The sequence below is a fragment of the Crinia signifera genome, chromosome 9 (genome assembly GCF_055691185.1).
Source record: "Crinia signifera chromosome 9, ASM5569118v1, whole genome shotgun sequence".
Taxonomy (NCBI): domain Eukaryota; kingdom Metazoa; phylum Chordata; class Amphibia; order Anura; family Myobatrachidae; genus Crinia; species Crinia signifera.
The window spans coordinates 95,452,671-95,524,759 of NC_139225.1; the positions used below are offsets into that span (position 1 = coordinate 95,452,671).

The 72,089-nt window shown below is 44.5% G+C and overlaps 2 protein-coding genes across 2 annotated transcripts; one reads left to right on the forward strand and one right to left on the reverse strand.

The window, feature by feature from the left end:
• Positions 1 to 3,643: 3,643 nt before the first annotated feature.
• COMMD5 (COMM domain containing 5) lies at positions 3,644 to 16,002 on the reverse strand. Its single transcript, XM_083159422.1, has 7 exons — positions 15,742 to 16,002; positions 12,429 to 12,589; positions 12,318 to 12,346; positions 10,217 to 10,267; positions 7,373 to 7,468; positions 4,818 to 4,893; positions 3,644 to 4,489 (listed from the first exon to the last, which is right to left on the reverse strand). Exons 1-7 carry the CDS (start codon positions 15,893 to 15,895, stop codon positions 4,388 to 4,390), a joined length of 669 nt encoding a protein of 222 aa, XP_083015548.1. The 5' UTR covers positions 15,896 to 16,002; the 3' UTR covers positions 3,644 to 4,387.
• A 171-nt stretch (positions 16,003 to 16,173) lies between these two features.
• On the forward strand, positions 16,174 to 32,664 carry FAM199X (family with sequence similarity 199, X-linked). The gene is made up of 6 exons (XM_083159421.1): positions 16,174 to 16,713; positions 18,418 to 18,637; positions 19,805 to 19,954; positions 22,818 to 22,979; positions 24,172 to 24,429; positions 26,599 to 32,664. The coding sequence occupies exons 1-6, from the start codon at positions 16,544 to 16,546 to the stop codon at positions 26,767 to 26,769; spliced, it is 1,131 nt and encodes a 376-aa protein (XP_083015547.1). The 5' UTR covers positions 16,174 to 16,543; the 3' UTR covers positions 26,770 to 32,664.
• The last annotated feature ends 39,425 nt before the right edge of the window (positions 32,665 to 72,089 follow it).

Sequence of the window (72,089 nt, forward strand, 5' to 3'; positions counted from 1 at the left end):
CTCTCTCCCCAATTACTCCAGCCATACCTGAAAGGGGAGGCTAACCCCAAACTCCCCCTCTAAATGCCTAACACTCACCCTCCCTCCCCACAGCTTAGCCCTACCCTTTCCCCCAGACTAATGTGAAGTCCCCTGCTAGTGCCTAAATCAAACCTGCCCCAATACTTACAATCAGCCTGCTGGTCCATAAGGGTGTGGTATAACACACCGACAGTCATTAGTCCGACATCAGAATGCCAACTGCGGGGTCTCAGACAGCGGTGGGAGCACAACGAAGCCCCTTGCGGGCACAGTGGCTCACTGCACTCGCCACCTATTCTATTCTCCCTCTATGGGGGACCTGGAACCCCACTAGGGAGAATAGCCGCTGCCCGTCTGTCGGGCTTTTAGCAGTCGGGATTCTGACGTTGGTGTAATGACTGTCAGAATCCCAACTGCCAGTCAGTCATCCGGCCCATAATGAACATTTCTACATATACACTTCTTCTAGATATATGCTTCTATGAGCAGAGCCCTTTCGAACACCTCTCTTTTCTGTCGCCCTTGTATATACAGTATGTGCTTTATTTTTATGTATGATTAAGTGTCCCGTCTGCAAAAATGTGTGTCCTTTACACATGAAATTAATGAAAACACATATAGTACGCAGCAACAGAATATAACATAAGTCACAGTGCACCAGATGCTACCAAGCTGTGGAGAGTGATAAACAACCAACCAATCAGCTCCTAACAGCCATGTTTTTGTAGCTAGGTGCATCTGGCCCAATGTCATCTTTATGAAGATGGTCAGTTTTCCATAAGAAATGTAACGGCAGAAGGATCCATGGTGTAAAAATTATTTTCTGTACAATCTTTTATATTGTAGCACTTTATATATTAGTTAAGGTTCCATTTATTTAAATATCCTAAGTATTGAAAAATATAGTATTTTGTTACACTATTATTTATATGTCCTTCTATTCTACTATGAAATGGAGACACTAATTTCGGAACAGTGAGTTCTTGTTTTGTAAGTGGCCGTTAGAGGTAAGCATATCAGCCTGTTACATAGTAATGCTCCTGATACACGTAATCTCTGGGCTGCTTTGTGCAGGGAGGTATTGTGTTACTGGTTACATAGTGCCACTGATGTGCTACATAATCATCCTGTTATGCAGCTGTGGAGAGGAACTGGACCTGGTTTTATACAACGGCTTCTTACGCATTACTTGGAGAGACAGTATTTTTAAAAGTGAAGCATAGAGTTGATTTTATATTCTGCATGTTGAAGTGCATAAAAACTCCCTAACAATTCAAATATATAATAGATAAATTAATAATCAGAAGTTAGAGACAAAAATCATTTTTATGTATTATAGTTGTTACTTATTGCCTGTAAATGGCAATGTTAATATTGGAGTCTATGGTGCTGTCTAGGAGCTGGTCAAACACTTTCTACTAGCCCGCTTGAAGCAAATGCTTTGAAAGCTAGCCTGCTACCTTGTGATTGCCTTTTTTTTCCTGCATGTGTCAGAGTGGGCGACACACTGGGCGACTTTGAGCTGAAAGACACTCAGAACACCAAGTTTGAGCGGCTTTCAGCTCAAAGCCGCCCAGTGTGTATGGCCCTGTGATGAACGGTGTTGCGCGCTCCTGCATCATCGCTGGGAAAGCCGATCATCTGCTGGTATTACCAGCAGGTGAGCGGCTTTGAGGACGGCTTTGCATAGCACTGCGCTATGCAAAGCCGTCCTCCCCCCTCAGTCGGCGCCAGGCAGGGGGAAAGCCGCTCAGTATGTATACACTGAGCGGCTTTCCCCCGAGTGATGATAGTGATCATCGCTGCCCATACACACTGAGCAAAATCAACCAGTGTGTAAGTAACATATGTCATCCATACACTTTTTAACATTTTTATTAAAGACCCCCAAGTTCCGGAAGGAAACGGCTGCTGGCGACAGGAGAAACTTGCGGTTACAGGGGTTCTGACGGTAGAGTATCTTCTGAACTAAATGGACCATGAATAAGGCAGCCTGACATTCTGATACCGTTACATTAGGGGAAATATATTAAACTTATAAAGTAGAGAACAAGTGGAGATGTTGCATCCATTTAGCTTCCAGCTAGCATTAGTTAGGTATACTCTATAACAGGGAAGGAATTTGTGGTACTCCAGCTACTGTGGATCTACACATCCCAGCATACCCTAAAAGCAAAAATGTATCAGGGCATGCTGGGATGAGTAGTTCCACAGCAGCTGGTGTGCCATAAGTTTTACTGCCAATGTTCTATAAAATTTAAGTTAGAAGTCAATTGGTTGCAATGGGCAATTTCACTTTTTAGAACATTTCATATATCTCCCCAAAAGTAACTATAGTTGAAAAACAACCAATACAAATATACAAGTAAATTAAGTGCAGTGGTCTTAAATCGGGAGCAAATCTGTTAACGATAATGTTCAGCTGCACTCATATCTAACTATTGTGGCAGATATGGACACAATTCATTCAAATTCAAGGACAGACTGGTAATATTGCTGCCAGCAATCTGCCAATCTACAACGGTTCATCGTGCCGGTGTCGTTATTTACATTCTCTTGACATTAACAATGGCAACAGGCTTATTCTTGACAACATCTTCCACTTATTATAGATCCCGCATATGAAACCCCCGCCCCCCTTCTACTTACAAGAGGTTCTTCACAGATTCAGATCCCTGCTAATTGAGGGCTGGCTCCTGGCTTCTAACCCTGTGGAGATTACATCATGTACAGCAGAATACTCCCCCTCACAGTGCAGTACAGCCCCCCATGTGAATTACTCTCTCTAGGCATAAACCCCCTACCCTCTCCCAAATGCATAACAGCCTGCCCAATTAAAATACTCCCTGTGCAAATAAACCATCCTTAAACAGTGACCCCCTCCCAATGCATAGGTTTTGCAGAGTGCCAAGGAAATATGCAAAATAGGTGTAAAAGATTGCCACGCAAACATTTTTATTCATCATAATGACCTGTAATGTTCACATGATATAGGAAATCTAATCTTTTTTTCCACATTTTTTATTTGGGTTTATATAACAGACGTTGGCATTTTTAGCGGATATTTTGCACATCTCGCAGAGATGTTGGCACTCAATGGGTTAAGCAATCACATGGGCATGTAGACTTTTAACAAGACCTCCGCCGTCATGCTGTGTGTAAGGGGTCTGCTTGCAACTTCCTGCTGGCTCTGACTATTCCTGCCGAGGCTGACTGGATCAACCTGAAGCCAACAGGCTCTTCATATGCAGTGCATGGATGACGTCAGCCATGCACTGCATTACTGGGAATGCTTAGCCCAGGCATGTCCAAACTGTGGCCCTCCAGCTGTTGTAAAACTACACATCCCAGCATGCCTTGCTATAGTTTTAGCATTCCCATATAGTAAAACGGCGTCAAGGGATGATGTGACTTGTAGTTTCAAAACTGCTGGAGAGCCATAGTTTGGACATGCCTGGCTTAGCCTCTCCTTGCTTCAGAGGCTGATGAACTACAATAGTTGGTCATGATCTACCGGCAAGAGTTCCGCGAGCTACCAGTAGATCGCTATCAAAGTTTGGACCACCCCTGCTGCAGACTTATCAACCAGATATCATTCTTCCTAAATGGATAAACATTGATAAAGCATTTAATATAAACAATTTATCAATTTTTAATGAAATAACAAATATATGTACATTACATACAAATGATATACAGGTAAAATCTGTAGCCAAACAAATATTGACATGATATTCCTTAGACAGTGACACATTAGATTTATTCCCAGAGGTTCTGTATCCATTCATCCCAGTCCTAACCTAAGAATTGTCCACGTAAGTATTACAGGCACTTTTTTCTTAAAACGTTTCCTTTTGTATTTGTCTACCAGAAATATTTAGAGATGACTGCAAAATAAGCAACATATTAACTTTTTTTTTTTTTACTGAAAGACAATTTGCTGAACCCACCATTAGTATTCTTAATAATCCCCATTTCCCTCACAGAAACCTGTTAAGGTGCCTATTAATGTCTAATAACCCTCTCACTAATAGTTTTGGGGAGGTGAACTAGTGGCATATTACAGCACTAGGTGGGTATTACAGCACTGCTGCCAGTGGCTAGCCTCTAAATGACCACACAGAGGACAATGCACAGAGAGGTGGCAGGCACAAGAGTGTGTACATAATGTATGCGGTCCCTCCATACAGGCAATACGCTGTGCCCTATATTAGGCACGATTACACAGAGACCTTTCCAGGTTAGAATGCAGGTAAAAGTTCACTTCCTACTGTATGACTTAATACTTAAATGGACAAAAGGACCAAGATTGGTACAGAGAAGTTCAGAATGGTTTACGCAGGAAAAGGATCTAGGATCCAGTGGGTCAGTCCTGGATTTTAAGGATGCTTTTCTTCTCAAGGTCATTCATTTCTTTGAGGATTAGAGCAACATTATACCTCAGTTCTTGAAATTTAGCAACTGGAACCTGGAATATGACAAGAAAGACTATGAACATGTAATCTTTTACGTTAACACAAATCAGTTTATTAACTATATAGCACCCGACACCCGTCAAAAGTGTCATTCTGAGTTGTTTGAGGTGCTTTAAAGACTAAATAGAAACTGTCCCAATGGGAAGATCAACATCCCCACAAGTGTGAAATAAGGATGTAATATGTTTCCATAGTATGGCAGAATCAGACACTGCAACGCTGCCAAGTACAGACCGGCTCCTAGTAACCAGGGATTTCAGATGCCATGTAGTCTGCTGTCATGGTCACAGATTGCATGTAATGAATAAAAAAACAACTTACTTCAAATCGATGGGACTCTCCATTGGAAAGTTTCATCTGCATTAGAATGGAAGGCTGCAAGGCTCGTGAAAGAGAGCTAGGAGGATTGGAAACCAAATAAATAGTTAGGACACTTGGTGTTATAGAAATGCATGCAGAAACAGAATGCAGAGCTCCAAGTCAAACCAAGCAGTGCCCGCAGGGCTACATGCCACACCAAGCAGTGCATGCAGAAACAGAATGCAGAGCTCCAAGTCAAACCAAGCAGTGCCCGCAGGGCTACATGCCACACCAAGCAGTGCCCGCAGGGCTACATGCCACACCAAGCAGTGCATGCAGAAACAGAATGCAGAGCTACAAGTCAAACCAAGCAGTGCCCGCAGGGCTACATGCCACACCAAGCAGTGCATGCAGAAACAGAATGCAGAGCTACAAGTCAAACCAAGCAGTGCCCGCAGGGCTACATGCCACACCAAGCAGTACATGCAGAAACAGAATGCAGAGCTACAAGTCAAACCAAGCAGTGCCCGCAGGGCTACATGCCACACCAAGCAGTGCATGCAGAAACAGAATGCAGAGCTACAAGTCAAACCAAGCAGTGCCCGCAGGGCTACATGCCACACCAAGCAGTGCCCGCAGGGCTACATGCCACACCAAGCAGTGCATGCAGAAACAGAATGCAGAGCTACAAGTCAAACCAAGCAGTGCCCGCAGGGCTACATGCCACACCAAGCAGTGCATGCAGAAACAGAATGCAGGGCTACAAGTCAAACCAAGCAGTGCCGCAGGGCTACATGCCACACCAAGCAGTGCATGCAAAAACAGAATGTAGAGCGCCAAGCAATGCCCGCAGGGCTACATGCCACACCAAGCAGTGCATGTAGAAACAGAATGCAGAGCTACAAGTCAAACCAAGCAGTGCCCGCAGGGCTACATGCCACACCAAGCAGTGCATGCAGAAACAGAATGCAGAGCTACAAGTCAAACCAAGCAGTGCCCGCAGGGCTACATGCCACACCAAGCAGTGCATGCAGAAACAGAATGTAGAGCTACAAGCTACGCCAAGCAATGCCCGCAGGGCTACATGCCACACCAAGCAGTGCATGCAGAAACAGAATGCAGAGCTACAAGTCAAACCAAGCAGTGCCCGCAGGGCTACATGCCACACCAAGCAGTGCATGCAAAAACAGAATGCAGAGCTACAAGCTACGCCAAGCAGTGCCCGCAGGGCTACATGCCACACCAAGCAGTGCATGCAGAAACAGAATGTAGAGCTACAAGCTACGCCAAGCAATGCCCGCAGGGCTACATGCCACACCAAGCAGTGCATGCAGAAACAGAATGCAGAGCTACAAGTCAAACCAAGCAGTGCCCGCAGGGCTACATGCCACACCAAGCAGTGCATGCAAAAACAGAATGCAGAGCTACAAGCTACGCCAAGCAGTGCCCGCAGGGCTACATGCCACACCAAGCAGTGCCCGCAGGGCTACATGCCACACCAAGCAGTGCCCGCAGGGCTACATGCCACACCAAGCAGTGCATGCAGAAACAGAATGTAGAGCTACAAGCTACGCCAAGCAGTGCCCGCAGGGCTACATGCCACACCAAGCAGTGCCCGCAGAAACAGAATGCAGTGCTACAGGTTACACCAAGCAGTGCCCGCATGGCTACATGCCACACCAAGCAGTGCCCACACGGCTACATGCCACACCAAGCAGTGCCCGCAGGAACAGACTGCAGAGCTATGTTACACCAAGCAGTGCCTGCACGGCTACATGCCACATCAAATAGTGCAAGCAGGAACAGAATGCAGTGCTACAGGTTACACCAAGCAGTGCCCACACGGCTACATGCCACACCAAGCAGTGCCCGCAGGAACAGACTGCAGAGCTATGTTACACCAAGCAGTGCCTGCACGGCTACATGCCACATCAAATAGTGCAAGCAGGAACAGAATGAAGAGCAACATGGGAGGGGATGTGTAACGAAAATACATCCCCTCGCATGCCTTCGCTGCAGGAGAAATCATTCCATGGTCGCCGACCATAAAATTATTTCTTCTGGCTTCACAAATAAAAGTCAGTCTGAACTGACTTATTTGCGTGTGCCATCAGCCGACCGTCCTCCGGCAGGCATCAGCCAGCCCACGTAGCCAACGCCCAGCATTTTCATAGGGACACCCATAAAACAATGGGTGTTCCCATTAGCAACCCCCATCCCTAGCACCGTCCGCCCCGATCCTTGTGAACGGCTCGGCAACTATTCGCAGATGGGAGCTGCACATGCGCATAATATACCATGCACAGAGCCCCAAACATCAGAACGGGCCTGAATGAATTAGAATCATCCCCTTAGTTCAATGTCAGGGCAAAGAGGGACTTTGCAATTAATCTGATCCCTCTTGATGACATTCTGCAGTATATGCAAATTGCCATCACAATAACAGAGGCAGCCATTGTGAAAACATTAATATTTGTATCATTCTCAAAACTTTTGGCCATGCCCGTACATACCTTCCCCACTGAATAATGCAGATCATTGTAACTAAAAGAAAGTATGATATAAAATAAAAATACCTTGTAGAAATTGCCACATCAACCCTCCATCTCATATCCTCCACAGTGGGCAATCTTATTCCTTGCTTCAAAGCTGCATCTTCAAGAATTGGCCTCCTGTAGATAATACAGATTATGAGTATACAGAGCTAAACATGAGTGCTGGGCAGGCAAAAGTTAAGCCTTAAACAGGGAATTAATAATCACAATATAACTTAGGACCCCAGTGGATCGAACAGTGAAATCAGCCCAAAACACATGTGTATGACATCAGTTCTGATGCATGGTCCCATGTGTTGGATATCATACGTGCTGCACATAAGATAAATCTTATGTGTAGCCATCAGTGGCACATCGTGTGTGCTTTTTAGGGGATGCGGTCATTTGGTCTACTGCATTATGGTAGACAGTCATTAGGTCGAATCCATTAGGTCGACATGCTAAAAGGTCGACATGACTCTAGGTCGACATGGGAAAAGGTCGACATGATTCTAGTTCGAAAGGTCATTAGTTCGACAGGTCATTAGTTCGACAAGGTCATTAGTTCGACATTGTCTATGTCGACATTCACAAGGTCGACATGGAGTTTTTCACTGTTTTTTTGAGCCAACATGTGCCGACAGGCGGTATTTCATGCCCTACCATCCACTAGGACGTGGTGGGAGAATAAAATAGTGTGCCGAGCGTAGCGAGGCACCGTGCCCGACGCATAGCGAGCGCAGCGAGCGATGCGAGGGGATGCAGTGCACTTTAAACTGTGTCCATGTCGACTGTGTTGACATTCAGGTAAAAAAACAGTGAAAAACCCCATGTCGACCTTGTGAATGTCGACATAGACAATGTCGAACTAATGACCTTGTCGAACTAATGACCTGTCGAACTAATGACCTTTCGACCTAGAATCATGTCGACCTTTTCCCATGTCGACCTAGAGTCATGTCGACCTTTTAGCATGTCGACCTAATGGATTCGACCTAATGACTTTCGACCATAATGCAATAGACCAAATGATCCCAACCCCTTTTTAGCACCCACGATGTATCCCATCCGATGCAGGGGAACTTGGAGCCAGGCAAGGGGGTGCCAGGCAGGGGGATGCAGAGAGCCGGGCAAAAAAATCCCAAACAAAACAAACAAATAGGCAGCCAATGATTGGCTGAAAGAGCTCTCTCAGCCAATCAGTGGCTGGCCATTCATTTGTTTTTTGTTTGTTTTTTATTCTCCTGCAGCTTGGCTCCTGGTTCCCTCGGCATCCCTCCGCCCGGCTCCCTCCACCTGCAGCTCCCCGGGAGTTGCATGTGGTATATCGCATGTACAAAATGGCACATCAAGTGCCTAATCGATAGCTTGTTTGCCAGATAGGCCAAACAGTATCTTCATTGTCCTACTTGGAAGTGTACTTATTGTAATGATTTACATGAGCCCACATGTAGTGATCCAGACAGACAAGACAGAAGCACAAGGCTAATGCTTCGGTGAAATACACGTCATATATAAAGTGAATTAATTGAAACTCTTTATTTCAAGTTCTCAACTTGCATACAGCAATAAACACTAACAGCTGCTTCTGAAAAGAGGAAATTATGCTGCAGACATATAAAACAGATTTAGCAACATTCTTTGTATTTACATCATGATTTAGCAGCGCTCCATGGGGTATATTCAATGCTCTTTGGCAAGCTGTGACGGCGAGCTGTGCCGATAGCTCACGAGTCAGTATTCAACTGACTCCCCGTCCATTTCCACCTCGCTAAGTTTTTCCAGTGAGGTGGAAACGGTGAGGGCAGCCGTCAAAATGGCAAGGCTTGTGGCTAAATGCAGCGGACTCGCTGCATTGGTGCTCGGGAACGTTGAATAGGGCGAGTGGCTGGCGTGGGGGTTAAACGCAGAGGATGGCTTGTTTTCGGCAATCCTCGATGAGAACAAGCCACCCTCGTTGCAGACACCCCATCGCCGGCAACATTGAATACCATCCTATGTGCTTTAACAGGACTCATTTGGTCTCCATAAATGTATTGATCTATTCCCAGTCTGCAAGTGGCAGTTTTCTGAGTGGATTACATTTTTCCCTTCAAAAGACTCAGTTATTTCTTTCAGACATCATTTTCTTGAGACTCAAAGTCATATGTGAATATGTTATTACTACTGTACACTTGATGCCTTAGCAGGGATTATAATGTCTATTCTAATAAGAAGTAATGTCAAGCCCAGCAGTGACCTCTCTGGTCAGTTCTACAGTACGATCACTTACAAGTCATCAATAAATATTTTAGAAATAGAAGTTTGGTACTTGTGTAATATCTGGGCGCCCGATTTTGTGATTGTATGCCTTACCTTAAGGCATACAATCAGATGCGATTCGACACGATTTTAAAATCGCTATATAAAATCAACTCTATGCCCACTTGGATAGTGGGGAAATGAACAGGACCTTGCTAACATTGAATCCTATGGAAAAATCGCATCATATGCGATGCGATTTTCCGACCCGATCTTAAAATCGGGTGCCCAGTTATTACACAAGTACCATAAGTTTTAGTAGAATATAAATCTATAAATCTAATTTAAATTATACGAGGAGGCCAATATTCTTTGCACAGTATTACTTTGTAATGATGACACAATTTATGGATGGCTTATAACAATTGCTAATCGGTTATATCTATTAGACGTTACAGTGTTATAAAGGTCACACTGGACATGCCTTTACATACACTCTCCTTATATTATATTTTTCCTAAACATGCTACATCCTTCAATTTGAGTATATTGCTGCATTGTAAGTAATGGGAATTAAATGCTCTATGAATAAATACCACAATCAACAGTGTAGACAATATTCTTATGTTACAATTTGCTACCGACCTGTTTCCGTACACAATATTAGCAAAATCTGCAATGAAGTCATCTGGAATTCTTAAAAAAAAAACAAAAAAAAAAACATAATGAATATAAATTTAATACGGAGAATACTAGGCTGACTATTGATATTTTGTCAGATTTTAAAGTAGGAAGAATTTTAAAATAGGGAGGAAACAGTTACATAGCTTAAAGTCTGGACAGAAACTGCCAACCAACTTGACATCTTGGTATCAAAGTGACTCAGAAAGACAGAAAACAACAGCAACTCAGAAAACCAAGGGACTGCTTTGAGTGAGCTCACCTCATCCTTACTACATACTACTCCTGGCTGCTTAATCTGACTATTCATCCAGCTTATCACCATTTCTACAACTGCTAAAACTTTGAATATCACTCTTTATGCTTGTATGTGCACTGTCTGTTTTGAAAATGCCCAGCTGTACCTCTAATGACTTTACCTCTCCTGCTCTTCCATTGATAATAGGTGTCCTCCAACATTTTATTCTTGCCCTTCTTCTTCTCTATCTCTACATGTCTACTCTGGGTGAGCTTATTTGCTCACTTGACTTCCACTATCACCTCTATTCTGATAATACTAAAATCTACCGATCCTTTCCTGATCTCTCTCCCTCTATCCTCACTCATATCTCTAACTGTCTCTCTGCTGTCTACTCTTGGATGACCCAGCACTTTTTTTTAGACTTAAAATATCAAAGACTAAGCTGACCTCTTCCCACCCAACACCCCATCCCATCCAACACCCCATCTTCAATAGAGTGCTCATCTTAGTAAATTTACCTTTATGTGTTTCTATAACTGCTTTGGGTTTTCATAGATTGAACTGTGCCCCACTTAGACATTCAAATCCCAAAAAAGACAATACAATTAGATCAATTAAAACTGGCACATGGATATGCGATCCTCAAATCTAAATCTATTTTTAAATCTCATGGTTTTACCAATGTGCAAAGCTACTTGTTTTTCTTTTGCTTTGCCATCCAACCACTGTGCAAACCCGCTGAATTATGTGCTTGAAATGATGATGGGAGTACGTTTAAAGCCTCTACCTAATCTTTTTTCCTTACATATGATAGAAAAGGGCTGGGAACATCTATGATCACCTGATAAAATGGAACCAATAGAAACACTATCAATAAAGTTAGATGGGAAATGTAAAACCCCTGGCTTTCAGAGGCATGTCAAGGTATGTGGCAGAGGGATCTGGGTGATAAGGATGACAGTGTCTAGATCAACATTGACAAAAGGTCTACACAAGCAAAACATTGACATTGCATTGGTTTTGCATTATTTATTTGCACTTTTCATACTTCCACATGGACTATGATTGGGAACAACAGTGTGCTGAGTGCACCAAGGAACCTGGCGCAAAGCATGGTGAGTGAAGCGGGTCACCTGAGGGGGCATGATATATCAATTCATCAATTTTGGGTTCAAGTGCTCAAATCTAAAAATGAACACTGAAAAAATTGTTCACTCTGTTCTAGGAATGGCATCTGATGAGTTGATCATCAATGGCTATCGAAGAGGGACCATTAATGTTTATTGGGAGGAATTCAATTGTTATTTTTTTTTTATTTTGCTAATTTGGGTTAGGTGTATCCACATACAGTGGCTATACCCAACTGAATCAACTGGCGCAAAGTAAAAAGTCCTGTTTTTCACTCATTTCCAGGGGTGCAAGCTGAAATGCTGATGCCAGCAGCTGATCGTGGAAAACAGGAGTAACATTTGATTAGCTTTATCGGGTGTGCGAGACGCAAACAATTGAATGACCGTTTTGCTGGACTTCTTTGCTCTGAGGTATGGCAGACAGTGTACCAATCAGAGTTTTCCCTGCATTAGCCCCATGCTCCTCTACGTAGAGTAAATGAACCAATAACATCAGTGATCCATCTATGAATGATTATCCCTACTCTGTCCTAACAACTTGTCCAGAAGAGGACAAGTCATTTGTCAATCTTCAACTTCATAAAAGTGAGCTGTGAGTGTGGATTCAACTGAGAGAGGAGGGTATTGAGTGCCTGTGTGTGCAAATGGACAGGATTTATCTTGTTAGGTTTAATTATATACATATGGGCTTTACCTGAGATCTTTCAAATCTTCTTTAAAAACCTAAAAAAACAAAGACAAAAATAAAAGATGAGAGACATTTAGAATCAGTGTCAAGCAATGTGAAAGCCTTTGCTGTACTCACCTCCTGTTTAAGAGTTGATACTGGGAGCCTAAGTGCTACACGTAGGAGGGTGTATGCGCCAGAGATGACAAAACTGAGTTGTTCTTCGGATACAGATGTTGTCTGCTGTATAACCTTCAGAGCTTCTCTGCTGTCCACACCCTCGAGTGCACCCACCACAGCTAAGAGGGGAAAAAACAAGTAACTCTAAAATACACTGCTCAAAAAAATAAAGGGAACACTTACAACAACACACTGTAAACACACCAAGCCAATAACACTTCTGTGAAATCACACTGTCCGCTTAGGAAGCAACACTGATTGACAATCAATTTTGCATGCTGTTGTGCAAATGGAATAGACAACAGGTGTAAATTATAGGCAATTAGCAAGACACCCCCAATAAAGGAGTTGTTCTGCGGGTGGTGTCCACAGACCACTTCTCAGCTCCTATGCTTTCTGGCTGATGTTTTGGTCACTTTTGAAAGCTGGCGATGCTTTCACTCTAGTGGTAGCATGAGGTGGAGTCTACAACCCACACAAGTGGCTCAGGTAGTGCAGCTCATCCAGGATGGCACATCAATGCTGTGGCAAGAAGGTTTGCCAGACACGTCAGCATAGTGTCTACAGCATGGAGGCACTACCAGTAGACAGGCCAGTACATCAGGAGACGTGGAGGAGGCCATAGGAGGGCAACAACCCAGCAGCAGCAATGCTACCTCCGCCTTTGTGCAAGAAGGAACAGGAGGAGCACTGCCAGAGACCTGCAAAATGACCTCCAGCAGGCCACAAATGTGCATGTGTCTTCTTCATGTGCAACGGTCAGAAACAGACTCCATGAGGGTGTTATGAGGGCCAGACATCCACAGGTGGGGGTTGTGCTTACAGCCCAACACAATGGGCGGTATTCAATGTGAATACCTGCGAGGTGCAGCGAATCCTTTTTTGGATTCGCTGCACATTCGCCACGTTCCGGAGCCGGCGGGCTCCGGTATTCAACGTGTCAGGGGCTCGCTGCCCCTGACAGGCGAATATGAGCTCCTGCGGCGATTGCCGCAGGGAGCCTCAGGACGGTGCCAGGCAGAGAGATGGTAGTCTCTCTGCCTAGCCCAGACCTTTGTGGGGGGTTAGGTGTGCTCCCCGGGTGCCAGGCAGCACAGGCTGCCCCCCCGGGGGTGCCAGCAGGCAAGCGTATATTCACTAGACACGATCAAAATGATCGTGCAGTGAATATATGAATATGTAATGAGCGGCTCCGCTCTGGCGCCACCTGCTGGATGCTGTGTAAAAAAAAAATAAAAAAAAAAATATTATTTTTAAAATTAAATATATATTCATGTGCTTACAGCACATGAATAAAAATAGCATGCCCCTCCTCAGAATAAAATTCCTGATTTTTTGACACCAAATGTAAAAAACAAAACACTTTATTTTAAAAGTTCACATTCCACTTCACCATAAAAAGATAGCGATTGCTACTCGGTGAATCATGGTGAAAAAAACCTAGAAATGTATTCGCCATGTGGTCATTGAATAGGGTGATTCACCGTTTTTGACAGAAATTCGCCAAACAGCACAAATTCGCCATAAAAACCTGGCGAATCAGGCTCATTGAATACCGCCCCATGTAGGACGTTTAGCATTTGCCAGAGAACACCAAGATTGGCAAATTCGGCACTGGCGCCTTGTGCTCTTCACAGATGAAAGCAGGTTCACACTAAGCACGTGACAGAGTCTGGAGACGCCAAAGAGAATGCTCTGCTGCTTGCAACATCCTTCAGCATGACCGGTTTGGCAGTGGGTCAGTAATGGTGTGGAGTGGCATTTCTTTGGGGGGCCGCACAGCCCTCCATGTGCTCACCAGAGGTAGCCTGACTGCCATTAGGTACCGAGATGAGATCCTCAGACCCCTTGAGAGAACATATGATTGTGCGGTTGGCACTGTGTTCCTCCTAATACAAGACAATGCTAGATCTCATGTGGCTGGAGTGTGTCAGCAGTTCCTGCAAGATGTAGGCATTGATGCTATGTACTGGCCCGCCCGTTCCCCAGCCCTGAATCTAATTGAGCACATCTGGGACATCATGTCTCGATCCATCTACCAATGCCACATTGTACCACAGACTGTCCAGGAGTTGTTGGATGCTTTAGTCCAGGTCTGGGAGGAGATTCCTCAGGAGACCATACAGGCACGTGGAGGCCACACACACACACACACACACACACACACACACACACACACACTACTGAGCCTCATTTTGACTTGTTTTAAGGACATTACATCAAAGTTGGATCAGCATGTAGTGTGTTTTTTCACTTTAATTTTGAGGGGGGGCTCCAAATCCAGACCTCCATGGATTAATAAATTTGATTTCCATTGATAATTTTTGTGTGATTTTGTTGTCAGCACATTCAACTTGTTAGGTTAGTGTTCCGTAAATTTTTTTGAGCAGTGTAGATGTATTACAACTAGTACTAACATTCTCAATACACGCACAGTAAAAACTTATGTATTTAGAAAGCATTTGGGAAATTTGACATGGCATTTACTGTACATGTTCTGATGGTGACAATTCTTATGCTCCATGTTACTAGCAAAGTTTATAATATCTATTGTAAAGATAAGTATTTTGTACGGTACACACCAGAATGATTTGGCCTCAATTCACCCGATTTCGATACAATCTCGACCGATTGTATGTAAATTGGGCATGTTTTGGGCCATTTCTGAACAGATTCTGATCCGCGTCCCCACTGTCATTTTTCTGATGATTTGAAAACGATCCCTTCAACTGGGTACAGATCGGATCATATGCAGATCGTGTTCTTCAACAGATCGTGAGACGATCTGCTCATGATCTGGTGTGTACCTAGCAGTTTAGAGTGTGCACCAGCATCTTCTTATCTTGCATGTTCTGTACAACTGCAAGTTATTGTTCTCTTTTATCAGTCATATCAAACCAGGAAGCTAGGTTGCTACAAGGATGTGTGTGTAATGACATCCTCTGTCAGCCATGCAGCAGGACTGACAGGGTTTGTCGCTAGTGATAACATCCTGCTGAACGGTGCCGGCAGCGAAATTGGGCTGTGTACACATTGTGTTATGATGGACATGCTGGATGAACTAGCATGCCCAACCGATTGATATTTTTTGACAGGTCAGCCGCATACATGTTGTGATTATCTGGTTGATCTATTGCAGATCTGCCAGATCATTGTAGCATGCATGCCCAGCATTATACGTGCATACAGAGGGAAAGATGGTGGGAGAGCTGCAAATGGCCAGTGGGATGACAGCTGTGGCTGCAGCAGGTGTGGACAGATCATCACTCACCCTTTAGAACTTTCCTAAATACATCTATGTCCAGGTCTTTTAGATGCTTGGCCATGGCCTCCACCTCTGGGGGTATCCTGGCTCCCAGGTAGCTGGCCCTGTCATTAGACACCATAGAGGAGGGATGTGTGTGCATAGTCCTGAAAGAAGCCATCTTCCTCCCTCACCAGCTGCCTGAGCTTCCGCCACTCTCCTCCTGCCCCTCTGCAGTGCACACACATCTCATCATTTGCTCCTTCTCCCTCCTCCCTCTAACCTCATGTGACATCCCCTGCTCCTCCCACGTGACATCCCCACATTTTCCCCACACACGTGACATGTCATGTGATGCTCGGCAGAGACAATGAGACGTTACAAATTAGAGTCCTGTCTTTCTCTGGTTAGCGCCCCCTAGAGGCGAGTTTCATTATTACATCTCGCATACTTGCCAGCGCCGCTGGTTCCCTAGGAAGCCGATCCGCTAGTATCAGGGCATGATGTCCCGGGCCGGCTCAGATAGGTGGCGCACACATGTACACATACCCTTTCCCAGCCAGCGGCCATACAGCGCCCCAGTGTGGGTGCCGGTGCACTGCGGCTGCGCTCCTCCTGTCCAGTAGGGGGCGCCGGACCCGGGGTGCACCCCCCCCTGAGCTGAGATAGAGCCGCCGGACACACACACGCAGAGGCCACCGCATCATCATCACCGCCGGTCCCGTGGACAGCTACCCGGAGACTGAGAGATCGAGGAGAGACAGCAGCGGACGCGGCATGGGGCAGTGTGCGGGCAGAGAGGTGACATAGGCCTCGCACCGTCCTCACCATGTCCGAGAGCCTGTACGAGAAGTTCCTGGCCCCGGACGAGCCCTTCCCCCTGCTCTCCCAGCGGCCAGGCAGCATGAGCGAGGAGGGATGCCTGGATGTCAGCGACTTCGGCTGCCAGCTCTCCTCCTGCCACCGCACCGATCCTCTGCACCGCCTCCACTCCAACAGGTGGGTGTCCGGGGAGAGCTCTGAGCGCTGCTGGGGTCCCCCCACTGCCAGGAGGGTGCTCACCCAGGGACGGGCCCAGCTGTGATGAGTTCGTGTCCCAGTTTCTCATCGCCTACCATTTTTTGTTACTCTGCTAATAAGTCACTATTAGCTGGGAACAAGCTTCTTTTAAAAATCAAAATAAGTGCACTTCTTATAAGTCGTGCTGGGTATTGTGGTGCTCCAGGGTTTTACAGCCGCTCAGCAGCAAAGTGACCCCAGAAAATATTTTGTAGTAGCAATTTTATACTACCACTGAACAACTGGTTACTGTCTAAAATGTACACAGTTATACGGTAGATCCTAAATGGACAGCATAGACAAAAAAAGTCGACAGGGTATTGGTGTCAATTTATAAATCACGTGGACCCCAAATTAGCTCACTGTTCCTCACACGTTGACCCCAAATTAGTGCACCGTTCCTCGCAATGCTTTGTGCCAGGTGCTTCTCTCCGCTGTGTTCAGCACATTTTATTGTTCCCAGAGTCCACATAGATGGTAAGGTATGAAGAGGTCCAAAAAAAGAAACCCTGTCAACTATTGCCATTTCGACCTTTTTTTGTCAAGCTTGTGCATGTTGACTGTTTGGTGTCTACCTATCAATCTCATTCCTAACAACTATGTATAATACAGCTTTGTTTCATTACGTAGAGAAGCCAGTAGGACCACTTCCCATGTGTTACTGCATTGTAGCGGCTATAGGAGCAGCATTTATTTTGGAAGATATAGTGCTGACACTGACCATTTCACTATAACGACATGTTAGATCTCTTTTTAACAATGTCAACATGGTAATGTCAACACATTGAATGCATACCATTCTGTATTGCTTTACAGCTATGAGTTTGGTCTCTCCACCAATTATATTTCATGTTTTAGCCTTCTTCCAATATTAAATAAATGGAATATTTATTATCGCCAGTATATAACTGCTTCTCCTGATGTCTGTACTTTCTGCATAACATCCTGCACCTGGGATCTGGTGCCAGTTGCTGTCTAGGAACATTTTCTATTTTTAAACTAATTAACGTTCCTCAGTTGGACAAGATATTACAGCTACTGCATTTACACATGCTGTGATTTGTAGTTCCACAACAGCTCAGTTACTTTACATGATTGTCTAATATCTGTTACATTACTATCTGGAAATTTGTAGTGATGTAGCTATAGTCACGTAACGCATACATTGGGGCATATTCAATCTCCCGCTGCCATTCCCGACAGGGGAAATGGTGGCAGGGCCCTATTCAATGCTGTCTTCCCTGACAGAACTGAACAGGGATCTCTCCAGAATGTCCCCAACTTCACAAGCAGTCTGGCACGTTCTGTCGGGAATTGTCGAGCTCCCGGCCGCAACTCGACGATTTCCAGCCGCTTCTCTGCGCTCGGCAGGCGGGACATTGAATCCCGCCCGGAAATCATAGTCGCTCCAGCCGAGAACGGGACAGGGTCACCGCTGTCGGGCCTACATTGAATACCCCTAAGTTTTGAAGATTTTCTGTTAAGTTTTTGTTTGGTGTGTGATTGTATTTATTTGCATTATGATATAAACATATTTCATAATTACAAGCTATTGTACGGAAAGAAGTTGTGGTTCATTTTTGTCCAGTTCTTTAGTTTCTCGCTCATTAGGTAGAATAATATTTATCCTGTATTTGTTTATAGGTGGAATCTAACATCATGTGGAACCAGTGTAGCAAGCTCTGAATGCAGCGAGGAATTATTTTCCTCTGTGTCAGTAGGAGACCAGGATGACTGCTACTCCCTCCTGGATGACCAAGAATTCACTTCCTTTGATCTATTTCCTGAAGGCAGTGTGTGCAGTGATGTCTCCTCATCCATCAGTACATACTGGGACTGGTCTGATAGTGAGTTTGAATGGCAGGTAATTGGTCATCTCCATTTATCATTTGATAACAAATGCCATTATTATTTCTTAGCTGAAATTAAGATATTTTTGGTGTCCTCTGGTGCAAAATGAATTTGCAAAGAAAGTGGAATAGGAATGGGTTCAGTATGATGTCCCGACAGCAAGATGCCGGCAGTGGGTGAGCACAACGAGGACTCTTGCAGGCACAGGGGTGGCTCGTTTCACTTATAAGGTTCTATGCCCCTTTTATGGGGTTGTGGACACCCAGGAGGGAGAATAGATTTGGAATGATCAAATAGCCTACAGTTCTGTATTGTGACGTGTCATGTTAATTTTACACATTGTGGGATATTTTTGTCCTCCCAAATCAGAACATTTTGCCCAGTTCAGTCCAGTTGTAAGAATTGTTGATGTTACTCAATAGCTCTGCGGTCTGAAGTGCATAATAGGGTAATCTTCCAGGACATGCAGCAAAAAAGATATCAGGACTGTGTAGCGGCTGGTAGTGGACATAACCAAAGTATAGGATACAGGTAGAAGGTGTTCAGTAGTTGATTTTTACAATTTTCAAAAATGAAGCACAAGTTTTACAAACATTGCTTTATCAGCAGTCATAATACCTAAATAAGCAGCACTATGAAGGTTTATGTTCTGTTGTAGGAAGTTATCATATAAGTGATATCATATAAGTTGGACCCCATTGACGGACCGCTATATTTTTGTGCCACACTTAATGCAAAACGATGGTGATCTCCTGTTGGGAGCATGCAGTGAATAATGTAATAGTCATCTAAAGATTATCTTCAAAGGTGTCTTTTTGGGATGTAATATAGTGTATATTCAGTAGTGAGCTGTACTCTGGGAACACCTGCCTACTATGGGGACAGTCTGAGCTTTTGCCAGAAGCCAGCAAATAGAAAACAGGCATGCTGGTTATATTTATGTATTTCCATTTTTATATCCTGTTCCGCCTACTATGTTGGGTGTTGTCAAGGCACACCATGCTAATAAATGTCATACTTCTATAAAAAAGTTTAGTACAACAACTTGTAAATATTTATGGCTTTCCTTTGTAATGAGAAAAAGGATCCGTAGCATTGAAGTATTTTTTTTTTGAAAATGGCAATATCGGTGGAAAGTAAATGGAATGATTTAATCCTGCATGACTTCTGCTCCCTCCAGTTGCCTGGGAGTGACATTGCAAGTGGAAGCGATGTGTTGTCGGATGTCATTCCCAGTGTACCCAGCTCTCCTTGTCTGCCTTCCAAGAAGAAGAACAAACACCGGAACCTAGATGAGCTCCCTTGGAGTGCTATGACGAATGATGAGCAGGTAACTCGCTAGCAACTGAATAAACACTAAACTGTCTTTCTATGCATCATCATAAGTAAAGCTGCACGGATCCTGGTGCAGGTGTGACAAATATCTGGATGACCACAGAAACCATTCTAAGTCGCTGCATTAACTTTTGCCCTAGATTGTATTTTTCTTCTTTTATCTAAAAATCTAATTAATTTGCTGATGAACATGTTTGATTTATTATTTATGCATTAATGGTTGCTTATAATGCCAGCATAATTGGGAACAACAGTAATAAAACAAGACTGGGTGATAACAGACAGATGTAGAGGTAAAAGGGTCCTGCTCGCAAGCTTAGAATCACATGTGTGTATACAGGTGGAGTATTCCTTATGCAAAATGCTCAGGACCATTGGATATTATTCCAGATTTTGGAATTTTTTTTTCTTTTACATACTCACGTGGTCCTCTGGCGTCTATGGCGGCCGTCGGGTTCATCTTCAGAGGCATCCTTGTTCCCAATAATGCATTGCACGGGTGATGTCACACTGGTGTTCCCTTGCACTGTGTCCTTGGGGGGTTGGGATCATTTGGTCTATAGCATGATGGTCGACATGGGAAAAAGTCGACATGGTTCTAGGACGAAAGGTCATTCGTTCGACAGTGTCTAGGTCGACAGTCAAAAGGTCTACATGGGGTCTTTCACTTTTTTTTTTTTTTGTTTTTTTTTTACCCAAATGTCAACACAGCTCGGCATACTATTTTATTCTCCCACCATGACCTAGTGGATGGTAGGGCTTGAAATACCGCCTGTTCAAAAAACAGTGAAAAACCCCATGTCGACCTTTTTACTTGTCGACCATCATGCTGTAGACCATGGGTCTTCAACCTGTGGCCCTCCAGATGTTGTGAAACTACATGTTCCGACATGCATTGCCACATTTTTTCCTATAAGAGCATGCCAAAACTGTCAGGGCATGATGGGACATGTAGTTCCACAACATCTGGAGGGCCACAGGTTGAAGACCTGTGCTGTAGACCAAATGACCACATCTCTCCATGGGACTGGAGATGCCTCTGAAGAAGAAATTGATGGCTGGTGTGGATGCAGGGGCCAAGAGGGTATGAAAAACGGGGGGGGGGGGGGGGGACCGGCAAAAAATTCCAGTTAATGGATACTCGATCTGTATATTCGAATTGATACGCAAAGATAAATGCTACCTATAGCATACTGTCCAGTCAGATTACAGGTTATTGGTGGGCTCTATGATCCAGTCACATAGCAATGTTGGCCGGGCAAGGGTGATGTGTGGATGAAGAGAACATGTACTGTAGAGTATGTGTGTGCTGTATAGAAGGGATGTAACTGGGAAGGAAGCTTATGCAGGTTGTCACTATTTCAGGGGACTTAAAGGCAGGGAGGCAATGTAACAAAGCAATGAAGAAGGCAAGTCAGATGCTTGGTTGCATAGGGAGAGGTATCAGCAGTAGAAAGAAAGAAGTAATAATGCCACTGTATAGGTCATTGGTACGACCTCACCTAGAGTATTGTGTTCAGTTCTGGAGGCCATATCTCCAGAAGGATATAAATACATTAGAGACTGTACAAAGAAGAGCAACTAAAATGGTGCATGGCCTACATCACAAAACGTACCAGGAAAGACTAAAAGATCTTAATATGTATACTTTAGAGCAGAGAAGGGAAAGGGGGGACATGATAGAAACTTTCAAATATATATCAAGGGTTTTAACAAGGTACAGGTGGGAGACATTCTTCACAGGAAGAGGAGCAACAGAACACGAGGACATGCACTGAAACTAGAGGGAGGAAGATTCAGGGGAAATGTGAGGAAGAATTACTTCACAGAAAGGGTAGTAGATAAGTGGAATAGCCTACCATCAGAGGTGGTAGAGGCTAAGACAGTAGAACAATTTAAACATGCTTGGGATAGGCATATTGATATACTTACAATAAATAAGGATCAAATATGGTTTGAGGTAACATGTTTAAAAAAGGGGCAGACTAGATGGGCCAAGTGGTTCTTATCTGCCGTCAAACTCTATGTTTCTATGTTATAGTGGTTTCTCTGGAATATGATATTAGTGTTCCTTCTAGGAACGAAATGAGGCAGGGCGGACCGGGCACGCCGACGTCAGTACGGGGGGCGTGCCCGGGCCGCCGACGTCAGTACGGGGGGCGTGCCCGGGCCCTCCGCTTCACTAGGGGGGGGGGGCGTGTCCGGGCCGCCGCTTCACTAGGGGGGGGCGTGCCCGGGCCGCCGCGTCACTACGGGGGGGCGTGCCCGGGCCGCCGTGTCACTACGGGGGGGGGGCGTGCCCGGGCCGCCGCGTCACTACGGGGGGGGTGTGCCCGGGCCGCAGCGTCACTACGGGGGGGTGCCCGGGCCGCCGCGTCACTACGGGGGGGGGGGCGTGCCCGGGCCGCCGCGTCACTACGGGGGGGGGGGCGTGCCCGGGCCGCCGCGTCACTACGGGAGGCGTGCCCGGCCATGACTACGTCACTGAGCTGCCGGGACGTAGCCATGGCCGGGCAAGCCCCTTCAGCGATGCGAAGGCCCGGGCACTCCGGCGGGACAGACTGCAGGCTGATTTAGCGGGGCGCTGCTAGAGGGGCAGGGCGCATTTTGCCCATTAAAAATCGGGCAGGGCGCAGCTCCCCGCTAAAACAGCCTAGCGGGAACACTAGATATGCTTGTCTGTAGAGCTCAGGAAATACTTGCCTTTGGAGGCTAGAGTATAGTAAATGATTCATATATGGCTCTACATCTGGACATAAGTCTGGGAATGATCTGCCTATGTTTACTGTGTAGAATTACCATGTTGTTTATCATTTTTTTTTCTTGTGGGCAAATGATTTTACACCTGATACTTACAGGTTGAGTACATTGAGTACCTCAGTCGAAAAGTCAGCACAGAGATGGGACTTCGGGAGCAGCTTGACATAATAAAGATCATTGATCCTACAGCGCAAATCTCTCCTACAGACAGCGAGTTTATCATCGAGCTGAACTGTCTGACTGATGAAAAGCTGAAACAGGTTGGTCAGCCAATGTTTAAGGCAAAAGAACTACATTAAATTACTATATACAGTGTTGTCATGCTGGCAATCGCAGTTGTATCACATTTATTTATACAACAATCATTTTACATGAGGTGGTTGGAGGCGTATATTCTTCATACTGTAAGATAGATAATGCTCCATCCTTGTATTGTAACCAGTTATATTGCTGGTGACCTTTTTTTTTTTTTTCTTGAGAGCTGCTTTTTGTTTGGTCCTTTCTGCCTAGAGGCAGAATGTCCGATATAGATCAATGCAAACTAACCGCTTCACTTTCTGACAGTGCAGGGGGGAACTAATTATTGTTTTGTTATTGCTATTGCTTTAAATCAGTTACAGCAGTGTTTCCCGACCTCGGTCCGCAAGGAATTATAACAGTGCAGGTTTTAAGGATAGCCATACTTGAGCACAGATGAGTTCATTAGTATTTCCGTTATTTTCTGCTCAAGCATGGCTTTAACTAAACCCTGAGGAGGTAATGTAGCTGAGATCCGTGGTCCGGAAATGCTGAATTACAGTGAATGCCTCCTAAGTAGCAAGATCAGGAAAGAATGGTTTTGAGACCAAATAGATGGCTAATTTTATTTTATCTGCTTAAGCTGGGGACATACTGAGCGATTTGTGTCATCGCTGTTATTGTCAACTATATGGGCTATGTGTTCTGACTAAAACCTATGGCACTAAAACACTGAATGATCTTGCTCAGTGATGTCACCCAGACCCCAGCCAAACATGCAGTCATTGATGATCTAGGACCAGATGCACTAAGCTTCAAAGGTGATACAATGGAGAGTGATAAACAGCCAGCCAATCAGATCCTACCTGCTATGTCACAGGCTGTGTTTGAAAAATGTCAGGCATGACCTGATTGGTTGGTTGTTTATCACTCTCCTTTGTATCACTTTTGAAGCTTAGTGCATCTGGCCCATAGTCCGATATGACTGGATGTTTAGATGGTGAGTGATTGTTAATAACTCTCAGGAGTGCACTTCTTAATAATATAGTGGGTACTCTGAACAATATGCTAAATAATATAGTTATACCCAGCATTACACTATTTGCCAACATATCCTTTTAGTTTTATATCCGGTGTGTTATTTGCAACTATTTGAAAGTGTTTCCTTTCTTGGCATTTCCTGTAACCCCTGTGCCATTGGTGTTTACCTTTCAGGTGAGGAGCTATATCAAGGAGCATAGTCCTCGGCAACGATCAACACGAGAGAGCTGGAAAAGGACCAGTTACAGCACAGCCAGCACAAGTGGTGTGAGTGGGGCGAGTGTGAGCAGCAGCAGTGCCAGTATGATCAGCACAGCAAGCAGCTGCTCTAGTGGCGCTAACTCCGCCTCCAACTCAAGTGCCAACATGAGCCGGACTCACAGTGACAGCAATCTATCCACAAGCGCAGCAGAAAGAATCAGAGATTCAAAGGTAGCACTGTCTGAACATTGTGTCTGTACTGGTTTATAATGGTGGAAATGTCTTCCAGATATTGTAGGTTGCAACACAACTACACCTCCCACAATATCTAAGGTAGACATAGGTTTATTAGTTTTGGCATTCGGTAGTCATTATTAACATTTATGTATTTCTAAGAAATGGCCTACAACCTCTAGATTGCGATGATGATGTTAATCAAGCTAATTGTTACATAAAAACAAATTGCTCCTCCGGTGGTGGTTGCAGGAGTTGTCTGAATGTTTTGTGCCTGTCAAATGACCAGTATGCATGCTTGCCGGATTCAATCAGTGAGGCTTTACTTTCTTCCTTCTCGCAAAGAGCCTCCTAAGTGAGTTACTGGAGTCTAGGTCCTCCGGCAGAGCTGAGCCTTACTGGTCATGGAGCTGATTAAGCTTATTAATCCTGTAAGGGAGGGTCACCCTAACGTGATGCATGGTAATACATCTGCGTACTATTAGTCTCATGTCTGCAGAAACAAGTGTGTGTTGGATCCTCATAGTGTGGCATGATACATCTCATCACCAGCTACTGCTCCGGGCTCACTGGAAGCAGGAATAGATCTTGGTGTAGAACTGGATGTTTCAGTTTTCACAGGAGGGATCATTTCCCAGCTTGATGCATCAGTTCTCTGATTGCTTGGTTTTATTTATTTGGCTTTAGAGGGAGGTGCCTTACTGCTCTAGGAGGCCATTTACCATCACCACTTCTAGAGCTCTCATGGTGCTGTTCCCTTTCAGGATCTAGTGGGGACTTGATAGGTTAGGGGTAAAATAAACTGAACCTACAGTGCATTGCATACTATGAGTTTATTTGTGGAACATTGGGTTTTGATGTGCTTCCCTAAGGATTGTAAGTTGCTTTAGTTTCATACCCTGTACCCAACTACGTACTGCAGATATATATATGTAACGCTGATTACATCATTTTGTGTCACCGTATGTTATACTATTGGGTTGCACACTAAAGGACTTTTTTATTGTCAAGTTTTGTACTTGTGCAGACTATGAGTCTGCATGCAGTGATGGTGGAGTGGGCCTGTGTGACTTATACCCCTTGGTGAGTGCGAAAGGGATGTGAAAGATTGTTTCAGGTCCAATGTTCTGTGATTTCAACCCAGGTCTTGATCAGGGTTGGATCTAGGAACCTCACTGATCCAGGGGCAGTGTGAAAGGGTATCCCTGGTCAACGCAACCCGGGTCCTGTTCAATGCACTGTAAAGGCTCCGCGGGAAGATGCTGACATCTCCCGGCGCCGCCCTGGCACCATCTCCCGATTACGCAACCCATCTGGCTTTATGCTGGGTCGGATGTCTAGTGTGAAAAGCGCTTGCAAGCTGGGTCACACCAGGGATTTTGTACCCGGCTAGCGACCTGGCTAAATGCTTCTCTTGACTCTCCCAACCCATTTAAATATCAGACCGAATCCAGAAACACCATTTGTTTGTAGGTTTTACCAAGGGAGTCCTAGCCAATTGTATCTTCTCAAAAGAATATTTTTGGACAGTTCTATCCTAATAGGAACATTATTTCTTTATTAACAGTTTCTTATATATCGCACACCTGTTCCGCAGTGCTTTACTCCCTGCCCCAGTGGAGCTTACAATCTATATTCCCTACCACATATACAGGCACACTCATTCATTCTAGGGTTAATTTTTGTTGGGAGCCAATTAACCTACCAGTATATTTTTGGAATGTGGGAGGAAACCCAGACAAACACAGGGAGAATTTACAAACTCCACACAGTTAGAGCCATGGTGGGAACCTATGACCTCAGCGCTGAGAGGCAGTAATGCTAACCATTACACCATCTGTACTGCCCATACACATTAGATGTGTATTTGTCTTTAATGCTATTTTATTCTTTAATTCCATTTGAATTCTAGTAGATGAAGCCAGTAGCAGTAGTGTTGCACATAGAGATGAATACATTTACATAAAAACAGTGATGTAAGCACACATTAAACTGTTTAATGAGGGATACAGCATGGAAATCCCTACTGGTGAAGTTGGTGGACATGGTGTGTGTATTTATGGAAAGCTGCATGGCTGAGGATCATGTGGAAAGACATGATGCTATGCATTAAATTATGTATTTTCTCCTTCTTGAATGTAATGTGTAATGTATTTCTCCATTCAGAAGAGATCTAAGCAGAGAAAACTGCAGCAAAAAGCCCTGCGGAAGAGGCAGCTGAAGGAGCAGAGGCAGGCACGGAAGGAGAGAATCAGTGGATTATTCCTAAACGAAGAAGTGCTCTCGTTAAAACTAAACGAGGAGGAGCATGAAGCAGAGGTGGATGTGCTCATGTGACAAGGGTGGAACTAGCAGTGTTCTTATTAAGTCTCAGTAGGCTGGGTTATCTGAGTTATAAAGTCTCAGGACTTAGATCTCCCACCCCATGCAGTGTCCCCACTGTTATACCACATTGCTGGACGAATCGCACATTTTACAGACATGAGTGTGGACCCTGTGCAAAATCTTTTAGCAGTTCATCAGTTGCAGGACTGTTTGCGCTTCTTGTTGTTAGGTGGCCACTTCAAAGCTGAGCTTTAATCAACTTCAGTACTACATTCTGTGTATGAATTCCGGGAGGATGATTTGGGCCCTATGCACTTGTGTGCAGAAGGACAATGTTTCATTTAAACTCTTGGTTCTTAAACTTATACCCCTTTCACACTGCAGCTCTTAACCGACATATTGCCGTTTTTTTTTTTTTTTTTTTTTTTTTTAGCCTTTTAAAACAGATAGAGCTGCAATGTGAAAGCTCCAGTCTGCATTCACCGGTTACAAATAACCGGTATTTGCAAACGGGTAAAAGCAACACTGTTCAGAGCCGTTTTTCATGCAGTGTGAATGGCTCTGAACCGGTATATAGGACTCAGGCAGTAGTTGCGAGAGCGCAGTGCATATGTAATGAGCTGCTCATTACATATGCACTGCGCTCTCATAGCTACTGTCTGTCCTGCTTTTACACTGCAAACCTGCTTGAGACCTGGTATTTATGTGCGGTGTGAAAGGGGTTTAAAACGGTAATATATCATTTTAAATACCGTTTCAAAATACCGGGTCTCAAACGTTTAGGCAATGTGAAAGCAGCATAAATGTACAGGTGGGCTGTTCATGGTGATATATTCTTTAGCCAGGTTGTATTGTTACATTCTGTGTAACTTTTGAAGCTGTTGTCTGCATATCTAATATTGCTCACATTAAGAACCCTGTACCAGTCAGATGAACCATAATCCGTTCTCCAGTTGTGAGAATGTGCTCTGACGCTCTTTTGTGACAGGAAAGCAGCATCTGACTGCCATATTACCTTAGTTATGGAGCTGTTTATTGGAGAGTAATATTGGGGAAGATGTATTAAGCCTTGTAAAGTGATCAAGAAGAAGGCAATAACGCACCACCCAATCAGCTGTGGTTGAGAAATTACAGAAGTTGATTGGCTGGTGTGATAACACCTTCTACGTAACCACTTTATCGCTTTACCAGACTTAATACATCTACCCCTATGTTCCTTTGCGGCACACTGTTATAAGAGTGTAAGGTAACGAGCCATGTTGTACCTGCGATGTTGTGCTGTAAGACTGCAAGCTTTTCCCTAAGTTAAACTTAACCTTCTGAATGTTTTTCTTCATCGGGAACAGATCACCATCCTTAAGCTTCAATAAGGATATCAGAGCAGATAATGGACCATTAAGGGCCTACACACTGGGCAATTTCAGCTATATGCTGAGCGATGTAGTTTATGTTAGGCACACATCTGACACACATGCCATGCACCAGCGATCTGTGCTAACCAGTGTTCCCTGGTGAGAACACTGGCGATCTAACTAAATGTATACAGCATGGTTGAATGATTTAGCCTGTGTTAGCGACGCGTAGAACCGCGCATCGCCATCGCTCGGGGGCCTACACACAAAGATCTTTGTTCATTTCTAAGTGATCTAGGTATATTGCTTAAAAAAATAGGCAAAAATTGCCACATGTGTAGGCCCCATTACTTTCCCTGTCTACTGTAGATCAGAAGGCATTCTTTCATTGTCCTATGTCCCCCGCTATGTTAATTAACTATTACATAGGAAGACTAGGTAAGTGTTCTACCTATCTGTATTGTAAACTATGGCTATGTCCCTTTGGTGATATAAATTCCTTGATGACTGGCAAATGTTCTCACAGAAAGATTCATAGTCCAAAAAACATAAGTGTTGGTTCTTGATTTCTTTAGGCAATAAGTGAAATTAATGTATAGCTGAACCTGGATAACTCTTATCTATAAATAAATCACAACCTAGCTATAGTTCTAAATGAAACTGCATTAAACATAGACTACATCTCCCAGGATCTCCGTCATCTGACAGTAAGTAGTAGTGAATCGTCTGCAATGGTGACGTACACTAATACCACCTCTTCCCTTGGTGTTATACCAAACCACACCTTTTCTCTCAAAGCGACAGTTAAAAAGTAGTTGGTTATCTATTATTGACTAATTAGCTTTACAGTATAAAGAGCGAGCTGTCCTCGGCAGTGCTGAGGATTACATGTCTAGCATGGATTTAAGAAGAACACTGTTATTCTTTCTGTGGCTTGCTAATCTCAAACGGTGTTGATCTGTCACACAACCTGTTTGCTTGTACCTGTATATCTGTATATAGCAATATTTCTGCATTCAGTGTTTGTAGAACTGATTTGTGGTTGGAGAGTTCTGTGGCAGTGTTACAGTATCTCCCCAGAGCATTTATATTGTTTCATGGGAAATATAGGGAGTTTTGCATCGAGTACTATTTTATTTTTGTATGCAGCAATGTTCGTTTTTTCAAACTTTGTTTTCATGCCCGCATTGCTTAAAGTGGAGCAGATCATTCATTCAAACCTCGTGCTTGATATCTTCTATAATTGCATGGCCGGGTTCATAAAATATTATGCCATTAATGTTTTTATATGTGGAGATTTATTTAAAGGGCAGTCTGTTGGGGGTGGGGTAGATATTGCCTTTTTTTGAATTTGGAGCAATGAAAAAAAGGCTGTACCTGGTTTAAACCGCGCTGCACTGTAGGTGGGGCATATGTAAAAGATTTAGATTTGGGAATGAAGGCTTCACCCATGATATCCTTTATTGCAGCATAAATATAAAGCTGACTGGCATTTGTGCTTTAATTACAAAAGCAGCCAGTGTTTTTCCTACATGTAAGATAAATAAATACAATAAATGTATTTGCTCCCCTTAACTATGCAACATGGTTTGTTCCAGGTGCAACTTGTCTGCTTTATTTTTTTGCATTTTAATCCTTTGAGTGCCAAAATTGCTGTAAAAGATATGCAAAATATCCATTGCCAGGGTCATATTCGAAGAATATGATTCACTTTAGTTATTGCCAGCAAATGATTTCAGGTTAAACGATGCTTCCAAAAAAGTCTCTGTGAGCGAAACTGGCATTTTTAGCAGATATTTTGCACATCTCACAGCACTGTTGGCACTCTTAAGGGGCGATTTTAAATTGGTTTAACATATGGCTGACACTAGATGGTGCCTGATAGAGCAATTCAATTGTAACTCTGTTTGGACGTGAATGTTGCACAGGAACACATTTCGGTTTGCAGCCTTCAGAGGTGTTGAGCAAAAATGTGCAAAAACTCAGTAGTTTGGCTGCCCTAACTGCATATAACCGCTAAATCCAGACTGTGCGAAAAAGATGATGATAAATGGGTGCCTGGAACAATGGAGTTGCTCTGTCAGGCATCCATTAATTATAGCAGTGAACATAAAAATTGAATAGCCTACTTAGCCGTTTGAGAGTATTGGTATTCCTGTGCATGTAACGGCTGTGGTGTTCTATCAGCTTGTAGGATAGATACTGTACATGTATTGAAGTCATCCTCTTGTTGCTGCAACACTGGCATATTCCTTGCTGGAAATAAGTTATTTACACTTACTTGAATAGAAAATAACGGTTAAGACAGTCATATGTTTTTGTTATATATAACATTTGAACCCCCCCCCCCCACACCATGAGTTCTGATGAAGATCGCTTGGTTGGCTAGCCTACAACATGGCTGTCTACTTAGTGTGAAGACAGTAGGTACACTGATTACTGCTGCCCAAACGTCTTTCAGTAACGAACTGCCTTTACCACTTTTTTTTTTTTTTAGCTGCATGTGGTTATGTGGCTTTATATGGCATTTTACTTATTATAGCAAACTAACCATTTGAAATGTGCAGCTCCAGTCCTAGGACACTAATACATGTGTGTAGTTAAAAAATGGTTGTCTGCAGGACATTCCACTAAGCAGCTTTGAGTTACTGGAACAAAAATCCTAATATAATAAAGCAGAAAAATGCCACTTTAAGGGGGGGAAAAAGTTGGACTATTATGATGATATATGTACAGAACCTTGTGTGGTATATCCTGATCTGGGAATTAAACTCTGAGTGCCAACATCTCTGTGAGATGTATGAAATATCTGCTAAAAATACCAGCATCACTCAAATTTGTTCTATAAATTCAAATAAAAAATGTGCAAAAGGTAAACAATACAGGTCATTATGATGAATAAAAATGTTTGCTTGGCTATTTACACCTATTCTGACAAATTCCCTTAACACTCAAAGGGGTAATGCAGAAAAAGAAATGTTTTTTTTTTTTTTTTTTTTTTGCTTAGAGTCCATGAAGATGTTTTTCAATCATGATCATAACGGGAATTTGTTATTTAAAGATTAAGATGCAGTATATGTTCTGTGTATGAATCTGTACATTTTTAGTAGAGATGAGCGAGTTCGGTTCTACGCAGAACAATGCAGGATCTTATTGGCTACACAAAACACGTGACCGTAGATAGCCAATCTGAAATTGCAATCATTTTGCTATAGTCACAGAGTAAAACTGGACCATCTCTAATTGTGAATGTTTGGAAGCACTTTACACCTTTTTATGATATTTGTTCCACAAAGCAAAATGTGTCCTGTTAATACAGTCAAATTGGGCCCTTTCTGTAAATGCATCAAGCTTATATACGTACTTTTTATGCTTCATCCTCATTGCCTGCAGTTGCTGGTATTTGCATTGATCTTTAAGTTAAATGTATGATTTATGGATTTCTGGTGTTTATGCCTATGAAGTGCCAGTAAATTAAAAAACTTTATTTTGCCTCCAGTCTGTAGCTGACCGGTCCCTTTTTACACTCTTATCAGTGTAAAGACTTTTAAAAACCTTTTATATTTACACAACTGTAATAATGATTTGTCCTGTTCACAAGCATGAGCAACACTTTTTGACACTTTTGATGACGATGATTTGCCCAGAAGCTTTGTATGGGATAAACTCCAGTCATTACAGCTAAAGCTGGCGATTAAAGTGTTTTCCATTCAAAACTGTTTTGTTGTACTGTAGAAACTGTCACTACTGCAAACACTGGGATTCTTACTTTTATAGATGGTTTCATGTATAAGTGCTTTCACCCCACTGTAACCTGCCCATGGGCTCCTGCACATGGCAATAATTATTCCCTTCTAATTGGAGCACAAGGACCTGGATGTGTATTGCTTATATACCCCTTTTCCACTATACAATCTGGGTCGCACCTGGGATTTTGTACCCAGATGCGACTGCAAACCTTTCCCACTAGCATCCTGACTCGGCATAAAGCAGGACAGGTGATGTCATCAGGGGACGGGGCCAGGGTGGTGCTGAGAGCATCTCCCAGCGGTGGCTTTTGTGTTGCAGTGAACGGGACCTGCGTCGCATCAACCTGGGTTACCCGTTTACACTGCCCCTGGACCCGGGAGCATCCTGGGTCGATGTGTATCCCTGCACAAAATCCCGTAATTTTTGCTAGTGGAAAAGGGGATACATAAAATAATGGGGGTATCCACGGTGTCTGTGGTGGTCTTGTTTACTGCAGAGACCAATGATCTCTGAGTTAAAATGAACTGCGGTCCCTCGGTCACCAACACTCATGTGCAGGAGCCCTAAGATGAGTAAGGAAATCTGATTGCTGCTATGGGTGCATTGGTAAAACTTGACAGCTGCCCGATATAATCTAATTGGTAACAGCATTCCCTGCTTTCCCATATAATACTGTATTGTGTTCTCTTACCTGAACATAATGTACACATACTCTGAGCTAATGTGTGTCATTTTGTGATATTCTTTTCCCTGCAAAGTGTATCCTCCTATTAAGAAGCAAATAATAAAGAGGATTACTCTGTTCTCTGGGTGTGATGTACACTTTTTATTCATCAGTGGCGGTTTCTTACCTATGGGCTGTATGGCTGCAGCTCCCCCCCCCCCCCCCCCCCCCCCAAGTTAAATCTGCCACACTGTGACTGGCAGGGGCTTGTTATTGATATCATACGCACATACTCATTGTATACACGGTACACCACATACGCACACACATTACACTACATATACGTATACGTAGCGCACCTCACACAACACATTGGACAGATTAACAGAACACACACCACATAACAGTACACCACGCACACTTAAACATTGCACACATACAGAAACACACAGAACACACACACTTAAACATTGCACAGATACACACTGCGCGCGCGCACACACACACATATATACACATTGCACACCTCACACATTTACACATTGGACAGATACACACAACACCACTCACAGTACAACATACACAACCATTCACTACAACACACAGAACACACAAAATAAATGCATCATAGGTGCTAAATCTCAGGAGTGGATGTGGAATCCATCTACATACACAAGCTATCAAGTCAGTTTCAAACAACACCACCACACCTGATTTCATTGCTGTCATTGAGTATCAATGCAAACACATTCTAATATTATGGTGGAGGCTTTAACAAATTACAATCTCCGGGCCTAATTTATACTAGTCACACCTGAGGGTGGGGGCTGACACTAAGAAGCCTCAGGTGTATTAAAACTTGGGAGCCCATAAAGGGTCTTAAACATCCATTCACACCTGGAGGGCCCAAAGGCGTGACCAGGACAGCGAGGTGAATTATATAAAGGGGAGTATTCAATGTTTTTATTCTCCATGTGCAGCGAATCCTGTTTAGGATTCGCTGCACATTCGCAGGGTACCGGAGGGCTGCAGCATTAGCTGCCAGCCCTCCCTGTCACCCTATTCAATGCAGTAAGGGCTCACTGCCCCTACTGGCGAATTTTAACCGCCGCAGGGAGCCGGGGGATGGAGACAGGCAGGGAGATGGAAGCCTCCCTGCCTGCGCCGGACACTGTGGGGGGTGAAGCAGGGCTGCAGCATTCGCTGCCAGCCCTCCCTGCAGGGGCGGGCTGGCTGGCAACTTTTAGCCTGGGGGGCAAACACAAGCAAGTGGCCGCAGGGTGGTAGAGACTGTACTAGGGAAAAGGAGTAAGAAACGGCCGAGGAAAGGGGAGCTAGTGAGAGACAGCAGATGTGATGCTGCCTGATTTATAAATCCCTGGAATTGTTCCCCGCAGCTACCATTCCCCACAGTGATGGACCACACATTGCGTAGCTAACCTGCAGAACCCTCTCTGGCAAAGGCCAATGCGTATGTGCGGTCAATGGGACTGTGCATGTACAGTAGCCACAGTAGCACCTCACAGGGATGAACATCCGGCCAATAGAATTGCATATTGCAATGTGATACTGGGTGCTAATACCATGCCCAGATTGCACTGCATATGCGATTTGTCGATAAATGGACCCCATAGACAAAGGGGTCAGGAAGTTCGTGAGAGAGGTTGCAGTGGAGAGGGAGATTGTGAGAGAGCCTGCAGGGGCAGAGAAAGTAAGAGACAGATCAAAAGGGACAGGAAGACTGTGAAAGAGACAGCATTGGGAATAGTAAGAGAATGCAGTGGATATAGCAAGAGACCACACGACAGATAGCAAGAGAGACTGTAGAAGAGATAGTGACAGACTGCAGGTGAGACAGCAAGTGAAACCACAGGGTAGAGGGAGATTGAGATACCGCAGGAGAAAACGTGAGATACTGCAGGTGAGATAATGTGAGAGACAAGAGGAAGATAGTGAGAGAGATCACAGGGAAATAGTGAGAAAGACCACAGGGGAGAGAAATAGTAAGAGACAGCAGGGAAAATCTCAATAGATAGCGCGGGGGAGACAGCGAGGGAGGCCTCGGGGGAGACAGCGAGGGAGGCCTCGGGGGAGAGAAATAGTAAGAGACAGCAGGGAAAATATCAAGAGAGGCCTCGGGGGAGACGGCGAGGGAGGCCTCGCGGGAGACGGCGAGGGAGGCCTCGGGGGAGAGAAATAGAGACAGCAGGGAATATATCAAGAGATAGTGCAGGTGAGATCGCGAGGGAGGCCACGGGGGAGTGAGCGGGGGAGGCAGCGAGGGAGACAGCGAGGGAGGCCGCGGGGGAGACAGCGAGGGAGGCCGCGGGGGAGAGAAATAGTAAGACCGCAGGGAAAATATCAAGAGATAGTGCAGGTGAGATCGCGGGGGAGTGAGCGAGGGAGATCGCGGGGGAGTGAGCGAGGGAGGCCGCGGGGGAGTGAGCGAGGGAGGCCGCGAGGGAGGCCTCGGGGGAGACAGCGAGGGAGGCCTCGGGGGAGACAGCGAGGGAGGCCTCGGGGGAGAGAAATAGTAAGAGACAGCAGGGAAAATATCAAGAGATAGTGCAGGTGAGATCGCAGGGGAGTGAGCGAGGGAGGCCTCGGGGGAGTGAGCGGGGGAGGCAGCGAGGGAGGCCTCGGGGGAGAGAAATAGTAAGAGACAGCAGGGAAAATATCAAGAGATAGTGCAGGTGAGTGAGCGAGGGAGGCGGCAGGGCAGTGAGCGAGGGAGGCGGCAGGGGAGTGAGGGAGGTGGCAGGTGAGTGGGCGAGGGAGGTGGCAGGGGAGAGGGTGAGAGTGAGAGAGACCACAGAGAGAGAGAGTCAAGGGTGAGGGGAGAGGGAAAGAAACTGAAAGAGAGAGTGAGAGAGACCACGAGATAGAGACTGCAGGGGAAAGGGAGAGAGTGAGAAAACCCGTAGGAGAGATACAGAGACTGCAAGGGTGAGGGAGAGAGAGGTAGAAAGACTGCAGTAGAAATTGGAAGAGACTGCAGTGCAGGGGTACCTCTGTGATGTTCTCAGGTGCAGCTTTCTCTAGCCTGTGCGGTGCCAGGGGAAAGCAGGGACCAGAGAGATAGAGTAGAAGACGAGCTTTGGGGGTGGAGCTACCTCGGGATAAGGAAGTAGGCTGATCTGGTAGTGGGGGGCCTCAGTAGGGAACCTGTGACTAAGAGGGGCTTCTTCCTATGGCAGGTTCCTGAATAATAATCAGGGTGTGCAGGAGAGTCCCCTTACAGTGCCCCCTTTTCATGCTGCTTTGTGGACACAGCAGCGTGTGTGTGTGTGTGTGTGTGTGCAGCAGCCAGACATTGACAGTTGGGAGGAAGCAGAGAAACCTTCCCGTCAGATCTGCAAACACAGCAGCCCTATTTCTGCAAAATTGTTTAGGCCTGGGGGGCAAAAGGCACCCTGCCCAGCCCGCCACTGCCTCCCTGTCACCCTTTTCAATGCCGCAGGGGCTCGCTGCCCCTGACAGCGAATTTAAATTCGCCGCAGGGAGCCGGGGGACAGAGGCAGGCAGGGAGATGTAAACCTGCCTGTCTGCTCTAGAATTTGTGGGGGAGGGCTCCCGGGGACACAGGCAGCGGGACAGGAGTAGGGAGCCGCTTCTCTGGTCCTGCACGTAAGAAGCCGGGACCAGAGTGAAGTGAATATATGAATGTCTAATGAGTGTCTCCCGGCCCCCTGCTGGCGAATGTGTAAAAAAAATTAAAATAATAATAATTAACTATATATTAATGTGCTTAAAGCACATGAATTAAAATAGCATGCCCCTTCGCCGAAAAAAAATCTGATTTTTTTTTTACACCGAAAACCCCCCCCCCCCTTTATTTTAAAAGATCACTTTCCAGTTCACCTTAAAAAGATGTAGAATGCAAAACAGTGAATCATGGCAAAAATCAGGGAGAAAGCAATTCGCCATCCTAGCATTAAATACACTCTCTGCGAATCCCAGTGAAAACCCCATTGAAATACACCAGCGAATTGCAGTGAGCATGAAACGGAGAACTGGCCGGCATTCACTGTTCGCTTTCAGTGAACATTGAATAGGGTGAATCAGATTTTCAGTGAAAAAGATTCACCGCAAGGAGTGAAAACAGCCAGATTCGCCTAAATAAAAAGGGTGAACCGGGAGCATTGAATACTGGCCTATGTCTTTATTGAAGTAAACACTAATGCCGCCCATACACGTCCCGATACGGGCGTGCGTTCTGTGCTTAACTAGCACGCATCACATTGCATTGCATGCCCTGTGCATGCGTTGTGCATGCAATGCGATATGATGCGATGAAAACGAAGTACAAAAAGTATGTGCAAGCACATACTTTTTGTACTGTGCGATGAGGTGCCGCGGGAGCGCGCACCTCAAAGCCCCCATCGCACAGCCTGCATCGCAGCGTGTGTGGGCTCCTTAAGACAGTCATACTTTAACGAAGAACTGAGGACTGTGGAGAACAACACAGGAGACAGACTTGGGAACAAACTGGATGACGTGGAGATGGCTTGAAGGCAGCAGTAGTAGAAGCTGACTGGGCCGGAGGAATAGATACCATGGTTGTTTAACTGATCCTCTCTTCTTCAGGGAGAAAATGCTCTGTTTCTGCACTTCCCTGGTAATGTATGAATGCCATCACCTGTGGTGAAACACCTTTCTTATCAATGAACTAGCTCACCACAGGTGATGGCAATCAGAGGCGTAACTACACTCTTTTGGGCCCCATAGCAGAATTTTGAAAGGGCCCCCGGGGGGGGGGGGGGGGTGCAGAAAAAAGTGAGGGAGTGAGAGACAAATGGAGAATGGCAGGGAGGTAAAGGGGCCCATTTATCAAGTAATATTTGAGGTTAAATCCCCAAAAACGGATGTGTTTGTAACCACAAATATTAAGTAGCACTGAAATGTATTAAGGGGGACCGCAGCAGGAATCTCCGATCCCTGCTACGATCCCCCCCTACAGCGCCGCCGGCCACATTCCCCATAGGTTTCTATGGGGGATGCGAAGCTGCCCGATGTATCAACATCGGGCAGCCCGGCATCGCACCCCTGGGCTATCGCCATTCTGATATGGCGATAGCCCATTGTAGCCTATGGCTACAAATCGCAATGCCTGAGCAGCAGTGCGGTCAGTGGGGTCGTGGGGGGGTCATGCATGCGCAGACCCCCCCGGCTTCCTTTCGGAGCCCTGTCCCTGCGCATAGCAGGTAATACATCCCGGTGATATGATCGCATTTTTACAATGCGATCCTGGCCGGTAATATTCCGCCCAGATCGCATTGTAAATGCGATCAATGATAAATGGGGGCCAAATAGAGAGAAAGAGGGGAGCAAAAGAGAGAGTGTCTAGGAGAGACAAGGAGAGAGAGGATGTCAGTGTGAGAGAGAAAAAGAATGTCAGGGTACACAAGGGGGAGAGACAGGGAAAGAGGGTGTCATGGACAGAGAGAGAGAGCAGGTAGAGAGGGTGGAAGAGAGAGTGCCGGTGAGAGATACAGTGTCAGGGGAAGACGGATGGTCAGGGAGATAGAAAATGTCAGGGATATATATATATATATATATATATATATATATATATATATATATATGAGAGAAAAATGTCAGTATAAAGAGAGAGAAAGTGTCAGTGATGGAGAGAGAGACCCTGTCGGGGAGAGAGAGAGAGTGTCTGAGAGAGGGAGATAGAGAGACAATGTCAGGGAGGAAAGAGAAGGACATACAGTGTCAGGGAGAGGAAGAGAGAGTCACAACATAGATAGTGGGGTAGAGCTAGTTTGAGAGACACTACCTGGTTACATTACAAGATGTGGTGGGTGATCAGAAGGACAGAATACGGGGGACGGGGACAAGTACGGACAGATAGTGCACCATATGGGGCATAAATGGGGATATGGATGGACGGGCAGAGAGCACCATATGGGGCATAGATAGTTCAACATATTTGGGCAAAGATTAAAAAGACTGATGGGGGGTGGGTATAGACAAGAAGGTGGATGAACCGGGGGCATAGACTGACCGTTAGACAAAGGGGGGGCAGGGATGGATGGACAGAGCATCATATGGTGGCACAGCATGACAGACATAAGAGGTGGGAAATAGACGGATGTCCAGAGGGATTCAGTATTGAATCCCGGCGGTCGGGATCCCGGCGTTCAGAATCCCGACGCCGGAATCCCGACAGCCGAAATGCCGACAAGGGGGGGACGTGGATCGCCCCCCCTTGCGGGCTCGCTGCGCTCGCCACGCACTAATTTATTCTCCCTCCAGGGGTGTCGTGGACACCCACGGACACCCACGGAGGGAGAAAGTGTCGGCATTTCGGCGGTCGGGATTCCGGCGTCAGGATTCTGAACGCCGGGATCCGACCGCCGGGATGGAACGTATGGGGCAAATACTGACAGATGGTCGGACAAGGGGTCATAGAGCACTATATTGGGCACAGACAGATGGACATGCGGGGCAGCATAGATATTGAGTTCTAGGGCAGCAAAATGGATGGTTTGGCACAGCATAGCTAGACAGTGGACAGATGGGCAGGAGTCATAGACAGCTCATTTACCGGCACTTTCCTTGCCTGCATGCACTGGCTCAGGGCAGAAGCTGCGTCTCCTCCTCATTCTCCTGCATGAATAGGCTCCAGACAGTCATCCCCTCGTTCTCCTCTGTGGAGAGGCTCCAGGTAGCAGCAGCGGCTTCTCCTCATTCCTGTGCATGGAGCGTCTAAAGACAGGCTCCGGGCAGCGGCACCCACTCACTCACCTCTGCAGAACAGCGAAAGCAAGCAGCAGCAGCTGCTCTACCCCATCCCCCTTCAGACAAGTTCGGGACAGCAGCGCTTCCTTGTTTTCCTCCGCGGTGAGGCTCCTTGCAGGTTCCGGACAGCGGTAGCTATAACTTGTTCCCCTTCATTGAGTGGCCTCTGGTCAGCGGCTCCGCCTCCATCTGCCACAAGCTCAGTCACTAGCGGCTTCCGGGACACAGTGGCAGTGTGTGCCAGGTAGTATAGATGCCGTCCCGCACAGAATGAATGCATTTATTTATTGCTATGGAGGGGGCAAGGGAAGCAATTGCTATGAGGCCCCCGGGCCCCATAGCAATTGCATCCCCTGCACCCTCCATAGTTATGCCACTGATGGCAATCATACATTACCAGGAAGCCCAAGCTGCCCCGAATGTCCCCGAGCCTCACGCCTGCTCACTGCTGTGAGTGGAGGCAGGGGAACTTTGGTGGGGTGGTGAGGGAGTGGTCTGCGGTGGGTATTTCTGGGGCAGTAAAAACCTGCCCTGGTAGGTATGTCCTTCCCCAGAAAAATCCACCACTCAAGGGGTTAATACTGTGTGATATGAGTAAGGAACATTATTGTATGTGGCATTATGCATATACATGTATTACTAATGTGTGGAATAATGTATAAGGGGCATTACTGTGTGTCATTATTAGGGGGCGGGGGTGCCGGGCTGGACCATTACCATATGGTAACGCCCACCTGGACTTTCTCAGGGTAATGGACAGATGACGCGGGTGATCTGGTGATGTCAGCTGCCTCCCCACTTCCTTCTGAATGTGCACGCATATGTAAGGTTGCTCTGAGCAACGGTGACTATGCGAAAGATGTGGGTGTTCCCCCGCAGGCTGCAAATGGAAGTTAAACATCCATTCGCAGCCAGTGCGAACGTGCGCACCTTGCAAATGGTGTGCCGACATACTACCATTCGCAAGGCAGAATAACCCCCATAGTGTATACTACACTGGTGCATCACAATGACCCTTGTTCAAATCTGATCGCAGTACAAATTTATTCTCAAAATGGGCAAAACCATGTGCACTGCAGGTGGGGCAGATGTAACATGTGCAGAGAAAGTTACATTTGGGTGGGGTGTGTTGAAATCTAAATTGCAGTGTAAAAATAATGCAGCCAGTAATTACTCTGCAACAGAAACAAAATAACTTGCACAAATCTAACTCTCTCTATACATGTTACATCTGCCCCACCTGCAGTGCACATGGTTTTACCCATTTTGAGAACAAATTTGTACTGCGATCAGATCTGAATAAGGGCCAATGTCCAGCAACCCAAATACTCCTGACTGCAATTTTGAATCTTTTTATCCTGTTCCTGCTACCATTAAACTTGTGGTGTTCTGGACTGTTTTGCATCTGGTTAATAAACCTTCCCTGGTTAAGTGTACGTGCATTGTGGACTAACCTCTATTGCACACTGCTGCTACTTCCAATTGTAGTGTCACTGTCTGCCAATATAAGAAGGTCATAGAAAGGATTATACCAGTCAGAAAATATGACGTCTGATATTGTACAAAGTGCCTAAAAATATTATGTCTGGCCACCAGAGGGCAATCTAGTTGCACTTGTAATTATTACTATGGGAAATAACACTATTGTCTGATACTGTAAGCAACTGAGCATGTATTCCTATTCAAGATAGTTGTAAAATAAATAAAGTGTTTAATGTATAGTGCGCACTCTTTGTAAAACTATTTTAAAACAAAAAAAATATTGTTTCTAAGCCGGGGCATAGTCAGATCTTGACTGACTGGAAGAGAGCATTTTGTGGGAGGTAAGGTGCAGTGGGATACGGTCATTAGGTCGACAGGCAACAAGGTCAACATGGGTTTAGATTGACACAAGCATTAGGTCGACATGGGGTTTTTCACTGTTTTTGAGCCGACAGGCGGTATTTCATGCCCTACCATACTAGGGTGTGGTGGAAGAATAAAATAGTATGCCGAGCATAGCGTAGCGAGGCACCGTGCCCGAAGCATCGCGAGCGAAGCGGCGCACTTGAATCTGTCCATGCCGACTGTGTTGATATTCGGGTCAAAAATCGGAAAAACCCCATGTCGACCTTTTGACGGTTGACCTCGCCCACATTGTAGACCTAACAATCCACACCATGTGCAGTCATCTTTCTCTCATACACACATAAAATGTTTCCAGTGTCCCCTACACACACACACGGAAAATTCCTTCTCAAATGGACAAAACCATGTGCACTGCAGGTGGGGCAGATGTAACAGAGAGAATTAGATTTGGGTGGGGTTTTACTTCAAAGTGAGATCTATATTGCAGTGTAATAATAAAGCAGCCAGTATTTACCCTGCACAGTAACAAAATAACTTTCCCAAATGTAACTCTCTCAACACGTTACATCTGCCCCACCTGCAGTGCACATGGTTTTGTGCATTTGAAAAGGAATTTGCCTTTGCCATACCTCCCAACTGTCCAGTTTGCCACGGGAACATCCCGGTTTTTCGAGATGTTCCCGGGGCCAGCAGTGTCCCGGGTTGGGAGTCCCCGCTGCCTCCTGCTTGTTAGGGGGGAATAGATAGGTGTATTCCCCGCAGTCAGAGGGGCAGCAGACACTAAACGGGGCTGACGTGATTTGAAGGCCATGCCCACTCAATTTTGCCGCAAAGGTTCCGCTGGACCACCAATGAAACTTGGCAGGTATGCCTTTGCGAGTAACCCAGAATAAGGGCAATTGAGTGTTAGGGGTGCATAGACACACCCTAATGCTGTGCACACCCTTAAAAATACCTCCCTGTCGCCAGCAATACCATTTACCAAAGACTTTTGCTTTTCAGAACTGTATTCCATTAAAAAGTGTCCATCAATCAATCGTGTTTTGCATTGTTAATTCTCATATCACTACATACCTGCGTCATCCACCCATGTTTCTGACTTTATTTGCATGTACTGTTACACAGAGTAATTAGAAGATACAACTGAAATAGGCAGGAGATTATGGTGCGGCTGAGAGACGTTTTATGTTGTAGTCATTGCCAGTAGTTGATGGTAGACATGCCCAATAGGTGGTGCTAGGCAAACCCCTTAAACGGGGCACCCCCTAATAAAAAATGCTGCGCATGCCTATGTACACACAAACATTTTCCAGTGTCTCCGTTACAACGCTAATGCTGCGTGACTATATCAGGGAGTAAATGTTTGCATGAACTGGATATGACCGCATAAAAGAAACCATGATATATTTCAAACTAACAGCTCTGAGTGAGTAAGGTATGCATTTCAACTAAAAACAAGATGTCTTTGGTACTTAGCGACCATAATTCTCGGTGATCCTTTAAAAGTGATTCTTCACTTGATATTGATTCCTGCAAAAGAAACCTTTATATGTTTCACCGTGCCTCCCCATAACTGAGTCAGTACGGTACGCATACTTCTTCACACATACGCACCATGGTGACTATAGAGGATTGGAATAATTATAAGAAACCTTTATACATTTATCTCTACCCACTACATTGTGAGTTGGGTATGATTCTCATTAGCATTCCCTGGAATTCTCTATTTAGTTTTTCAAAATTATACTTATACAATTCCATTTTTTTTTTGTATTTATCTATATAAATCAATCACCGTTAAGGAATTATATCTGAAGAGTCAGTGTTGCAAACAAATCCAGTGCCGATGATCCCATCTGTTTATATCAAAGTTTGCATTAACTGTATCTGATGCTACGTATGTACATGCCGTTTTGGACAATGGTGCTGGCTGTGTTGAGCATATTTCTGCACATCCGCAACTACTGAAATCGTAGTTGGGGCAACAATAGAGTGCAACTATGAATTGGGCCCATAGTTCATAGAAATGAATTTACAAAAAGAACTGTAAGCAGCGGTTAAAGTGAGGGGGAACGAGGTGGAATGGAGTTCCACCACCTCTAATGGTCAGGTGGAACTAATTCAACCTCCACCTTGGCCCTGTACAGTAATTCTTACAAAAATCATTATAGTTTGCAGGCGTTGGAAAAAAATGAGCCTACAATAGGCTAATCCTGAGCGCTTTAACAGGCATTATCTTCTTTGAGCTGCTGCCTTGTAAGGGGTGGTCAATTAGACCTGGTGTAATTGAATACAACCTACACTGAACCAAGATGGCAGTCCCAGTCTGGTGGAGTCCGGAGGGATCGGTCCTGCAGTTGGATATTGGACCAATCTTAAACCTCACGATGATATGACTATTAGTGTCCCAATTATTTGAGCCAAAGGAGTCCAATTGGTGGGATTAAGTGGTCAGAATAATCAGCAGGTGGTGGTCCAAAAAAGTCCAGAAGTAGCACAGGTCCTGGGTAACACCAGTGCGTTTCGCTGGTCAGATTGCCAGCTTTCTCAAGGTGCTTTAATATGGTCTGGGGGCTCATATTTATATCAAGTCTCTTAACTATGATTAGCATAATTGACAATAAAATTAAAAATAAAATAAAACAATAAAATATCCACAGAGACAAATAAAGTATACTATAAAACTTAATAAAAACACATCTAAATGATAAAACAAAGGTCTTATTTATTATCTATTCATTTGACCCGTGTATCTTACTTTCGGGGTCGTAGGTCACCATCCTTAGTGTTTCTTTTATTTATTCTTAATCCATTGTACTAGGACAAAATAGAATGATGTTAAATCATAATGCAATAGTTTAGTTGCCCAAAAAGGCATAATTAACTTAATTTAAATGAAAGAGACATAGAAAGATAGAATAAAATCAATCCCCTCTGTGACCGGTTGTGAGGTAGTGCTCATTTAGGCCAATAGGGCCTTGGGGATAGTTACTTCCCCATCGGTGGACCGTGGACTGCATGGACGTCATCAGTCTGCGGCCAATGGGGTCTCTTGTTGCTGGAAGTGACGTGCCGTCTCAAAGGCTTAGTTTACAGGCGGTGCCAATTAACACACTACCATTGGCCCTTGCTCTGCCTAATGGGAGCAGCAGCAGCAATTGACCAATCATGTATAGCTGGTGAAATGAGAAGTACCCTGATTATCTTTACTACTCTCAGAGTGTTAATTACATTTGGGGATGTCTCTGTGGCTTGCAAAAATCATTGGCTAGATTCCCCTTCTGGACTGACCAAGATCAGAGTGCCATGGCAGACTCTGGGGTAGTCAGGAAATGCTTAAACATGGTGTAATATATACACACACATATAATAGAACCAGTACGGCTCCTGACTCTTCTTCCTGGTAGCTACTCTCCAGTCCATTGTATTGATTAAAGACTCAGATCCACACACACAGCCAACTTGGTAGAAGAAGCTGCTACCACTGGACATGTGCTGCAGCTCCGCTCTGTTCCTTACACGGCATGATATGGTGACAGCTCTAGTAGTTGTATTATATACCATTGCTATTGTTGTCATCATTTGTGCTACTTGCCAATAGGTGGAGGGCTTCCGTGTAACCAGAAACCCCCCCCCCCCCGCGTTTGCCAATGCTAATGTTTTCATTTGTTCAAGTATCATATATCTATGTAATTCTGCAAGTTAAATTGGGCCAGCAAGTTACATTTCTGTTTTTGAATGTGATCATGGATGCTTGTGAAACAGTATCCAGAAGATAGGTCAACAGAGTCTAGATAGACAGTCAATAGGTTGACACAAAAAGGTTGACATGCACATAGTGGGCATTGACTAAAGGGAGACACATGAAACAGGTCAACATGATTTTTATCATTAATTTTTGCACTTCATACTTTAGCATCCATCTGGACTCCGGTTGGGAATGGTAAAGTGCAGCCTGAAGCATGGCAAGAGAAGCGACACCAAACAAATTGAAAAACTGTTGTCGACCTTTTCATGTGTCTGCCTTTTGACAATGTCATCCTTGTGCATGTCAACCTTATGGTGTGAACCTATTGTTTTTCTATCTGTTGGAGGGACCTGGCAAGTGCCTGAGACCCCATATCCCCCTCCTACAGGGACAGCTTGAACAGAAGAAAACGTACTGTTGTGTGCTGGGCTGGGGAGAGAAGCAGCTGCAGCAGCAGTCCGTTGTCTCTCTCTGGATTCACTGACTGCCTACCAAGTTTGGCCAGCACCCATGCAGTACCAGTCTCATGCCCACATAGTACTAGTCCCCTGTGATCCTCAGTCAGTTGCCAGTGCCACTTGCATTCTTGCCTCTTTGTCCCCATTACACCCCCCTACCCAGAGATATATGTAAGAGGAGGTTGCGGGTGAGGGGAATCTGAGTGAGTGTGGAGAGCTGTGTGTTTGTGGGGTGCTATGGGGGAGAGCTATATAATAGGGGGGATCTGATTGAGTAAGGATAGATGTATGTATATGTCTTTACATATACAGTAAAATAGGACACCAAGATGGTAAATTTCCTATGCAGGGTCTTTATACCTTTCCCTGGCACTTGGTTACCTGGGGAGGGGGCACCAAACTCTATCATTCCTCTGGGCAACTTGGATGGACATGCGTCACTGCACTTGGTTATCATGATTCATGCATGAAAATGATTACTACAGGTACATATGAATTAGATGGGGTCTGTGGCTGATTAAAAATGTAGACAAAGTCAGACAGCCTCCTAATCTGTGCATTTCATATCTATGTGTCCCTTATTAAAAGGATGATCTGCAACCCTTATGTCAACGCATGCCTCACGTCTCTAACGTCGGATTAGTTTAGTGGTTGAATAAACAACTGATTAATCCGACACTAATGGGGATGGCCATCGTTGCCTTTGCCATCGATGGTTTTCATCGATGGCAAAAGTGCAACTGCCCATCGATAGTGTATAACCATTCTATGGATGACCATTAATGTTTTTGCATATCGATGGTCATCCATTTTCTCTGATTGAGTGGCCTGTGGGCCAATCAAAATGCAGGGGCGGGGCTTTGCATGTGTCAGGGGCGGAGCTATGCTCAGTGTCTCGGCACTGTAGGGAAAAAGCAAAAACGAAACTATTCGTTTAAGTTTTACATCGATGGTGGGAAACCATCTGGTTCTTCCCCATCGATGGCAAAACTATTCGACATCGGCCATAAACCATCGATGATTTCTAGTCATCGATGGACGATGGCCATCCCTAGACACTAAGGAAAAAACACTAAACGCTTTCTATTACAATTGGCACAAAACAATAATTTGTTGCTCTTTATATTAAGTTCAGTGGTTCTCAACCATAAGGTTTTACCAAGAGGTCATGGTTTGTAGATTTGTGTCTATGAAAGCAGGTGGGATAATTACTGGACCCATAAAATAGATTGTCACCTGTGCAATATTAAAGAAATCCCAAAATATGACCTAATAGTGGAACTTGAGGACTGGAGAGTTGAGAACCTCTGCTATAGTTTAATGAATGGTACAGAAAGGTAATAAGAGATTGCGCTTCACTGGGTAGCTGCTATGTTGAATGATTAAAGAAGAAAAGGATGTCAGCGCTGGCTGACAAGATGCAAGACGGTTCAAGATAAAAATTATTTTTTTTATTAATACATATAATTCATTGTTAAATGAAATCAATAATAAACAATATTATAAGATAATATGTGAAATAGACATACACACATTAAAAGTTAAAATACTGAGCTGTAGTGGTTAATTAATTTGATATCTGAAATGTTTCAAATTATTCCAACTTTGGATGTATGGGAGTTCATATTACCATTCAGTGCTGGCGTGATGTTAGGTCATGTCTGGGAGCAATTAGGGATGATGCTGTACTCCCAAATTTTGCAGATGTGTCCCAATGATCCTTGCTTGCTCTATAATGGCCATCCTGTGGTGGTGTTGATGCTCAGGATATAGGACCAGCAAGCTGTTCTTCATTAGAAGATGGCTGAATCTCCCAAACTGGCAATGATTAGTTTTGTGGTGGCATCTGATCTCTGGATGTTGTGACCAGTAAATATGGCATGAGTCCCAGTTGGATTAAGGAATTGAAAAAGCTCAACGCGTGTTCCCAGATTTTTGCACTCCGGCTTCCTAAAAATAAATGAAAATAAATAAATAATAATAATAGAAAGTATAAAAAACATTAAATAATAATATAAATAAATAAAAAAAAAACACCCAGCAGCACCCAGACACACACTTCTCCTAACCCACATTTACTCCCAAATATTTTTTATCTTCATTGAGCATATACTGATTGCTGTGTTTATTGTGGTGGAAAAGAAACCTTTATGAGAGGATATTACCATCTAGCTTTTTGAGCACGGTATGCATCTGAAGTGATAAGAAGCCTTTAAACTCTACCTTAAAGATACCTTTATGTGTAGAATGGACTCCACTTTGGTGTGAGTACGGTATGCCACATTACGTATAGGAACTAAAGTATAAAGAATTTTTCCTTACTACATTATATTTTTCTCCCTCTCTTTTATGAACTTTTGAACATCACATGGAGGATAAGGAAATAAAAACAGAAGGATTACATCTTCAGAATGTACGAACTTAATTGACGTTATGAGCGCTTTTTGGTAACAGTGAATGATTACTGGAAGTTCTAGAAGGTTTAGGGTGACCTTTTTTCTTTTTTACTGTATCCGATCAGCAGCTTGTATGTGCGCAACTTTATGATATGCTACTTTTTTCCGCTCTTTGATATAAGATGTATAGTAACTTCCATAATGTGGACAAGTCTTGAGATGCTTCTTTTGTTTATTTCTGATATGATTCCAAGGATTTCTTCCTGGTTTTGGAATTATTTTTAAGCACTGAAAAAAATACGACAACAAAATGGAGTCAGTACTGCTAGGTACTATCCTAAAACAGAGCCGATTGTGTGCAACATTTTTCCCCATAGTGCCTTGTTCTGCGGTGATATCTCAAGTTCCTAGTGCATTCTGGGCCTACACTATGTCTATCTTCTCTGCAACAACTACAGTACACGTTCACTGAATGTTATTGCTCCTAAATTTGTCCCTGCGTCTTTGAAAATAAACTTGTTGACACACATTTGGCATCCATTTCATGCATTACCTGTGTAAGTAATTGTTTTAAATATCTTTTACCACTGAACAGACTATTGCCTAATTAAACAATCAACAAATAACACTGTTAAAAAGTGGAACTAAAAAAGTCACAACAGTGCCGATAAAAAAGTACATAGGATTTAATAATATTCCTAATCCGAAAAATATCAAGGCAAATATCCATTTAGAACAACGATAAAGAGCATATTCTTTGACCCATCATCCTATTGAAATAAATCTATTTTTCCGACTGCACTGCATTAGCCATAATTTATCTGCAATGCATTATTTCATTTGTATATTTGCACAGTTATCCGGTAAGATAAAAAAGTGCCAAAGTGTTTACAAGGAGGACATCACTCTGTTTTAATTGCTAGCACATTTCCTGCATTCTCAAATGGTTACAACTAATAATATGGGTGATGCTTGTTGAATAAACGCATTAGCTTAGAAATTTCAAGCCTCTAACTGTTTTTGAAGAGGGAGATAGTTTCTAAATGAGCTTGGTAACATTGATTCGTGATTAATCACGGTACTTAGTGACTCGTCTATGACCAGAGTACAACAAAAATGCCATGTTTGCTTAGGGGCATTAACACCATTTATCTCCAGTGTGTTCTCAAAATTGCCTTGTTGTCAATGTGAAGGTTGGGACATGTCTAAACAATTCTGGCATGAAAAGACTGATTATCTCTGGGATAGATTTTTGTTCATACATCACAAGGCATCTGATGCTACTATTAATGACTTTTATCAACAGAGCTTATTCATACGAGTTATCAGAGAAATGACCATTCAATCTGTATTTCCCTAATGGAAGTGTGTGTGTTTCATCAGCTTGGCTTAAATATGTCAATTCTAGCAGCTTATCATACGTATTGACTTTGATTTGTTTTATTCTTATAATTATCAGTAGCACAACTTTAAAGGACATTTTAATGAAACATGTTGATCTCCTTTATCTCTAGTGATATGGTCCAGGAAATCCCCTCCAACCCCACCTGCACCTCAGCTCCCATGATTCCTCTGGTTTTTGGAACAGACAGTGTGTACGTTTATTGGTTTTCATAACAGACCATGGGGGTAATTCAGGTTGGTTTGCAAAAGCAAACTCCTTCTTTAATGGACAAAACCATGTGCACTGCAGGTAGGGCTGATCTAACATGTGCAGAGAGAGAGATACATTTGGGTGAGTTATTTTGTTTCTGTGCAGGGTAAGTGCTGGCTGCTTTATTCTGACACTACAATATAGATTTCAGTGGTAGATGTATGAAGCAGTGATAAGGGAGGAGAAGTGAGCCAGAGGAGAAGTACCCCATGGCAACCAATAAGCTGCTCTGTATCATTTTATATTATGCAAATTACATATGTTGCTTCAGTGCTGATTGGTTGCCATGGGCCACTTCTCCTCTGGCTCACTTCTCCTCCCTTATCACTGCTTCATACATCTACCCCTCAGTTTGAACACACCCCACCCAAATGTAACTCTTGCAGCACAGGTGACATCTACCCCACCTGCAGTGCAGCATGGTTTTGTCCATTAACCCCTTGAGTGGTATGCCCGAAAATTCGCTGTCCTGGAAAATTTCTGGGCATATCACTAATATAGAAAAGGTGTGCGGCAGTGGTGTCCAGGTGTGCACCACTGGCGCAGCACCTCTAGAGCCCCCCCACACACAAACTTCCAGTCCCGTACCCCCCATCATCTTTGCTCCGGCGATCGGTATGCCAGAGCTCCGTTGACCAGCCAGCCGGCAGTCATTTTACAGTGACGTCGGCGGCAGGCTCGGGTATGGTCGGCGCAGCTCGGGGGGACTCAGGAGCGCTCAGGCACCCGAGTACTCCCAAGCTGCCATGAACATCCCCTAGCCTGCCGCCGACGTCACTGCTGAATGTGACAGGTGCTTAGGCGGGGGGGACAGCGGCAGCACTGCAGAGAAGCTCCGGCGTACTAACGCCGGAGTGGAGGTGATGGGGGCTTACAGCTTTATGTAGTGAGTTTTGCTGGGGCAGGACAAACCTGCCCTGATAGGTTTGTCCTGCCCCAGCAAAACACACCACTCAAGGGGTTAAAGAAGGAGTTTGCTTTTGAAAACCAACCTGAATCACCCCCAATGTGTAGGGTTGTTGATTGGAAGCTGATTGAAAGCAAACTGGTGGTCTTGGGGTGAGCTTTTACATGCCATTCTCCCTAAAGGCATTTGAGTCCCTATAGCTACCTGTTGCATACTGGTTTTTGGAACAGGCCCCAAATTTTCACTACAAGGCTACATTTGTGGAATTGCTCTTTGAGCTATCCGCTTCATTTAATATACAGTATTTATATTTCTTGCTAAAATGCTGCGAAAATGACTATGACAGTGATGGGACATAGGATGTATCGCAGTCACCAGTGTACCTTATATTGTTCTCATTATTATGGCATATGACAAAGTGTACCTTAAACATGCTGCACTTTATGCAGTGCATCTGGAAGGTCGAAAAGGTTTGTGTCAAAAGTATTGGAAAATCTCTGTAAATGTTCACTGGTCTAAAAAATCTTAATAATATGTTTGCATGTAGGTAAATACATTTTATTTACCTACATTTATTAAAGGTTCTAAAAATGAAAAGAGGTGATGTTGCCCATAGCAATCACTCATATTATGTGTCACCGTAGAAATATTATCTGATTGGTTATCTAGCATTGGGACCAGATGCACCAAGATTCAAACAGTGATGAAGCGTAGAGTGATAGACAACCAGCCAATCAGCTCCTACTGTCATGTCACAGGCTGGGTTTGAAAAATGTCAGGAGCTGATTGGCTGGTGGTTTTTCAATGTCCACTTTATCACTTTTTGAAGTTTGGTGCATCTGGTCCTTGATCTGCCCATCCTCGCCTATAATAACAATGGCTCCTCAAAGATCTGTACTTCCAATAACAATAGGAATCTGTGGCCCCACAAGTTTCCATCCTTAATAAGTGGCCATTTATTTTATAGTTTGATGACTTCAGGTAAAGTAATATTATGATTTCTGTTTTCATCATGGTTTTCCCCGACAAGTAAATCTTGCATTAACAGTACTAGCATTGCTCTATAAGCAGAGATATTTATCTTCCAATCCAGTTTTTCTGCCACACAGGGCCGGTGTACCCCCACATACGTACACACATACACACAGACTGAACTTGTTCTTATGTCACATACCATCCAAACACTCAGCCACAGCTTTGTTTTAGTGTTCACTTCAGCCAGCATAATTCCCAACATCGAGGCACCCTTTTACAAGGGGAGTGACCATGCTAAACAGGGGCGTGGCTTCACTGGAATAATGCTCCTGCTAGCCACGTACTCATTTTCATTCACTGTGGGGGCATGACCAACATTATGTGAGCTGCTGGCCATGCCCTCTGTCCCTCTGTCTGCGTTAATAGCAGCTATTCAGCCCACACACTATGGGACATTGCTGCCCCTGGGTGGGATAGAGGGACAGTCACAAAAAAACAGGACTGTCCCACGAAAATTGTGACAGTTGGGAAATATGCTCCAGGTGTAACCAAGCACAGTGCTCACTCGTTATACTGCACACTCTGGGGCTGATTCTACAACAATCAGATGGGGACAATTTTGGCCTCCTTCCGATGGTCGGGGATCTGCACATGCGTGTATTTGGGCATGTACAGACCCCAGCACTGAACGGCTTCAGCAAGTAACACACTCACGAGGCCATCTTCTGCGGAGGGTGGGTCGGGTGCGGAAATGGCTCATGGCCATGAAAACACCCATCATTTTCTGGGCGTCTCCATGAGAAGCTGGGCGTTCCCATAACAATGCAGATGGGCTGATGCCTTCGGGGGTGGGCGGCTGATGTCACAGGACTTCAGCGCCCACTCCCTCTTCAGCAGACGCATGAGAGGGAATCCTCTGGGAGGAGGCATCAGAGCAGGGAATTAGGGGTCCTGGCCAAGTGGTAAGGTGGGCTGGCCAGGAGCATGGCTCCACAATCACGTAATTGTGGCTTTGAACCTGTTGCCAAAACAGTGGCAAAAACCAGACACTGTAACTGAGGGGTGGGGCTACGACAATGCGATTCAGTGCGAATCACGTCATCGGGTTTCCCTCCGAATGCCCACTTGTACTCATGGATATGACCCATGGGTGCCTACTTGACACATGCCACTGCAAAATGTTTTCTGTGCTATTCCTCAGAAGTTTTATGCTATACATGTGTATTATATATATTTTTGTTTTCTTCTTTTTTTTTCTGGAGCATAATTGTGTAGTAAGAATGTTGGCAATGATTTACAAATTGTATTCGAAAAATTAGTATTTCTAACTTTGTATACAGTATTTAAATCCTTTAGCATTTGCCCACTGGATTTTCATGTATTTATGCTATTTACAAAGCCGTATTATCATGCCCCATTTCCTGCCAGACTGTCTCTATCACCCAGCATGAGGCAGGTGATTTTATGTCCATCCAGAAAAAATAATCTCCATAAATTACTCCTAACCTTATGAATCCCAAACCTCATCATCATATACCTACTGAGCTATTAGACAGATAAGATTGTCCTTTTTTCTTTGTACTGTTCAATAGGTATAGGAGATCCAGATCAGTTGAATATACAGACACATTGACAGATAGATTACGCAAGCAGAGCATAATGCAAAGTTTACACTGATCATGTTTAAGTGTCGAGATCTGGTTGATATCAGCTTTACTGTCACTAATAGCTTGTTTTATTCACGCCTGATTGAGTGCTTTTTTTTTTTTTTTTGCTTAGTGAGTGGCATCCGAACATTAATAGTCTTTAAACTACTTGTAATGTCCCTAAAAGGGATGTCATATGTGACACTAAATTAAATAATATATCATTGTTGGTTGGGGAAGGTTCTAGACCTCTTACATTTATTTTCATTCTATTAGTGAACCATATTGTGTTATGTTTCAGTAGTTCAAAAACAAACATTCTGAGGGGTCCTAGTATTACTGGGAGATCAGGGGTGAGGGGTGGGGGGGATGAATTAAAAAGGAAGAAAAAGATCCCTGTATATATTGTAAATCAATATATACTAAAGCAGGGGTGGTCAGGCTTTTGTAACCTGGGATCTACTTTTTGTACACTTACTTACCGGTGATCTACCGACATCTCCCCCTGTGCAAAAAAATATTCCCCTCCCAGTGCAATACACCCCTTACACATTATGCCACACAGAATAGGCCAAAATTCGCATTAGGACACATGGTATGAGCTAAAATTCACATTCTAACAAAGGGAGTGTGGCCAAAATTCCCATTCTGCCACATGGAAAATTCCTGAAATTCCCGTTCTGACACAGGGAATGTGCCCAAAATACACATTCTGACACAGGAAATGCGCCCGAAATTCACTTTCTGACCCAGTGAGCCATAAAACAGCATCCCATTCAACTGGGATCAACAAAGACCCTGACCCTGTCCCTGACGTGATCTCTCCCCTCCACCCCCGCCGCACCAACCCCATTACACCAATGTTGAATCTGGACGTGGCTGCCGCTCAGCATTCCCACCCACCATAACTAGCACATTAGAAAAAAACTCAGCCTTACACTTTATTCTGGCCGCTGCTGCCGCTCTCCCTTTCCCCTCCTCTGGACAGCTCTCCCGACTTCTTTGCACAGCTTTCGGGCCAGTTCCTCAGTCCTGCATTGCGCCGGTGCACAGGTGTGCCGTGATGTCACTCGCACAATGCACTGATGGGAATGCTGAAGCCAGAAGAGGCTTCAGCACTAATGTTGATGTAATGGGGGCTTAATACTTAGTAAAATGATCATGATCTACCGGCGGAGGGTCCGTGATCTACTGGTAGATCGCGATCGACTGTTTGGCCACCCCTGTACTAAAGGGTCTTCTCTGTGTTCAATCTGCTAGCACTAACAGCAGTCTACAGTTTGACTGGTGCTATAGGCGGGAGTACAGGTTCAAACCCCCATTTAATCTGCTACATTATCATGCATGGACTAGCAATATTAACTACATATTCATTTTAAGGGGCCCAGACCATTCATTCTGTAATGGTTAGGCAAGCCAATGTGGTGGCTGATCGCACCCCTTCTGGACAATGGTCACACCCCAGAACATGGGCCCTACCACTGCATTCCCATGGGGGTGATTTTCATGGTGATCTACTGTAAGCTTAACCCACCTTTCTACTGAAGTCATTATTATTGTTATTATTTAACAATAAACATATAGTTAACAGGTAGTCAGCATTGTCTTATAAAATTAGAATCACATTTTTCCATGCATTTCGTCCGTTGGCAAACTAGACATATCCCATGTGTCAGTCATTAGCAAAGTGGAAACTGTAATCACAAATTCTAGACCATTGTCTCAATGAAGAATTTCTGACTTTACTATGAAAATATTATGGGAAAGGGTTAAAAAATCTAGATAAAGGAACAACTATTTTTAGGCGGGAGGATTAGCCTACCTTTAATAAAGTGACCTGGTGTAACGAAACGCGTCTGTTATTTTCTCTATTACACCTAATCACCCTACTACTCCTGATATTGTTCAAGCCTACCCACAAGACATTTTGCTTCACCAACCAGTGGCTGACCCACAAAGACCACCAAAGACACCTGCTCACCCCTTTCCCACATTAGGAGATTCAGGATCAAGGCAACGTCCACCTCTACGCCACCATAGAGGGATGGTAAATATAAATCTTCAATATACCTACCAGCCTATCCGCACCATTTACATTTTCTAGGAAAATTCATTTTGGTTCATTAGGTTCCCCGTGCATTCGCATGGGGGGATCAATGTTTTTTATCTGCCTATGCGCATAATGATTTATGCACATGTGCAGGGTCACTGGGTGAACGGACTAAGTGACTTGCATAGTCGCAGATCCGTTCGCACAGACCGATGTGGGCTGGGAGCATGGGACGGGAGAGTTGGATGTCATGGGTGTCCCAATGAAAATGCTGGCCGTTCCTATGGAACTGTGGGTGGGCGGGTGGCTGACGTCACATAATGCCAGCCGCCTGCCCTGTCTTCGGCCAGAAGCCCGCAATTATAAGTCAGTCTCCACTGACTTATATTTGCGTGGCCTCGAGAAATCATTTGACGATCGGTGACCTTCTAATAATTTTTCCGACAGCGAGACATGCGGGGGAATGTGTCTTTGTGACACATCACCGCGCATAGTTTAAAGGTGATACAGCAGCGGCGAGGGGCGGTGGGGCAGGCCCTGAGGGACTCAGTAAGCTACGAGCTCCACAACTTACAGAGTCAACCAGAATTAGGGCCTAAGTCTGGATCGCACTGTGTGTAGACACCATTACTCATTTTTGTATAGGATCTTGCTGTTGCTGTTTTATTAGACATTTGAAGTATATTATTGTAGTGTTGTACTGACCGTTCATTGATATAACCAGTGGCGGTTTATACCTATAGGCTGCAGCCCCCCAGGTAAAATCCACCACTGTAGTGAAGCCAGATGCAGTCAGTGAGACTGCACTGGCTTCCTATTGGAAGTTCGACCTGCCAGTCATCAAGGCAGTCCCATTGGGAGGTGTTCCCTTCCTCTGGGACACCTCTCTACGGGCTGCCGAGCGTAAGCCCCTAAAATCTGGAGATTGCGCATGCACAGTACCTACGTTGGTACTGCGCATGCACCGGTCCTGGTGTCTGCCATCTTTATTATTATGGCTCCAGGACCGTGATTCCCCTTCTATGGGCTGTTGCCGAAGCAGCAAATAACAGCTGGCCGCATGTGCAGTACATAGGTTTGTACTGTGCATGCGCCAGTCCCGGTGCCTGCATCAGCGTGGCGGGTACTGGGAGGAGCGGCTGCAGCAGGGGGGGTGTCTGCATCACCCCCAGCGGAAGCCCCCCTCCTGCCAAAAGGTATGAGCCACCACTGGATATAACACTTTTGGATTTATGTATCCCCCGTCAGGGCCATCTTAATGGGATTGTGGGCCCTAGGCAAAGCAATGCACTGGGGCCCCTACATTCTGTAAGTAAAATAAACATAACTTCCTGCAGTGTCTCTACACCTGCTATCAGCCATCCAGCAATAAGCATGTCTACAGCATTTAACTTTTTGGCTGCAGGCTGGTAGAAAATGTTTCAGCTCCGATTTTACGTAATTCACAACCAAAGCAGCTGGGCAGCCTCTACTAGCCTCACAAAAAATCTTGAGACACCAGCAAATCCCCTGCTCGAAGGCCCCTAGAATTGTGGGACCCTAGGGAAAGTGACAACTAAGCCCATGCGTTAAGATGGCCCTGGCCCCCGTTCTTCTTCTCATTTATTTACATACTTTTCAATCAAATCAATCAGCAGCAACTGAGATAATGAGCTGTACAAGGTGTTGTTTCGGTGCACATTGTTTGCCAAAAGCATGAAATATCCGGTGCTGTAATTATCTTTCAGATTATACATCTCATTTTTTTATACACACATTTTTAAAGGGCTTCGGTTGTTTGTCTGTGTCATACATATAATTGTCCCTTTAAACTTCACTGAATTTTTTTGACTCCTCATGGTTTTGTGACTCCATAGCAGGTGTGTGGCTTCTCAATGGGAGACATTGCTAATACTCCATACATTTTACTGCTCTCTCTCTTTCCAATTATTGTACTAATTGTTTAACAGCCCGATGAAAAAAAAGTGGAAAGAAAAAGAAAACTTTGTAATCACTAATCTGTTCTTGAAAAGACTTACAGACTCAAACCCCAAGCTTACATACTTTGTAAATTAATTTTCTTCATGAATTCAATTCAACCTCATGAGTCCAGCTTCCTGCTGAGAACGTCTTTGTGATTTGCTGAAACACCTGTCTTGCTGTTCTAAGGACTCTCTATCCATCTCTCTTCCTCTGCTTCTTTCTCCGAGCTATATAAGTAATTGAACATTTTGAAAAACCTTAGCTATCTAGTATATATAAATTACACAAAGCCCCTAACTCAGACTTATATTAAATTGTAAATATTAGGACTGCCTGACCTACAAGATTCCCTGTTGGAGGGGGAATAAAGAAGATATACAAAACAATTGTAGATTGGCACCTTGCATAAAGGTCTTTTAATTGGATCTTCACAGCCTTAATCCCTTTTCCAGAGATTTGAATTAAGCATGCAAATCGGAAGTCCATAAAAACATGTTTATTAAAAGTCTCTGTTTTTGAATAAAGTTGTTGATGCAGTATTCCATACAATACAATGTTTTCACTTTAGACGTTGTATACAGTATATGAGGGTTTAAAGATGATGTAAAGAAGAACTAACGCGTTTTGTCTCTACGAGACTTCATCAGGGGTTTTCAGAAAAGTTGTAGTGATTTTATAAGGTAAGTAGATTGAATAATGCATTTAATCTGGGATCATCAAGGTTTAGTTGATGATATACCTGTGATATATATAAAGTAAAAGAACCTATTTAATCTCGTGCAATAGATCTCATAAGTTTCAATATCCAAATTTAGTTAGGAGTCCTAAATATTCCTCTGAGTCCCCTTATAACTAATATATACACAAAATAAGGGAGCTATTTCAATACAGGCGTATAAGATCAATATTGGATGCCACATATAGCAGTGACAGATTTGCAGTGTGGGAGTAAATTCAATACAGGCTTCTAGGCTCAAGATTAACTACATCATATAACTGTGATAGACTCACACTATGGCCCTTATTCAGATCTGATTGCGGTACAAATTTGTTTGGAAAATGGGCAAAATCATGTGCACTGCAGGTGAGGCAGATGTAACATGTGCAGAGAGAGTTACATTTGGGTGGGGTGTGTTGAAATCTAAATTGCAGTGTAAAAATAATGCAGCCAGTATTTACCCTGCACAGAAACAAAATAACTCACACAAATGTTACATCTGCCCCACCTGCAGTGCACATGTGTTTGCCCATTTTCCAAACAAATTTGTACTGCGATCAGATCTGAATAAAGGCCTACAGTATATGGGAGGGAATTAAGTTATTTCAGTTCAATTGGCAGTTAAACTTGAACCTATGAGCCTGTATTGAATTCGCCAACCTGCGAATGGTTGATGGTAGATAGCCAGGAGGGTATGGTAGAGCTGAGGGAGAGGGTGGAGTGGGAGAGGTTGGTGAAAGAGAAGTTTATGTGTATATCATGAGCATAATGGTGGCATCATAGACAAAAGGAGCTAGTTACATAATAGTTAAGGCTGAATAAAGACTTGCATCCATCAAGTTCAGCCTTCATTATTAAAGTGCATGATCTATTTGCTTCATCCCTTATATAACTGAAATCTGAATTATATACAGATTTTAATTGTTATTTATACCCCTGGATGTTTTTGCCCAATGGATGATTGTCCAACCTTATTTTAAAATAATTTATTGTCTCTGCCGACACCACCTCTCCAGGAAGATAGTTTTATTGCCCTGGCCGTAAAAATTATTTTCTTTCAAGGGTAGAATCCTCTAATCTAAACTCATTCCCACATGTCCTAGAGTCCTTCCTCAAAGCAAAGAGGGTGCCTGACTGTTCATTATATTGATCCCTGATATTTTTATACATGTTAAGCATGTCTCCCCTTAAACATCTCTTTTCTAAAGTAAACAATCCCACATTGTCCAATCTGTCTTCATAATTCAATTTCTCCCACCGGTTTATCAGCTTTGTAGCTCTTCTTTTGGCTTTTTCCAGTTTCATGATGGTTTTTTTTGTAGTGAGGGGACCAGAATTGTACTCCATATTCTAGGTCTGGTCTGACCAATGTTTTAGAAAGTGGCATAATTACCTTTGTGTCCCTAGACACCGTGGGTGAGATTTAATAGGATGAGAGATTCAGAAAGTGAGAGATTTGGTAAGAAATCTCCAGTTTTTTCAAAGCGGCAATCATTTGACCAGTTTGATTTTGCAGTGTAAATGATTGCCGCTTTAAAAAAACTGGAGATTTCGCACCAAATCTCTCACTTTCTGAATCTCTCATCCTATTAAATCTCACCCCATACCTCTTTTTATACAGGCTAGTATCCTATTAGCCTTTTATAGTAGCTACGTGAATTTACCCTCCCTAATATCATTAATGAATATGTTAAATAAAAGAGGCCCTCCCCAGTACATGGTCGGATCATTGCCCATTTACAGTAGATTTAGAACCCATGCATCCCCGTAACCATTCCTATACATGGCGCCTGGAGGAGAGGCTTTTAATAAACCCTGATATGCGCTCACAAATAGAATTAGAAATTCAGAACTATGGGTGACATTCTATGGGATGAGATTTTTAGACTTTTGCGAATTTTTTCGCAAAAACGTCCGAAATCGCATTTTTTCCATTTTCGCATATTTAATGAGCTCCGAAAATGTGAAAAAAATGCGATTTTTGCCAACAAGTTGGACACACTGGAAATGCGATGGCTGCTTTTCGCAGCACATTGCATCCAGATGTTTTCACATGGGAAAGTATACAAATCGCATATTTAATGGTATGCGATTTGTATAAAGTGTGACTATAATTCGCCCAAAAATCCGACCAGGTTCTGATGGGCGAATTAGCCAGAAACCTGCACAGATCGCAATGTTCTGTGCAGGTTTCTGGTGAAAAAAAAAAATAAACAGTTAAAATAAAAAAAAACGAGCGCGGGGTCCCCCGCCCGAGCATAACCAGCCCCGGGCTCATTGAGCCGGTGCTGGTGACATAAAATCAGGGTCCCCGACAAATAGGGGTCCCCTTGATTTAATGAAACCAGCACCAGGCTCAAGGTCCGGCGCTGGTTCCCAAAATACGGGGGACAAAATGACTAGGGGTCCCCCGTATTTTAAGAACCAGCACCGGACCCAACCAGCCAGCGGGGTAATGCCACAGCCGGGGGACACTTATTATATAAGGTCCCGCGGCCAAAGCATTATCCCCGTGGCTGGTCAGCATGGGCAGGGGTCCTGGGGACCCCCCCAATGAAGGGGTCCCCCCCCTCCAGGACTTACCAGCCCATGCTGAAAGTCCGGGGCTGTCCCCGATGCCCCTGGGCGGTGGGCATCGGGCTGATGGATTGTGTAAAAAAAAGAAGATAAACTATTGTTTTCTACTGGCGAACTATGAGTCCCAGCAAGCCTACCCCGCATGCTGAGACTTGGAGAACCACAAGTCCCAGCATGCGGGGCATTAAAGGGCCCGCTGGCACTTGTAGTTCTACAGTACAAAAAATAGTGAAATAAAACACACTGACACCCTGAAAAATAAAAGTTTAATACACACATAACACACACATACTGATACTTACCTACCTTGAGTCCGTAGGTCGGTCCCTGGATCCTGGGTCCGGGCTCCGGGGCTCCTGGACAGAAGAGTCCGGTTCCGGGGCCTTGGTCCTGGTTCCGGGGCTGGTCCTGGGGTTCCGGGGCTCCAGGGCTGAAGAGTCCGGTTCCGGGGCCTTGGTCCTGGTTCCGGGGCTGGTCCTGGGGTTCCGGGGCTCCAGGGCTGAAGAGTCCGGTTCCGGGGCCTTGGTCCTGGTTCCGGGGCTGGTCCTGGGGTTCTGGGGCTGGTCCGGGGTCCAGGATCCGATGAAGTCCACAGGGGTACCTGAGGAAGGAAATCCTACCCACCTGGTCCCCGGCGACGACATCGGCATCCTCTCCGGCAGACGCGCTGCTCCCGGCTGCTGTGGTACCCGCTCTCGGACTGAAGAGGCGAAGAGATTTTCATCTTCCGCGCCTCTTCTCAGAATGATTCCATTGGCCGGATAGCGGCCAATCAGGAGCCGAGAAAGTCGGCTCCTGATTGGCCGCTAGGCGGCCAATAGAATCATCCGGAGGAAAGGCACGGAAGATGAAAATCTCTTCGCCTCTTCAGTCCGAGAGCGGGTACCACAGCAGCCGGGAGCAGCGCGTCTGCCGGAGAGGATGCCGATGTCGTCGCCGGGGACCAGGTGAGTAGGATTTCCTTCCTCAGGTACCCCTGTGGACTTCATCGGATCCCAGAACCCCAGGACCAGCCCCGGAACCAGGACCAAGGCCCCGGAACCGGACTCTTCAGCCCTGGAGCCCCGGAACCCCAGGACCAAGGCCCCGGAACCGGACTCTTCAGCCCTGGAGCCCCGGAGCCCCGGACCCAGGATCCAGGGACCGACCTACGGGCTCAAGGTAGGTAAGTATCAATATGTGAGTGTTATGTGTGTATTAAACTTTTATTTTTCATGGTGTCAGTGTGTTTTATTTCACTATTTTTTGTACTGTAGAACTACAAGTGCCAGCGGGCCCTTTAATGCCCCGCATGCTGGGACTTGTGGTTCTCCAAGTCCCAGCATGCGGGGTAGGCTTGCTGGGACTCATAGTTCGCCAGTAGAAAACAATAGTTTATCTTCTTTTTTTTACACAATCCATCAGCCCGATGCCCACCGCCCAGGGGCATCGGGGACAGCCCCGGACTTTCAGCATGGGCTGGTAAGTCCTGGAGGGGGGGGGACCCCTTCATTGGGGGGTCCCCACTTCCCCAGGACCCCTGCCCATGCTGACCAGCCACGGGGATAATGCTTTGGCCGCGGGACCTTATATAATAAGTGTCCCCCGGCTGTGGCATTACCCCGCTGGCTGGTTGGGTCCGGTGCTGGTTCTTTAAATACGGCCTAGTCATGACCCCTAGTCATTTTGTCCCCCGTATTTTGGGAACCAGCGCCGGAACTTGAGCCTGGTGCTGGTTTCATTAAATCAAGGGGACCCCTATTTGTCGGGGACCCTGATTTTATGTCACCAGCACCGGCTCAATGAGCCCGGGGCTGGTTATGCTCGGACGGGGGACCCCGCGCTCGTTTTTTTTTTTATTTATTTGCGCTTTCCTGCAAACGTGCGATTTTAAGACATGAAAATCGCACATTTTCAGGACTAAAGACATCGCACCACCTCGCACCTATTCGCACTATTTGGCCCGTTTTTCGCATCTCATTAAATATGCGAAAAACGGGCCAATCTTGCGATTTGAAAAAGTGCGAAGTGGTGCGATAAAAAAAACGCGCATTTATCTCATCCCATAGAATGTCACCCTACTTCTCACTTAACGTAAGCCCAAGTATATCTCCCCAACTATTGTGGGATGCTCACAAAGCCGTGATCCGAGGAGCCTTGATTAGATCTGCAGCATTCATGCGGAAATCTAGAACAAAGCGGATCACGGAATTGATGACATGGGTGGCACAACTAGAAATACTACATAAGAAGACTGGTTTAGCCGAAGATTATCGCAAATTGGCAGCAGCTAGAGGGGAATAAGGGCTTTTGCTTACCGCAAAAGCAGAAACATCCCTCAAACGACTCAACCAGACTTTTTATGAAAAAGGCGATAAAGCAGATAGAATACTGGCATCTAGATTACGCATCAAACAATCACAAAATAACATTAGGTCTACTAAAACAAGCACGGGCATACCCATTCAAGATCATACAGAGGAGAATTTAAAAAGTATTATTTTCAATTATATAATCTATCTCTTACTAAGAATATCCATCCCTCAGCAGAATCAATACAGACATTTCTGGATCAGTGCCAACTTCCTAAACTTTCCTCTTCAGCTTTAAATTTGCTCAGCGCCAAAATAGAAGCGCAGGAAGTCTCCACCGTGATTAAAAACCTTAAACCCAACAAAGCCCCGGGCCCAGACGGCTTCACAGCCAATTATTATAAAACCTTTAATGCTATATTATCTCCTTACCTGTCTGAGCTGTTTAACGGGGTAATGAAAGGGGGATCCTTCTCTACAGAGTCACTTGAGGCCAAGATAATAGTTATCTTGAAAGAGGGGAAGGACCCATTGAACTGTGCAAGCTATAGGCCTATATCTCTGCTGAACACAGACATAAAGATATATGCAAAAATATTAACTGACCGTCTTAACCCCGTACTACCCGATCTGATTCATGTTGATCAAGTAGGCTTTGTCCCGGGAAGACAGGCCAGGGACAATACGAGAAGGGCGATCAGCTTAATACTATCACTAAATAGTACACAAACCCCGGCCATAGTACTATCATTATATGCGGAGAAAGCATTTGATTAGCTGGCCTTTTATGCTTCAAACTTTACGTACATTCGGCCTAGAAGGAGCCTTTCTATGTGGGGTCCAGGCTTTATACTCTTCTCCATCAGCCAAAATATCTGTAAATGGGATGACATCTACCTCATTATCTATAACAAATGGTACTAGACAGGGGTGCCCATTGTCACCCCTGATTTTTGCAATGGTCATCGAACCGCTCGCAGCATGTATACGCCTCAACAAAGATATAGGCGGAGTATCCCTGGACTCAGAGGCATATAAGGTCTCCTTGTATACGGATGACGTATTGCTTACCCTGACATCCCCACATATTTCCCTTCCTAATCTATTCCAGACACTGGAGACTTATGGTATGTATTCGGACTATAAGATAAATATTACTAAAACGGAGGCATTAGCAATCAATATTTCATCAACAACACTAGATCTTTTCCAGCGTAACTACAAATTTTCATGGCGCTCTTCTAAAATCAAGTATTTGGGGGTATATATTACAAAACAATATGACAAGCTGTATGCAGCAAATTATATCCCATTGTTTAAAGATATTAAAAGAGACCTATTTCGCTGGCGAGGCCTAATTATATCATGGTTGGGGAGAATAGTGACTTTAAAAATGAATATTTTACCGCGTCTGCTATATCACTTCCAAACCCTCCCCGTACAGATACCAAAAACGGCTCTTTCTCAATTGCATAAATGGTTTGTCCAATTTGTATGGAGACTTAAACCTCCCCGCATTGGCTTTGTGACCTTGCGACGGCCAACTAGCAATGGAGGAAACGGGTTCCCAGATATTAACCTATAGTACTACGCCACCCACCTCAGCCAAGCAATCGCATGGTTTGCAACATCTTACGCTCCTAGATGGGTTACAATAGAGGCTAAAATTTTACATGTCTCCTCAATGTCCACTATATTAAGGCTAGCTCCTTCAGATAGACCAGTATCTATTAGATCCCACCCTATAATTGCCTTTACATGCTCTATATGGAATTTCTGTAAATCCCATTGGGATACTACTACCTCCTATCCCTCCCCTATTACTCCCTTATGGGACAACCCCGCTTTCTCCCCAGGATATAATATTAAACTCTTCGCAACCTGGGCAAAGGGAGGTATCAGAGTAATCGCTGACCTTCTGGATACCAATAAGTGTGCATCCTTAGAGGTTCTTCGTGCTAAGTACAACCTGCCAACTGTAAACAGCTTTACATATATCCAACTACGCCATTTTTTTAACTCCTTACCCATTGCAACAATCACCAGACCTCTTACTCTGGTTGAATCCCTTAGCCTCCAGTGTCCTGTACGAAAAGGGATAATCTCAGACTTATATTCTAGTTTACTACTAACTAAACTCCCGGATCTCTTAAAACATGAAATCCAATGGATTAGAGACTTGGGAGACCCACCAAATGAGAACTCATGGTTGATTATCCGCAAGAGGGTCTCCAAAGCTTCTATTTCCTCAGCAATCAAGGAAAATGCATACAAAATCTATTATAGGTGGTATTTGGTTCCATCTCGGTTACGCAAAATGTATAGCTCAGCCTCAGATCGATGCTGGAGAGGATGCGAGGAGGAAGGAACTTTTATCCACATTTGGTGGACATGCCCCAAGATTGCCCGGTTTTGGGACACAGTAGCACAACTACTATCCCAGGTCTTTTCAATAGAGGTTATAAAGTCCCCATGGTCCTTTCTCCTTGGCTGCCACATAGATGGACTAGATAAAATCTCATACAAACTGGTGATCCACATTCTGAATGCGGCAAGCTTAATCGCCAATCACTGGAAAGATGAAGATCCGCCACCATTTCAACAATTACTGAATAAAATCTGGTATGTTGCAGCCATGGAGCGAATATCAGCATATCTTCATGATACATCCTATAAATTCCTATCTATATGGGGTCCCTGGTTTTTATTTAACAACTCGACCCCCAACAGACTAACACCAAATGGTTTTTCAGACCTTTTAACCCCTTCCCGACATTTGACGTACATTTACGTCATGGTCGGGAAGCACTTCCCGACACATGGCGTAAATGTACGTCATGGATTTAAACTGTCACCGCGTCTATAGACGCGGTGACAGTTTCAACATGTCTGCTGTCCCTGACAGCAGACATGTCCGTGCATGCCCAGGGGGGGCTGCGATGCCGCCCCCCCGTCGGCGATTGCTGTGATTGGCTGTTCAGTGTGAACAGCCAATTACAGCGTTTTCCTGTGTCACCGGCGAATAACGTTCGCCGGTGACACGGGATCGGAGGTGATTGGTGCTGTAAAGTACAGCACCAATCACCGCGGGGTGTAAGGGTGACACTGGTGTCACCCCACCTCACCCCGCCCGCCCCCAAAGGCCGTGATTGGTTCGTCGGACCGACGGACCAATCACAGCCATGGAGGGGGGTTTAAACTAACGGTGACTGCACTGCAGACGCCATTCCGGTCTGGAATAGCGTGCAGTGCGGTCACCGTGCCACCTGCCGCCATATACTGACCAGAACCTTGCTCCATACTTACCTGATCACTGCTTCATCGCTGCTTGATCACTGCTTGATCTGTGCCTAGTAGTGTGCTGGATGCTTCCTGGATCCTGTTGCTACTTGTGCCTTCCTGTGCTGTGAAATTGTGCTGCTGCAGTGTAATAGCTAGATAGAGAGATAGATAGAGAGAGATAGAGAGATAGAGAGACATAGAGAGAGATAGAGAGAGAGATAGTGTCAGAGAGTGCTATATTTTGTGCTGCTGCAGTGTGATATAGTTATAGATAGAGAGAGAGAGATAGAGAGAGATAGAGAGAGAGAGATAGATAGAGAGGCCTAGTGACAGAGTGCTATATTTTGTGCTGCTGCAGTGTGATAGTTATAGAGAGATAGAGAGAGATAGAGAGAGAGAGATAGAGAGAGATAGTGACAGATTGTGCTATATATTTTTTATATAACTGACTGCTGCCCCCTCCTTTTGTGCTGATCAGTATAAATTAACTGATCAGCAACTTTTTGGGGGCGCAGGTTTTTTTTTATATATAGATATACCTGTCAGTGCTGCTGCTGTAGTGTCATAGAGTGATAGATAGTGATAGATAGTGATAGATAGTGATAGATAGTGAGAGATAGAGAGAGATAGAGAGAGATAGTGACAGAGAGTGATAGAGAGTGTATATTTTGTGTCTGCTACCCCCCCTTTTTGGGGGTGCAGGTTTTTTAGTGTCCTAGAGTGATAGATAGTGAGAGATAGTGAGAGATAGTGAGAGATAGTGACAGAGAGTGATAGAGAGTGACAGAGAGTGCTAAATTTTGTGTCTGCTGCCCCCGCCTTTTGTGCTGATCACTATATCTGAGGTGATCAGCAACTTTTTTGGGGGTGCAGAGGTTTTTTTTTTTTTTTATATATACCTGTCAGTTTTTGTGAGTGCTGTGGGGTCTTTTTTTAATTTTTTTTTTACACACACTGTGATTTTGTGGGTGTCCTGTGGCCACTGTGCGCTGATCAGTGACGTACATCACTGATCAGCTTTTTCGGCACAGGGTTGATCTATTTTATTTTTTTTTTTTGATCAAATTCCTGTTGCCTTTGAGCGCTGTTCAGTGACAGACGTTACTGACCAACATCTGTGCTCAATTTTTGGCGCAGGACCTTTTTTTTTTTTTTTTTTTAACCCCTTCAATTTTTTATTTTTAACCCCTTCATTTTTTTTTTTTTTTTATTGGTATAAAGTATTTTTTTTTTTTCTGCACTACATACACACTACATATCCCCCGGGTTGAAATAAAGTTTGTACCCCCCCCTACACTATACACGTGTTGAAACATTTCACTACCAGTAACACAAAAATAAAAATGGCATCCCAAATGTCCTCCCAAATGTCCTCCCAAATGTCATCACAGTCATCCAGAAGAATGTATTCAGCGGAGGAGGCATATGCCCTGCTTGCTTCTGACTCTGACACAGCCAGTGATGCAAGCGGGGAATTTGAAGGATTCGCCTTAAGCTCCTCTTCCTCCTCTGATGATGAGGGACCCCCTCAAAGACGCCCCCGTAGAGCAGCTGAGACCCCCCCCCCCAACAATTGATCTCGTATGGACCCCACCACCAGACAATTTTGAGCCCCAGGTTCCTGAGTTTTTGGCCATGCCAGGAATCCAATTTGATTCCACAGGTCTCAGAGAAATTGACTTTTTCAAATTATTTTTCTCTGATGATTTTGTAAATTTAATGGTGGACCAAACTAATTTATATGCCCAGCAGTTTATTGCTCAAAACCCCACGTCATCATTTGCTAGGTGGACCCCTGTAGATGCAGTAGAGATGATGACGTTTTGGGGTCTGGTGTTTCATATGGGCATAGTAAAAAAGCCAGAAATTAGGCAATATTGGAGTACAGATGTTCTGTACAGTACTCCATTTTACCGTATGGCCATGACCCGGACTCGATTTGAGACAATTCTTAAATTTATACATTACACCGATAATGCACAGTGCCCACCCAGAGATGATCCCACCTTTGACCGGCTATTCAAAGTCAGGCCGGTCATTGATCATTTCAGTGCCAAATTTGAAGAGGTGTACATCCCTGAAAAATTTATTTGTATCGACGAGTCCCTTATACATTTTAAAGGAAGGGTTAAATTCCGCCAGTACCTTCCCAGTAAGAGGGCAAGGTATGGCATAAAAATGTATAAACTGTGTGAAAGCACCTCAGGGTACACCCACAGGTTTAGGGTTTATGAAGGGAAGGATTCTAGAATTGAACCGCCAGAATGCCCCCCCTCCCTCGTAGGTGTTAGTGGGAAAATTGTCTGGGATTTAGTGCACCCCTTCCTGGATAAAGGTTATCACCTCTATGTGGATAACTTTTACACTAGCATCCCCCTGTTTAAGGCCCTTGGTTCAAGAGGTACAGCAGCTTGCGGTACTGTGCGCAAGAACCAAAGAGGCCTCCCAAAAACGCACATTGCCCAAGTAATGAGAAGGGGTGAAAGCAGGGGAATATGCAACGAAAATATGTTGTTGGTCAAATATAAGGACAAGAGGGATGTCCTTATACTGACAACAATTCACGGAGACAGTACCACCTCCGTCCCTGTACGAGGTACCAGTACCCACACCTCAAAACCTAATTGTATCCTGGATTACAATAGGTACATGGGCGGAGTGGATCTTTCAGATCAGGTACTGAAGCCGTACAGTGCCCTGCGGAAAACAAAAATCTGGTACAAGAAGGTGGCCGTGTATATCATCCAGATGGCACTGTATAACGCTTACGTGCTATTCCGTTCTACCGGCCAGAGGGGGACATTTATGCACTTTCAAGAGGAAGTCATAAAGGGCCTAATATTTGGGAACCAGCAGGCAGAGGGCCCCAGTACTTCTAGTACTGGCCCCCGTATTGTACCAGGGCAGCATTTTCCTGATGAAATCCCCTCCACTGGAAAAAAGGGCAGGACACAAAAAAGGTGCAAAGTTTGCTATAAAAAGGGAATAAGAAAGCAAACTATTTTCCAGTGTGACACTTGCCCCGACAAACCCGGCCTATGTATAAAGGAGTGTTTTAAAATATACCACACATCTATGGAATATTAGGTTCATAATTTCACCGTGCTTCGGGGGTCTTGCTAATGCCACATAGCACCCACCATTCATTCCACCAGAATCTGAGCCGCAAAATCCAAAAATCACTCCTTCCCTTCTGAGTCCTGCCATGCACCCAACTGGTATTTTTTGGTCACATGTGAGGCATTGCCGTACTCGGGAGAAATTGGGGCACAGATTTTGGGGTGCTTTGTCTCCTTCATTCCTTGTGAAAATGAAAAATTTTGAGCCAGAACTGCATTTTTGTGTCAAAAAATGTAATTTTTCATGTTCACTGCCCAGTTTTATCAAAATTGGTGAAACCCCTGGGGGTTTGAAATGTACACTATACCCCTAGATGAATTCCCTGAGGGGTGTAGTTTGCAAAATGGGGTCACTTGTGGGGGGGTTCCACTGTATTGGTGCTTTGGGGGTCTTGCTAATGCGACATAGCACCCACCATCATTCCACCAGAATTTGTGCTGCAAAATCCAAATATCACTCCTTCCCTTCTGAGTCCTGCCACTTTTTGGTCACACATGAGGCATTGCCGTACTCGGGAGAAATTGGGGCACAGATTTTGGGGTGCTTTGTCTCCTTCATTCCTTCTGAAAATGAAAAATTTTGAGCCAGAACTGCATTTTTGTGTAAAAAATGTAATTTTTCATTTTCACTGCCCACTTGTATCAAAATTGGTGAAACCCCTGGGGGTTTGAAATGTACACTATACCCCTAGATGAATTCCCTGAGGGGTGTAGTTTGCAAAATGGGGTGACTTGTGGGGGGTTCCACTGTATTGGTGCAACATAGCACCCACCATTCATTCCACCAGAATCTGTGCTGCAAAATCCAAAAATCACTCCTTCCCTTCTGAGTCCTGCCATGCACCCAACTGGTATTTTTTGGTCACATGTGAGGCATTGCCGTACTCGGGAGAAATTGGGGCACAGATTTTGGGGTGCTTTTTCTCCTTCATACCTTCTGAAAATGAAAAATTTTGAGCCAGAACTGCATTTTTGTGTAAAAAATGTAATTTTTCTTTTTCACTGCCCACTTGTATCAAAATTGGTGAAACCCCTGGGGGTTTTAAATGTACACTATACCCCTAGATGAATTCCCTGAGGGGTGTAGTTTGCAAAATGGGGTCACTTGTGGGGGGGTTCCACTGTATTGGTGCTTGGGGGGTCTTGCTAATGCGACATAGCACCCACCAAAATTCCACCAGAATCTGAGCTGCAAAATCCAAAAATCACTCCTTCCCTTTTGAGTCCTGCCATGCACCCAACTGGTATTTTTTGGTCACATGTGAGGCATTGCCGTACTCGGGAGAAATTGGGGCACAGATTTTGGGGTGCTTTTTCTCCTTCATACCTTCTGAAAATGAAAAATTTTGAGCCAGAACTGCATTTTTGTGTAAAAAATGTAATTTTTCATGTTCACTGCCCACTTGTATCAAAATTGGTGAAACCCCTGGGGGTTTGAAATGTACACTATACCCCTAGATGAATTCCCTGAGGGGTGTAGTTTGCAAAATGGGGTCACTTGTGGGGGGGTTCCACTGTATTGGTGCTTGGGGGGTCTTGCTAATGCAACATAGCACCCACCAAAATTCCACCAGAATCTGAGCTGCAAAATCCAAAAATCACTCCTTCCCTTCTGAGTCCTGCCATGCACCCAACTGGTATTTTTTGGTCACATGTGAGGCATTGCCGTACTCGGGAGAAATTGGGGCACAGATTTTGGGGTGCTTTGTCTCCTTCATACCTTCTGAAAATGAAAAATTTTGAGCCAGAACTGCATTTTTGTGTAAAAAAATGTAATTTTTCATTTTCACTGCCCACTTGTATCAAAATTGGTGAAACCCCTGGGGGTTTGAAATGTACACTATACCCCTAGATGAATTCCCTGAGGGGTGTACTTTGCAAAATGGGGTGACTTGTGGGGGGGTTCCACTGTATTGGTGCAACATAGCACCCACCATTCATTCCACCAAAATCTGTGCTGCAAAATCCAAAAATCACTCCTTCCGTTCTGAGTCCTGCCATGCACCCAACTGGTATTTTTTGGTCACATGTGAGGCATTGCCGTACTCGGGAGAAATTGGGGCACAGATTTTGGGGTGCTTTTTCTCCTTCATACCTTCTGAAAATGAAAAATTTTGAGCCAGAACTGCATTTTTGTGTAAAAAATGTAATTTTTCATGTTCACTGCCCACTTGTATCAAAATTGGTGAAACCCCTGGGGGTTTGAAATGTACACTATACCCCTAGATGAATTCCCTGAGGGGTGTAGTTTGCAAAATGGGGTCACTTGTGGGGGGGTTCCACTGTATTGGTGCTTGGGGGGTCTTGCTAATGCAACATAGCACCCACCAAAATTCCACCAGAATCTGAGCTGCAAAATCCAAAAATCACTCCTTCCCTTCTGAGTCCTGCCATGCACCCAACTGGTATTTTTTGGTCACATGTGAGGCATTGCCGTACTCGGGAGAAATTGGGGCACAGATTTTGGGGTGCTTTGTCTCCTTCATACCTTCTGAAAATGAAAAATTTTGAGCCAGAACTGCATTTTTGTGTAAAAAAATGTAATTTTTCATTTTCACTGCCCACTTGTATCAAAATTGGTGAAACCCCTGGGGGTTTGAAATGTACACTATACCCCTAGATGAATTCCCTGAGGGGTGTACTTTGCAAAATGGGGTGACTTGTGGGGGGGTTCCACTGTATTGGTGCAACATAGCACCCACCATTCATTCCACCAAAATCTGTGCTGCAAAATCCAAAAATCACTCCTTCCGTTCTGAGTCCTGCCATGCACCCAACTGGTATTTTTTGGTCACATGTGAGGCATTTCCGTACTCGGGAGAAATTGTGGCACATATTTTGGGGTGCTTTTTCTCCTTCATACCTTCTGAAAATGAAAAATTTTGAGCCAGAACTGCATTTTTGTGTAAAAAAATGTAATTTTTCATTTTCACTGCCCACTTGTATCAAAATTGGTGAAACCCCTGGGGGTTTGAAATGTACACTATACCCCTAGATGAATTCCCTGAGGGGTGTACTTTGCAAAATGGGGTGACTTGTGGGGGGGTTCCACTGTATTGGTGCAACATAGCACCCACCATTCATTCCACCAGAATCTGTGCTGCAAAATCCAAAAATCACTCCTTCCCTTCTGAGTCCTGCCATGCACCCAACTGGTATTTTTTGGTCACATGTGAGGCATTGCC

Bases quoted from the DNA above. Each gene is read 5' to 3' on its own strand.
- COMMD5 (XM_083159422.1), bottom strand. From the start codon at position 15,895: ATGGCTTCTTTCAGGACTATGCACACACATCCCTCCTCTATGGTGTCT. The intron at 12,347-12,428 runs GTGAGTACAGCA...TTGTTTTTTTAG, and splicing joins TATCAACTCTTAAACAGGAG to GTTTTTAAAGAAGATTTGAA. The intron at 4,894-7,372 runs GTATTTTTATTT...CAATCCTCCTAG, and splicing joins GATGTGGCAATTTCTACAAG to CTCTCTTTCACGAGCCTTGC.
- FAM199X (XM_083159421.1), top strand. From the start codon at position 16,544: ATGTCCGAGAGCCTGTACGAGAAGTTCCTGGCCCCGGACGAGCCCTTC. The intron at 19,955-22,817 runs GTAACTCGCTAG...TGATACTTACAG, and splicing joins CTATGACGAATGATGAGCAG to GTTGAGTACATTGAGTACCT. The intron at 22,980-24,171 runs GTTGGTCAGCCA...TTTACCTTTCAG, and splicing joins CTGATGAAAAGCTGAAACAG to GTGAGGAGCTATATCAAGGA.